Source organism: Carica papaya, chromosome 3 (assembly GCF_054855325.1).
Source record: "Carica papaya isolate Zhongbai chromosome 3, ASM5485532v1, whole genome shotgun sequence".
Lineage (NCBI taxonomy): Eukaryota > Viridiplantae > Streptophyta > Magnoliopsida > Brassicales > Caricaceae > Carica > Carica papaya.
Genome location: NC_142311.1, coordinates 26175450 through 26247538, shown reverse-complemented (window position 1 = coordinate 26247538; position 72089 = coordinate 26175450). Strand labels below are relative to the sequence as shown.

Sequence of the window (72089 nt, the reverse complement as noted above, 5' to 3'; positions counted from 1 at the left end):
AGGAAGACTATCAACGGCGATGAGGGAAGACAGGCGAGACTGGTTGTTGGGAACAGAGGAAGAGGGAATAGATAGAAATGAGTAGTTTGGTGGGTATGGAGGCGTCTTCATCTTCTTTGTTTTAGACACAGAGAAAGAGAGAGAGGGAGATGGAAAGAATAACAAAAATAAAATGTTATCAAAACACACACTATGTGGACTTTGCATGAGGAAAAAGAGAGCATAAAAAATATAAGAAAAATGGAGAAGAAAATATAAGAAATTAAGGAACAAAACTTGTGGAAAGATGAAAATTTGTTTTTTGTATTCACCAACCTTTCAAACATATGGATTTTCAAGAAAAGGGACAAAACTTATACCCCAATCGCTATATGAGTATTCCACCAAGTAATCATCAAATGGCTTTGAACAAGATTCTATAATCAGTAATACCCTTGATATACCTTATGACCTTTTTAGCAACACCAAGTTGTCTCTTACTTGGTGAATGCATAAACATGGAGAGCAAACTTGCAGGATATGTGATGTCGAGCCTAATTGCCTTAAATAAAGCAAATTCCTTATTGAACCTTTCTAAATTGTTTCGTCTGTCTTGTCTGCACCATCTTCCTTGCACAACTTTTCATTCACCACCAAAGGAACTGCTATCTCTTTACATTTTTCCATATGAAATTTCTTCAATATATCTAATGTATACTTCCTTTAAGAGAGAAAAAAATTGTCATCATTTTGCTTAACTTTCATTCCCCAAAAAGTAACACATCTCTCCAAGATCAAACATAACAAACTCTTTCATCAACAATTGTTTAAACTGATGCACCAAGTAAGGATTTCCACTAGTATTAAATAACTCATCAATATAAATCGAGACAATGAACTGCTCTTTATCTTCGTAACTATTCATATAGAGAGTTGACTCAGTCTCACCTTTCATATAGGTAAGATTGAATATATGTGAATCAATCATTGTATACTAGGCCTTAGGTGCCTAGTTGAGGGCATACAAGCACTTCTTCAACTTGTACACCAATAAGTTCTCTAAACTATAAACCCCTAAAGTTGTTCAATAAAAATCTTCTTCTATAAGAGACCACTCAAAAAAGTTGATTTTACATCTAAATGATAAAGCCTCCAATTTAGTTTTACTGCTAAGGTCACCAACAAATTGATGGTATCATGCCTTACTACAGGTGCAATGGTGTCATCATAGTTTACTCCTGATAATAATGCATAACCCTTCCTAACCATGTGTTATTTTTGTTAATCGTGTCAATCTCCTCCTTCATAGCAAGTTGGCACTCCTTGTAATTAACAGCTTTTTTGTAGCTTGTGGTTCAATGATGACTAAATTACATTCTTATAAACTTTTACAAATGCCTTAGTCTTTGTTGTTGGCGTGTTTGCAATTAGATTATCAAATTTTACAAAATCAATTCAAACATTTTCAATAACAACAATTTAGGAACTTGAAGTTGTAACAACTGCATCTTATATGATCTTATTTGTTTCAACTTGCTTTTTATCCAAATTTTAGAATGTTGATTCATCAGCAAACATATCCTTATTGATAAAAACTTTCTCTATCACTACATTGTAGACTCTATAAATCCTGCCTGAGTTGCATACCCTAAAAAAAATACCAACTTCACTCTTGTCATCTAATTTACTTCTTTTAACCAAAGGAATATGGTTATAGCATACTGAAACGAAGATTTCTAAGTGTCGTATGCATGATTTTGATCCACTCCATGCCTTAATTAAAGTCATGTCTTTAACAAACTAGGTGAGAAGCTTGTTAATCAAGTAAGCAACAGTATAAACTATTTTAGCTCAAAAGTATTTGGGAAGAAAACTCTCAATAAACATGCATCTTACCATCTTTATCACTATTATGTTCTTCCTCTCTGATACCCTATTATGCTCTATGAGTAAGTGATAGTAAAACAATGATGAATACCATTATCTTCACAAAATTCTTTAAATTTTGCTGATAAATATTCTCCTCTATTGTTTGTTCTTAAAAAAATAATCTCAACTTCACTTTGCTTTTCGACTAAAACTTTAAATTTCTTAAACACAAACGACATTTGAGCTTTATTTGATAAAAAATACACCCAAATCCTATGAGTGTAATCATCAATAAATAATACAAAATATTTATTTTATTAAAGATTCAACATTCATAAAACCATACACATTAATATATATAAGTTCAAGTTTCTTTATACCTCTTATCATAGCAGCTGATGGAAAACTAGTCCCATGCAACTAACCAAACTGACATGCAATACACACCTTAAGAATAAGCTAACATAGACATACAAGCAACCATTCCATTCTTTTGCATAAATTTCAAAGAGTCAACATTATAATGATCAAATCTTTTATGTCACAACCAAGTCAAATCATCTTTAACAACAAAAACATATTGATTTTGCATATTTCATACTAAACATATAACTGTTCTCGTTTTTCTTAATCTTTGCTATTTGCACGTTTGAAGGGTCATAGATAAAACATCAATAATTTTCGAACAAAATATAATAAACATAGTTTTATATTTGAACAACACTAAAAAAATTTCACTATAAACTAGAATAAAGAGCACATTGGTTATGAATTCAATACCTTACTTAGTTTGAATTGGTATTGATCCTTTTCATTGAGCTTCCGTAATTGTCCTATTGTTAAGTCTCACTTTAATTCTACAATTAATATCCAAGTTGCTGAACAACATTCGAACATTAAAAATGTGGCTTGTTCATCCTTTATCCACACACCACAAATCATTTCCACTAACACAAGAGACTTTAGTCATCATGAAAAGATGGCTTTTCTGCTGCATATGTTTCGCAATAAAATTGACTAGTTGTAAAGGTGGTTGTTATCATTCTTAAAACTCATTTTTTTTCCTTATGATGCTTGATTTTCCTCTTCTAGCACCCCTTCTATGTATGACAATACTTTTTTGCAAATCATGCACTACATATGTTTCTAACATTCGTTTTTATAATGGTTTGACTTACCACAACTTTCATAATTAGGAAACTTTCTTTTCTTTTTATGAATCTTTCGGATACTATGGCTATTTCCCCTTATTTGTTAAGGATTGACCTCTATCTTTTTAAGTTAAAGTTCCAAATTTACCTTTACCTTGCTCGAAAGATACTCTCAGTAATTTCATCATTTTTGATTGAAACCTTCAACTCCTAAGCTTGTAGCTTACTGATAAGTTCAACAACAATAAACTTCTTAAGATCACATGTTTCTTCGTGACAAATAATGATGTTCATTGACTAAGCTATTCGAAAACTAATGATTTGTAAAAAAAAATAACAAATATAAGTGAAGAAAAATACCAGATTTGCGCAGGCAGTGTTCAGTGACAATAGAAGGCGCAGAAACGAGTGAATAGAGAGAAAACTCTTTGCTACAGCAGCTGAATGAAGCATACACATGTTTACCTGCAAGAACAATAAGAAAGAACACAATAAACAGAAAAAAAAAAGGATTTTGGTGCTGTGTCAGCAACAACAGAGAGGAGATTAAAGAATATAGTTGCTCGAGGGAAAAAATAAGTTTAAATACCCATTCTGTCCCGGAGCTTTGCTGAGCCCAAACGCCCGGATCACCCTTTAGTGAAACGGTGCTTTTTGGTGTTTTGGTGTGGGTTGGGCTGGCCTACTTATACAATCCCGATAACACTGTAATCATAAAAAACTTTGTGATGTACCAATTCAACAACACTAGGACCCAACTATTTACTAGATTTGAAAATCCAAATAAGATGAGAAACAAGGTTTTAAGGTTAACAAGAAAAGTTATAATAAAGATATAATACAATTTTGAACACCAATGCGTTGTTAAATCATGCAACTATTTTAAAGACATCACTTAGATGCCATATATTATGGAAGTAAAAGTTGTTGGAAATATTTTAGTGATCTTATTAAAAAAGAAAAGGAGAAAGCAATTGCTACCCATCTGTTTCACAATTCTAAATCTTCAGTCAGATAATTTCATACCTAGTATACCAACAAGTTATTTCAGGAGTCCTCAGAAAGAAGAATGGTTAACAACATATGATAAAAATTGTTGGTTGACCATATATATGAATATTTCTTTCTTAATTGAACAATACCATATATAGTTAGTTGCATAGTAGATAGAGTAAAAAAATAAAAAAATATCCTCTTACATTATTGTTAATACATATCTTGATAGTTATAAAGATAAAAAGAAAAACCTAGGACAGAAGGGGCAAGAAAAGCATATAAAAACCTCCATAAACAAGGCCCTCAACTCTCCATGTTGAAATGCAAATTTACCAGTCCTTTTAAGATATCAGGGTCGATGCAATTTTTTCAATTTCTCTAATTAGTTAATTTTATAAGTATACTTAAATTGATTTAATGCATTTTTTATGACATTATCTTCACCAAAAGGGTATAAAATATTTACAAAATTGAACAAAAAGAGCTTTAAAAGTTAATAAAGTCTTTTACTCATAATTTGAAAATGTGAAGACAATTTTAGAAAGACATTTTAAAAAGTCTTGTAGTAAGACTCTTAAATATCCATAAACTCAAAAATGTTACAATTGTGATGCAGGACAAAACTCCACAAAAATGAAAGTTTAAAATAAGTATGAAAAATTATTTATCATTAATCCATTTAATATAATTGGATACTAACATATTTATTAGTCTAAATAAGATATGTTTAATCCAAAAAATAAAACCAAATGAAAAAGGCTGAGCCACTCATCCGGTGGTGTATATTAATAAGTTTTAGTTTATTTGAAAGAATAAAACAAAACCCAAAAAGAAAAAAAAAACAAAAGTAAAAGTAAAAAACAAAGGATGAACACTTGAATTAAAAGAGAGTTAATGAGATAGTAAAAATGAAATAGAATACTTGATTTATAAAAGATACTATTTCATGCAAGAAATTTGTAAAGGTCCGAAATTTAAATGGAAATAAAGTTATAAATTAAATGCGAAAGCGAAATAATAGAGTTATTGTTTACATTCCTTACACAATAATTTAGAATACCTAATAGAGCTACGGAAATGTCCATTCTAAAAAAATAAACGAAAATCAAAAAAATAAATTGTAACGACCCCAGAAATCCAAAAGGAAATATATAATAATTAAAGTGCGGAAGTGAAATAAAATGTTAAGGTTTACATCCCTTGCACAATAACTTAAAAGTACTGAATAATATTACGAAAATAAATTCTCTGAAAGAAACATGAAAAATAAGAAACATAATAGAAAATAGAAAGTATCTAGCATTTACTCGCAATCTTTTTGTAGATCGAGCTCTAGAACCAGATCCTCTTGATCTAAAATGGTTAAATAAAGGATGAGCTACACTAGCCCAGTAAAGATATCACACTATATGATTGGCATAGAAGTAAAGGTTGGTATAAAATCAAAACAACTAATGGAGCACTAAGTTTAGCAAATTCGTTTATCAATCATAAAACCATTTACCATTCACTTACCGTAGTGGAATTTATGAAAACAACTTATAAAGACAATAATATCATACAGATCATAACTTCATGAACAATCAGTAACACAGAATATATCATAGATTCATAATCCATTAACAATAAACTAAATCATAATCGTTTCTCATTTTACCAGCCTACTAGTATCCATGTGGGTTCATAGGGATGTCCCTGCTACACGTAAACCATTTTCATTAATAATTTAAATTACAGGACCGTCCCTATACCATGTTTGGTATGAGCGCCAAGACATTAAACCTCAATATCCTATCCGGTATGAGGGTGAAGCGGGCCATCCCCATACCCCGTCCGGTATGAGCACCAAATTACCAAGTCTCCATACTCCGTCCGGTATGAGACAACGTTCACGGTAGGGTTCCCTATGTACCCAGTCCGTCTACCATCTCCCAAGATATCTAATAAGGCTGTCATTCCATATGTTTATTTGATCACACCCCTTTCTTATTTTTCTTTAGTCTCTATTACCAAATCAAACATAATCACATAAACAAATAAACATGCATCCAGTAATACAATCATGTCTCAAATCCCTAATCAAATAGTGGTCAGGTAAGGCAATAATACATGCATTTAAACTATAAAATAGATAAATAAGATACTATTATGCTTTTAGACTGTAAAATAAATCAATAGAGAATAATGTCCGGTTCGGGATCCATTAGCAATCTGTAATTAGTTATGCACATCTATTTAATTTGTACAAAACACTGCATTATTATTTATTTAAACTTCAATTCTATGATAGGGAATAGGGTGATGGGTATTTACTCGATTTGACACCAAAAAGCTAAACGGTTTACTGCGCCTACGGGCAGTCCCTAGGTTCCCTGAATTTTTCTCTAGAACTGAAACGCGCTTATAGTACCTATAAATATTCCAAATAAACCCAAAATCAGTCCTAGGGCCCGCTCGGCCAATTTCAGAAATCTGGCATGGTGGCTCCGTCGCGCTCCTCGGGTCGGCCGTTTTCGACCTTTTTTGGCCGAATTTGGCTGATTTTGCATCGATTTCTACGAGCACATACGCGAAAGGGCCTTGGTGGACCGAAAAAATACGAAAAACTGAAACTCACCTGCAGCGAGGGTCTCTAGTGCGACAGTTCCTCTGGCTTACGTTGCAGTGGGTGTTTCGCTTAGGTCAACCTGTAGAGAAGAAAATAGTGATCACAATAGTGGAAAAATTACGTGAAACAAAAATCGGGAAGGGCCTCATCGGAGGTGGTCTGTGAAATTTTCTGCGGCAGCGACGCCGGGCTTCGTCGGTATTTTTCGGCCAATTCGCCAATTCTTTCACTCCGATTTGGCCATGGGTGGGTTTAAAATTAAATTTCTTGCAAATGTAAAATTTTTTACTTTTTATGGTGGTCGAAAAGGGTTTCGGTGCGGCGGCGGGTGGCGGCGGTCGGCTCCCTGATGGCTGGGTTGTCTTCTTCGGCAAGGGGTTCTGACGGCTAGGGTTAGAGTTTGGGTGCAAATCAGGTGGGTTATTTATATCCATTCGCTTTCGATCTGAACCATCCATCGCACTTGATTTGGACCATCTAATCGCGATTAAATAGGGAGTGAATCTGGGTTATTCATCGCAATCCAATCTGGGTCGTCCGTGCGTGTGGGAACGAACTTCAACTGTTCGATCGCGCACATGCGGATCGCCCACGTGGCTCCCCCCGCGTGGCCTCCCGCATCAGCGCCTTTGTCACTTGGCGCGTCCTGCTTGGTCGGGACTGCTAACTAGGCGTCTCACGTGGTAAAATTTTTCTAAATTATATTTTAACCTCCAGTTTTTTATTTTTCTTTTAAAAACACCCTTTGAACCCAAATTTTCAACCCTTTTCCCCAAAATTATTTTCAATTTAATCCTTAATATATCTTACCCCATTTTTTTCATTAAATTAAAATAAGATAAAATATAATAAAATAAATAAATAAATAATTATATTTATTAATAAAAAGTGAAAAAAAGATTTTGGTGGGTGTTACATAAATGAAAGACAAATAACTAAGAAATCCTAAAACGACATTTACTACCTCTTGAAGGGAGTCTGGGTAGTGAAATATTCACAACTCCCTTGTTGATCGGGATTTGGATCTTGATCCTCTTGATCTGAAATAGTTAATGAAGGGGCGAGCTACACTAGTCCAGTAATAATATCACACTAATCACATATACGAAAAATTAAAGATTGATAAAAATCAGAAAAATAACCAATAGAGCCCTTAATTTAATATAATTTCATTTACTATAAAGAAAGTCATTTATTCCATATTGTGTAACAAGTCTTTTCCAACAATAACTTATGAAAACTCATATTTATGTACTATTATTTATCACATATAAGATGACAAGAAATGATCATTTATATTTTTACCCCCTTACTGGTACCCTTGGAGGTCCATAAGGATCTCCTCCTACTCGTGAACTCAATATCCAATTAAACAATTAACCGGCCGTCCCCATACCCTGTCTAGTAATGGACGCCAAATATTCCACTACCTCGATACCCTGTCTGCTAATGGACACCAAACATTCTACCATCTCGATACCTCGTCTGGTATAGAGGTAAATCATATCTCTCAAACCTTACTGGTAAGGGACTTTCCAAGCTCGTCTGATTGAGGTAATGTTCACGGTAGAGTTCTCTATGTATCGGTCTCATCCGCCATTTCTCAGGTACCCAATAAGTTTTTCCTATACAGATTTTTATTAGTATAACAATCAACAATGCAATAACCATATCTCATTTTATACTCACCGTTCACTTAAATAATAATATAGTTTAACACAGTCAAATAACTAATGATCGAAATATCGATAGGCAATGCAGGGGAAATAAATAACAAAATAACCGAAAAGACCCTTAAAACCATCAATTGAGTTACGCACAGTATAATAGTAAACAAATATAGGCAATACAGAAAAATAAACAAAAAATCGAAACAACTATAAACTAACCGGTTCCGCCTCCACTAGTAACCTGTAATTATTTTTAAAGTTCTTTAATTTTTCATAAAAAATATACAATTATTAATTATTAAGCCTCAATTTGCCGTACCGAAGAAAAGGGTGAGAGATCTTTACCCGAATCAGTGTTCGAAATACAAAACTTTCTACTGCGCCTATTGACGGTTTCTGAATTTTCTGAATTTTCTTACAGAGTTTAAAACACGCTTTACGTACCTAAAAATACCCTCAAAAATTTAAAATCAGTGTTAAAAATCATTTCTGGCTAATTTTGGGATTCCGGCACGACGGCACCGCCGTGCGTGCCGCCGTGCTCCGGCAACGTCATCACTGCCTGCGACAGTGGTTTGCCTCAGCCTGATCATTTTTGGCCAGTTTTGGCCAGTTTCGGCCCACTTTATATATATCCTTGCGAAAAAATATGTTAGGGGGTCTTGGTTGGTCGAAAAAAATCAGAAAATGAAAACCTATTGGTGATGAAATTTTTTGAGTGCGATGCCTTTGCCGGCTCACCTTCGCGGCTGAATTTTTTTTTTTCGTTTAACTTGTAGAAAACAGAACGGTAAACACAATGATGTAAACAAATATAGGCAATACAGGAAAATAAATAAGAAATCGAAACAACTATGAATTAACCGGTTCCGCCTCCATTAGTGACCTGCAATTATTTTTAAAGTTCTTTAATTTTTCATAAAAAATATACAATTATTAATTATTAAGCCTCAATTTGCCGTACCGGAGAAAAGGGTGAGGGATTTTTACCCGAATCAGTGTTCGAAACTTTCTACTGCACTTACTGGCAGTTTCTGGATTTTCTAAATTTTCTTACAGAGATCAAAACACGCTTCACATACCTAAAAATACCCTCAAAAATTTAAAATCAGTGTTAAAAATCCTTTCTGGCCAATTTTGAGATTCCGGCACGGTGGCACCGCCGTGCTCCGGCGACGACACCACTGCCCACAATGGTGGTTTGCCTCAGCCTGATTGTTTTCGGCCAGTTTTGGCCGGTTTCGGCCAACTTTATATATATTATTGCGAAAAAATACGTTAGGGGGTCTTGGTTTGTCGAAAAAATCAGAAAATGGAAACCTATTGATGGTGGGGTTTTTTGAGTACGATGGCTTTGCCGGGTCACCTTTGCGGCTGAGATTTTTTCTTCGTTCAACTTGTAGAAAACATAACGGTAAACACAATGGTGTAAAAATTGCACGAAACAAAAAACGAGAAGGGGTTAATCGGAGGAGGTTGCAGGTTTTATCTGCGGCGACGCTACTAGGCTTTGCCCGCAGTTTTTGGTTCACCAACCTTTTTTTTTACTTTGACATGGCCACAGGGGTACTCGAAATCGAATTTTGAGCGGGTATGAGAATTTTTACCTTTTCTCGCAGTCGTAGGTGACTCCAGTGCGATGGTGGTCGGCGATCGGCTCCCTTCTCCGGCGACTGGTTCTTCTTCTTCGACGGGAAGCTGACAACTAGGGTTTGAGTTTAGTGTGATGCGAAATATTTATACTCATATCGCGTTAATCTGGACTATTCATCGTGTTTGATCTCGACTGTCTGACCGCATTTAAAGAGAAAATTAATCTGGACCGTTCATCGTAATTTAATCTCAACCGTCCGATCGCGTTTAAAGAGAGAACAAATCCGAGTCGTCCACGCGTGTGGGATCGATCCTAGGCGGTTCGATCGCAGGTCACGCAGATCGCCCGCGTGGCATCGACGTCAGCGTGCCTTATCACGTGGCATGCTCCAGTTCGTCGGAGTTGCTGACTTGACGGTCCTACATGGTAAAATTTTTCTTATTTACACCAGTTTCTGATTTTTCTTTCAAAAACACCATGCGAACCCAAATTTTTACCTCTTTTTCTGAAAATTATTTTCAATTTCATCCATAATCTATTTTTACATAAATTTAACAAAATTTAAAATAAATTAATTTAAAAATAATTTTTTTTATATATTTAAAATGTTAAAATTAATTCCGAACTAAATTTTAAGTTTGAGTATTATAAAATTCATTGAAGATTATACGGTGACTATGATATAGTCCTTATTTATGTCTCAAAATATTTTCATTTAGTCACTTTTGAAAGCACAAGATAGCCCATGCTTTATCGTCTATTTAGAAAGCAAGTTACACATCAATATTACTATTATTATTTGCTTAAAGAACATCAAAATAGCCTTTAAATGTAAAACAGAAGAAGCGAATTCAATGCGATATCGAACTACATTCTACATTTTCCATTCACTTAATTTCCGAATAACATTATTTTTCACCAAAAGATGGTATAAGATGAATGAAAATCAATATTTGATTTCATTACTTTACCATTTATACAAGCTCTAGTTGAATAATTAATATTTTAAATTATTATAATATTGTTAAATGTTGAAATGACAAAAAGATGGTATAAGAAAAGAATTTAAATTTAAATTAATAATTCTATAGTCATTTTAATAAATAAATATTAATCAAATTATTTATTTTTTTAATTTTAGAAATATTTGAATAGTTCACTATAAATAGAAAATCTCATTGCATTTCTTTTCAAAATAACAGTTTATTAATAAATATATAAGTTATGATAATACATTTGACTTTTATGATACAAACTTCGAAAGCTAATACCTTATCAATTTTTTAATATCTAACTTGCACAATGACATTAATAATAAACGAGTCTCATTTCTTCGCTCTCTTTTACTTGTTACATGCATAACTACCACTTGTTTAAACATTTTGTTTAATTTTATTCTCTTTATTGATTAACTAACTTAAATTCTAATGGCCCAAACTAAATATCATGGGAGGCATCCAATCTGATAAAATCATGCAGCTTCGTATTTACTGCAGCTAGTAGTATTTGTTGTTTAGACATTGGATAAGGCATCATTAATATCAAGATATGTCATCTATTTTTTCTCACATCAAATTTATTTATGATTGATATTAAATATAAGCGAGCATTATTAAATTTTTGAGTTAGTTTCATCGTCTAAAATTAGTTAAATAATATAGATTATCTTTATATGATGCTAGAAACTTTTTTTATTTAAACTACCAATATCGGCCGCATAGTATTCTTCTTAATAAATGAATAAATATTAATAACAAAAAGTACATAAAATTAACTACTTAATAAATTTATACATTCTGTGTAACACCCACCTAAAGCTTTTATTTTTATTTTTTTATTATTTATAAATATAATTTTTTGATTATTTAATTTATTTTATTACATTATATTTTATTTTATTTTAATTTAATGAAAAAATTGAGTAAATTAATAAATGATTAAATTGAAAATAATTTTAAGAAAAATGGGTGAAAATTTGGGTTTTGGGAGTATTTTTGAAAGAAAAATCAGAAACCACGTAATTTAAAAAAATTGCACCACGTCAGACCCGACCAACCAGGACGCGCCAAGTGGCAGAGGCGCTGATGCAGGAGGCCACGCGGGGGGAGCCACGTGGATGATCTGCGTGTACGCGATCGAACAACTGAGGTCCGTTCCTGTGCGCACGAAAAACCCAGATTGGATCGCGATGAATGACCCATATTCACTCCCTATTTAATCACGATCGAATGGTCTAGATCAAAAGTAATGGACAGCCCAGATCAAAAGCAGATGGGTATAAATAACCCCATTTGCACCCAAATCCTAACCCTAGTCGCCAGAACCCCTCGCCGGAGAAGACAACCCAACTGCCGGGGAGCCGGCAGCCGCCACCAGCCGCTGCACCGGAACCCTTTCCGACCACCAAAAAAGGTAAATTTTTTTTTGCACGAAATTCAATTTTAAACCCACCCATGGCCAAATCAGAGTGAAAGAACGAGCCAATTGGCCGAAAAATACAAACAAAGCCCGGCGGTGTCGCCGCGGAGAATTTCACAACCCACATTCGATGAAGCCCTTCCCGATTTTCCTTTCATGTAATTTTCTACTGTTGTGATCACTGTTTTCCTCTCTACAGGTTGACCAAAGCGAAACACCCAACCGCAATGTGAGCCGGATGAGCCGCCGCACCGGAGAGCTCCGTCACCGGTGAGTTTCGATTTTTCATATTTTTTCAGCCCACCGAGGCCCTTTTTGCATGTGTGCTCACAGGAATCAATGTAAAATTGACCGAATTCAGCCGAAAACGGCCGACCCGAGGCGAATCGTCGTCGCCGTCGCCGAAGCTACCGTGTCGAATTTCTGAAATTGGCCGAGTAGGCTCTGGAACTGATTTTTTAGTTTATTTGGGATATTTGTAGGTACCATAAACACGTTTCAATTCCTGAAAAAAAATTCAGGGAATTTAAAGACCGTTTGTAGGCGTAGTAAACCATTTAGCTTTTCGACGTCAAATCAGGTAAGGATTCCTCACCCTATTTTCTATCATAGAATTAAAGTTTAAATAAATAATAATACGGTATTTTGTACAAATTAAATAGATGTGCATAATTAATTATGGATTGCTAATGGAGCCCGAACCGGACATGGTTCTCTATTGATTTCTGTTGATTTATTTTACAGTATAAAAGTATGATTGTATCTTATTTATCTATTTTATTGTTTAAATGCATATATTACTGTCTTATTTGACTACTGTTTGATTTTGAAATTTGAGACATGATTGCATTACCGGATGAATATTTATTTATTTATGTGATTATATTTGATTTGATAATGGAGATTAAGAAAAAATAGGAAAGGGGTGTGATCAAGTAAACAGACAAAATGACAGTCTTACTAGATATCCTGAGAGATGGTAGACGGACTAGATACATAGAAAATCCTACCGTGAACGTTGTCTCATACCGGACGGGGTATAGAGACTTGGTAATTTGGCGCTCATATCGAACGAAGTATGGGGACGACCTGCTTCACCCTCATACCGGATGGGGTATTGAGGTTTAATGTCTTTGGCACTCATATCAGACAGGGTATAGGGACGATCCTGTAATGGAGATTGTTAAGGAAAATGGTTCACGTATAGCGAAGATAACTCTATGAACCCCTATGGATACTAGTAGGCTAGTGAAACGAGAAACGTTTATGATTTGATTTATTGTTAATGAATATGAATTTATTATATGTTCTATGTTGCTGATTGTGCATGAAATTATACTTTGTATGTATTATTATCTTTATAGGTTGTTTTCATAAATTTCACAATGGTAAGTGAACGGTAAATGATTTTATGATTGATAAACGAATTTGCTAAATTTAGTATTCCATTAGTTGTTTTGATTTTCTACCCATATTTGCTTATATGCTGGTAATATAGTGTGATATCTTTACTGAGTTAGTATAGCTCATCCTTTATTTAACAATTTCAGATCAAAAGGATTTGGTTCAAGAGCCCGATCCGCAAGAAGATTGCGAGTAGATGGTAGATACTTTCTATCTTCTGTTACTTTCTTATTTTTCGTATTTCTTTCAGAGAATTCATTCCGTAATGTTTGTTTAGTACTTTTAAGTTTTTGTGTAAGGGATATAAACCTTAACCTTTTATTTCGCTTCGGCATTTAAATTATTATATGTTTCCTTTTGAATTTCCGGGATCGTTACATTCTAGTAGATAAAAAAAAAATCTCATATCCTCTTATATTTTATGCAAAAGTTGTAATATTATATCCAACACCGTAATAACCATTGCAACATAAGTAAAAAGAACATATTAAAATTAGAAGCTGACATTATATTTTTTTTGTTCGAATTCTTTTTCTTCCTATATGGGATTGCTTTCTCTCGTGTTATTATTACTGTAATATGTCTTTCATCAATTATTCTCGTACATTGTTTTAAATATTAATACTAAATGTGTTAATTTATTTTCAAAGAGATTTTGAATATAGAATATAATTTTTTTTTTTTAAAAATGCAATATATATACCTCATAAAATTGCTTTAAAATATGATTAATACATTTTATTTTCTCAAATTTTTGTAAATGATATTGATTTAGCTCTTCTTGTTTAGATATGTTTAAAATTGCATGCAATACTCCAATGAATTTTTTGTGTAATATATATAGAATAAACTCCTAAATTATTCGAGAATGTTCATATTAACTATTGTATAATTTTATATTAAAATACAATATGTACTTTTAAATTTTATTTAAATAAACTCTTACTAATAACAATGTGTTTAGTACATATTGACAAATATCTATTTGACAATTAATATGTCTATATGAATATTTAATTTTAAAAATATTGCTAGCAATCAACCACTTAATTATTACTGAATATTAAATATAGTTTCTATATTAACATATTATATGTGAAATTCATATTCACTATGGTGACAAGTATATGTATAGAAAAAATTTAGTGACATTCTTGTCCTACTATATTTATGATTAATAAATAAATTTCAAGCCTATGATTATATATAAATTTATATTTTTACTAATACAAATTTATATTTTTCGTGAGGAGCCGCACGCGGAGCATAGTAGGAACCATACTTCCCGCTAAATACCGCCACGTGTCCATCTTTAATTGGGTAAATTGTAAAAAAGGATTCTCTTCTTCCACTTGCCCATTCTGAATTTTTGATAGACGCGGTTCAGTTTCCCTCCCATTTTGAAAATTGCATTCAGAAGTTGTTCCGTATTCCCTCCTTTTCTGGCCTTACCCATCTCCGTTCCAAGATCAAGATACGTTATCAAATTAATTAACTATCCAATTTGATTTTTCCATATTGAGATTTGTTAACCCTAGTCAAGAACCTATTTTCTTGTAATTACGAAACTCGCAACCCTCTTTCCTCTCACAATTGAATCCCTAGAAACCAATTCTTCTTCACCAAATTCATTCTCTTCTGAGCGGTCATTGTGGGTGTTTATCAATTCTAACTGCAATGGCCGCATCAACTGATGGTTCTTTGTTATCTTCAGATATGCATGCTCTGGGTAACCGTTCTTTGGTTCAACCACCACTTAATTCAAATGTGTCTTCACCACTTAATTCAAGTTCTCTGGAAAAAGTTTCTTGGTGCTTATTTCCGGGGCAGTCTTCGACATCTTCGTCAATTGAAACTTCTGGCGAGCAGATTTTGACGAATCTTGATGGGTGTTGTTCTTCTGGTAACAACCTGAATTCTATTCCGTCATCACCATCTTCTTGCAGTAGAGACCTAGTTCACCACGAGTCTCGGGCTGCGTCACTGCCGAACCTAAATCCGCTCTCGCCACCTCCGCCAAACGAAACCCTAGCCGATCATAATCTGACTCCACCATCTTTACCAGCTGATAATAATCAGCCTTTAGTTCATGATCCATATGAACCAATTTCTATAATTATGCCCGAACATAATGTATCTGCCGTTGATAGGCCGTTTTCGCAACTGGAAAAGGAGAGGCTCAATTTCTCATCGTTTGGCCTTGAAGAAGATGATCCTGCAGAACATCGCCCATCATCCGACATGCAACGGTGTCCGCAAAAGGAGGACGACACTGCTTTTCCCCCAAGATCGTATAATAGTGAAGACGAGGTTGTGGAGTGTAAACCATGGACTCAATCTCAGTGGAGTGCCCAAGAATCTAGCCGGTCAGAAGCGCGGGAATCCAAGGAAATCATATCCACCGGTGTGGTATGTTCCATCATGCTCTGCACAACTTTTTATTTTCCCTTCTTTGTAATCATGCGTTTATTTCAAACCATCATTATCATTGTCATCGTTATAATTATTATTATTTGGATTATCGGTTTTGTAGGGTGCAGGGATTTCAAATTTAGGCAACACTTGCTTCATGAATTCAATCCTGCAATGCTTCACCCACACAGTGCCCCTGGTCCAGGCTCTTCAGACTTGCGATCACCCAATGCCTTGTGATTGTATGATCTACATACATTTTAATCTCAGTCTTTTGTTATTTCCTTTTGCAGTCAAGAACATTGATGACTACTTCGATACTCTTGTACTTGTTATGCTGAATTATTTTCATAAGAGATGTTTGATTTTAATTCTTACGTTTTAAAAAAACTTTTACAACCAAGAGTGTAAAGTGCAAAGTAGTTTTATCAACAGCCAAAGTCAAAATTTATGTTTTATAACTTTGAAGTTAAAAGTTACAATGTATAGTTTTTAGTAAAAATTTACACTTTAAATTTCAAAACCTGATTTCACCAAACGCACAACTTATGTTTTTTAAACATGGTAACACTTTCTCTAGCTATTTGTATTAAGCACACAATAATTTTTGAATGAAATCATATTTAGTGAACAATTAATTTAAAAGCACTTTTAAAATTCACGACTCAAGTCTCTACAATTATTTGTATTGAAGTACTAAATAACTTTTGATTAGAAACACATTTAGTGAATAATTATTTTTAAAGTATTTTCTGAACTCCGATCCTAAGTTTCTACAACTATTTGTATTAAACAACAAATAATTTTGACTAAAAGTACATTTAATGAATAATTATTTTAATAGCACTTTTAAACTCATAACCCAAGCTAAATAGTGCTCCTAGTTTATGCTCTTCACATTTGCAATCGCCTGATGCCTTGTTATTGTATGATCTATATGTTTTAATCTCATTTTTCATAATTTCCTTTTCCAAACAAGAACATTAATGACTAGTTTAATACTCTTTGGTATGCTGTTTCTTTTTTTTGGAAAAATAACTTGGTATGCTATTTTATTTCCAAAATGCGAAAATATTTGAAGAGTTATTAGTTTCTATAGAGGAACCATGCTTTCGGAACATTGTAGCGCTATCCATACTATTCCTTCCCTGGCTTTTAATATTTTGGTTCGCTAAGTTAAAAAAAGTTGCAAAATTTCAGGTAATAGAGAAGGGTTCTGTGTTATTTGCATTCTTCGTGATCACATCCAACTATCATTACATTCCTCGGGAAGGGTTGTCTCACCTTCAAGATTTGTTGACAATTTGGACAGTATCCTTTTTTTCATTTTTCTTTTAATGAATTGGAACAATGTAAGTAAATAGTCATTAATGTTTTATATTTTTTATTATTCTGCCTAACTACGTGTAATTAACTCTTACCGTAAACTAATCTCAAATTTATATATTTGAAAGCAATCTTTAATTATTCTTGTATCTGAAAATGCTGCATGCATACTTGTTTTTGAACAGCTATTTCTCTGGCTAGACAATAGATCTTTTCTTGTTATTCTTGACCCAAAGAATATCAGAATTTTCCTCTTTCTTCCAGAAATACCAGCAGGAGGATGCTCATGAATTCTTACAATCCATATTGGATAAACTTGAACAATGTTGTTTTGATGTTAAGAAAATGGATGATAGTTTATCTTCCCATGATATCAACATTGTGGAACAGGTCTTTGGTGGTCGTCTCCTTAGCAGAGTATGGCCTGCCTCTTAGATCTCTTTATACTTGTTCCAATATTGAAAATAAGTAGCAATTCTATCAAAATGCAAATCATACTGACATTTTATTGATTGGATATCAGCTTCAGTGCTGCAACTGTGGTCACTACTCTGACACTTATGAGGCCTCGATTGGACTTAGTTTGGAGATTGAAGAGGTGGACACTCTTCAAAGTGCCCTATTATCTTTTACCAGTGTGGAAAAACTTGAAGATCCGGAGACAAAGTTTAAATGTGAGAATTGTAAAGAAAGAGTGTCAAAGGAGAAACAACTTATGGTGGACCGGGCACCTTCAGTTGCCACATTCCACTTGAAGAGATTCACGAACGATGGAACTTTTGTTGGTAAGATTTATAAGCATGTGAAGTTCCCATTGGAGTTGGACTTGCAACCTTATACAAGTAGCTGCCAGAGTTGTGAAGTGAGTAAAATGTCTCACATTTGAGATTTACTACAAAGACATTGATTTTAGTTGAATGAGCTTTAGTGCATTGCGATTTGATAAAATTTAATTCTGTCTTTTCTTTTTGTTCAAGGAAAAGCCCTAGTTGAGCCAAGATTTTTCAGGACACATTGACTATTTATTTGCATCTCTATTTCAGTTATCATAACTAATTTCTTAAATTTTTCTGCCATTCCTTACAGGAGGCAGAGCTCAAGTATTACTTGTATGCATTTGTGGTGCACATTGGAGAATCATTAACTTCTGGTCATTACTTCTGCTATGTTCGGTCCTCCCCGGATACATGGCACAAATTGGATGACTCACAGGTAGTGTTTACCAGATTTATTAATGAGCTGGCCTTACAGATAAGCTTGTTTTGGTGATGTCTTTAATTTTTGGTTCCTGAGGAAGGTTAAGCATAAGTTATGATTACACTGATGATGTGGGCGTTAAGTTTTTCATTGCTATTTTTTCCTGCATCTTGTTAATTCACATAATTCTTGATTGCTTCAACATTTATCCAAGCTCTGGAGAGCTTAGAGTTCCCCTCCAGCATTTTATGTTATTGAAGTATCCCAAATATCCTTGTTAAAGTCGCGTAGTTACTGGGTTTTGATGATGAGACAATTTATGTCGTTTAACTTACAAAATGTAAGTATGTTGGGTTGAGCTGTCGACGGTCACTGGGTTTTAGAAGCTCTAATGCATAATTAAACCAATCTTGCTGAATTCTGATGTGTATATATATGTGTGTGCGTGTGTAATTTATTTGTTTATTGATTGATTTATTTTCCCCTTTTGGCAGGTTACTAGGGTTGAAGAAGACTATGTGCTATCTCAGGATGCATATATATTATTCTATGCCAGGCAGAATGCACCGTGGTTTTCAACTATATTTGAAGGGATAAATCCTAGACTGGAAGCAAATACAAATTCATCGCCCAAGTCAATTCTGGATGCAGTGAAGAATGACTCTAGTTTTGATCATAGAATAGGAGATAATGAAAATTATGAGGTGAATAAATCCAGCGACAATGAAATGACTGAAGAAATGAATAACTGGTCTCAGTTTATTGGAATGAGGAATGCTGCTGAGAACGTTTCTGTTGAGAATTCATACAAATCAAAGCAGAATGGACCAGAGTTCAGAGAGTCCAAAGATGATACTCCCATGATTCATGCTGCGTCACCACTAATGGATAGTGAGTATGAGAAATCACAAAATGTGCTGCCTCTTGAAAAGAATAATTGCAATCACAAGGGTATCAAAGTTGCAAAGAATAATAGTTCACCTTCCACACTTGCATTGGAGAGTTCAGGTGTTCCTAGGGAACATCGAGGTAAGAGAATCACTCTCATGATCTTGTTTCCATATATGTATGTATATATATATAGTTAAGACAAAATGATTTGATGTTAGTTCAAATTTTGCAGAAGCAGTTTATTGTATTCCGCGAGATCATTTGAAATTAGAGAAGCAAGGGAATCGAAAGAGACCACCAAGCGAGGTTCCACTGGATATGAATAAAAGTTTAGCTCTTAGATGCCTGAAAAAGCACATCTCCGGATCAAGGGCAACAATGCTTTCTGCTGCTATGGGGGTCGGACAGGATGGTAATCTCAATAAAAGGAAAAAATTAAATTCAACACCATGCAAAAGGTCTAATCCACCAGCTCATCATAAACACAACCGGGAAGAAGTTATGCAGCCTGCAACTGCTTGTAGGTTTTTGTTCTGATTAGATACTTGTTTTGGTCAGCACAGATAAAAGGTGCCTCATACAATTATCTTGTGGATGTACATACTATTACTGTCAATTCTTTTAGCACAGTCTGCTCTTTGTTCTTGTAGTTAGGTGTGCTAAGGCTGTCAGTAGTCCATATCTCCAGTCTAGGAATAAAAAAAGTTGAAAGTTGAGAACTACCTTCCAACCCCTAGATTAAATATGCCTTGCTTTGCATATTTTGGCAAAGGGAATTACTCAGATGGGGGATGGGTTTAAAATCAACTGTACGGAATGGTTGGATGTGAACAAAAATAGTCCGGGCACTCAAAAGAAAAAAAAAAAAAAAAGATATACTAGAATGGGAAATTAAAATGCAGTGTCCATTATTTTAGCAGTAATTAATTGTTTTAATTTTTTACTCCATGTAATTAAAGTATCTAATTGTATTTAATTAAGTAATCTAACGGGTCACATTATATATATATATATATATATATATGAAATTTGATTTTTGCTCTAAAAGTTCAAAAAAATCCACTAACCCCTTGTCGTATTTTGGTTCCTCTCTACACTGGCTTTGAATTTTGGTCCTATGCATTTTGAATAATATATATATATATATATATATATATAGACAAATTTTATGGTGTTTTTCGATTAGAAAAACTAACATCCCCACATGTGGAGTGATCGCATGCAAAGAGAAATTTGTTCATTTATTGAAAAAGAAAAGAAAAAAGGATAAAGAATGAAGTAGTTGTTCCTTCCAAAATTCATGGTTAGAAAGGATTGTAGGGTTCATAGAATTCACTGAATGTTTATACAAAGATTAATATTAACTTGAGTCAATGTAATTAAATTTGTCTTTTTCTTAACTTCTATAAGTAGATTGTAATACGATCCCTCTCGCACTGAAATTTTTCTTAACCAAATGTCAATCGTATTTATGACTAAAATGCTGCCAAATACTATTAATTGATTTGTTACTGCTCACACCATGTATTACTAACTATTTATGGCTTATTACCATCGAATACTATAATAAGATAACGGGGATCTATAACTAATTACCATGTATACTATGAAATATTGTGATTATTATATCAACAATAATAAATATATAATTCCAAAGCAAGACACAGAGCAGGCCATGCCAAAAGAATTAACAGCAATAGTATGTACATCCACAAGATAGCTGTATGTGAGCATCTTTTATCTGTGCTGACCGGAACAACTATCTAATCAGAACAAAAACCTACGAAAAGCGGTCAGCGAAAAACAGTAGTTGCAGGGTGCACTTCTTCTTCCCGGTTCTGTTGATGAGCTGGAGGACTAGACCTTATGCATGGTGTTGCATGTAACTTTTGCCTTTTGTTGAGATCACCATCCTGTCCGAGCCCCATAGCAGCAGAAAGCATTGTCGTCCTTGATCCCGGGATGTGCTTTTCCAGGCATCTAAGAGCTAAACTTCTATTCATATCCAATGTAACCTTGCTAGGTGGTCTTTTTTGACTCCCTTGATTCTCTAATTTCAAATGATCTTGCGGAATGCAATATACTGCTTCTGCAAAATTTGAACTAGTGTCAAATCATTTGACTTAATTATAACGATATTATATATATATATATATATATGCATATATGGAAACAAGATCATGAGAGTGATTCTCTTACCTCGATGTTCCCTAGGAACACCTGAACTCTCCAATGCAAGTGTGGAAGGTGAACTATTATTCTTTGCAACTTTGATACCCTTGTGATTGCAATTATTCTTTTCAAGAGGCAGCACATTTTGTGATTTCTCATACTCACTATCCATTAGTGGTGACGCAGCATGAATCATGGGAGTATCATCTTTGGACTCTCTGAACTCTGGTCCATTCTGCTTTGATTTGTATGAATTCTCAACAGAAACGTTCTCAGCAGCATTCCTCATTCCAATAAACTGAGACCAGTTATTCATTTCTTCAGTCATTTCATTGTCGCTGGATTTATTCACCTCATAATTTTCATTATCTCCTATTCTATGATCAAAACTAGAGTCATTCTTCACTGCATCCAGAATTGACTTGGGCGATGAATTTGTATTTGCTTCCAGTCTAGGATTTATCCCTTCAAATATAGTTGAAAACCACGGTGCATTCTGCCTGGCATAGAATAATATATATGCATCCTGAGATAGCACATAGTCTTCTTCAACCCTAGTAACCTGCCAAAAGGGGAAAATAAATCAATCAATAAACAAATAAATTACACACGCACACACATATATATACACATCAGAATTCAGCAAGATTGGTTTAATTATGCATTAGAGCTTCTAAAACCCAGTGACCGTCGACAGCTCAACCCAACATACTTACATTTTGTAAGTTAAACGACATAAATTGTCTCATCATCAAAACCCAGTAACTACGCGACTTTAACAAGGATATTTGGGATACTTCAATAACATAAAATGCTGGAGGGGAACTCTAAGCTCTCCAGAGCTTGGATAAATGTTGAAGCAATCAAGAATTATGTGAATTAACAAGATGCAGGAAAAAATAGCAATGAAAAACTTAACGCCCACATCATCAGTGTAATCATAACTTATGTTTAACCTTCCTCAGGAACTAAAAATTAAAGACATCACCAAAACAAGCTTATCTGTAAGGCCAGCTCATTAATAAATCTGGTAAACACTACCTGTGAGTCATCCAATTTGTGCCATGTATCCGGGGAGGACCGAACATAGCAGAAGTAATGACCAGAAGTTAATGATTCTCCAATGTGCACCACAAATGCATACAAGTAATACTTGAGCTCTGCCTCCTGTAAGGAATGGCAGAAAAATTTAAGAAATTAGTTATGATAACTGAAATAAACATGACCTCATCCAAAAAACAAATAGAGATGCAAATTAATAGTCAACGTGTCCTGAAAAATCTTGGCTCAACTAGGGCTTCTCCTTGAAGAAAAAAAAGGATACAGAATTAAAGTTTATCAAATCCAAATGCCCTAAAGCGCATTAAACTCAAATCAAGGTCTCTGTAGTAAATCTCAAATTTGAAACATTTTACTCACTTCACAACTCCGACTGCTACTTGTATAAGGTTGCAAGTCCAACTCCAATGGGAACTTCACATGCTTATAAATCTTATGAACATAAATTCCATCATTCTTGAATCTCTTCAAGTGGAATGTAGCAACTGAAGGTGCCCGGTCCACCATAAGTCGTTTCTCCTTTAACACTCTTTCTTTACAATTCTCATATTTAAACTTTGTCTCTGAATCTTCAAGTTTTTTCACACTGATAAAAGATAATAGGGCACTTTGAAGAGTGTCCACCTCTTCAATCTCCAAACTAAATCCAATCGAGGCCTCACAACTGTCAGAGTAGTGACCACAGTTGCAGCACTGAAACTGATATCCAATCAATAAAATGTCAGTATGATTTACATTTTGATAGAATTGCTACTTATTTTCAATTTTGGAACAAGTATAAAGAGATCAAAGAGGCAGGCCATACTCTGCTTAGGAGACGACCACCAAAGACCTGCTCCGCAATGTTGATATCATGGGAAGATAAACTTTCATCCATTTTCTCAGAATCCAAGCAACATTATTCAAGTTTATCTAATATGGATTGCAAGAATTCATGAGCATCCTCCTGCTGGTATTTCTGGAAGAAAGGAGAAAATTCTGATGTTCTTTGAGTCAAGAATTACAAGAAAAAAACTATTGTCTAGGCAGAAAAATAGCTGTTCAAAAACAAGTGTGCATGCAGCATTTTCGATACAAGATTAATTAAAGTTAGCTTTCAAAGACATAAATTTGAGATTAGTTTATAATAAGAGTTAACTATAGCGTGGTTAAGCAGAATGATAAAAATATAAAATATTAATGAGTATCTGCTTACATTGTTTCAATTTATTAAAAGAAAAATGAAAATGAAAAGGATACGGTTCAAATCGTCAACAAATCTTGAAGGTGAGATAACCACTCCTGAAGAATATAAAGATAATTGAATGTGACCACGAAGAATGCAAATAACACAGAACCCTACTTACTACCTGAAATTTTGCAAATTTCTTTCACTTAGTCAATCAAAATATTAAAAGCCTAGGAAGAAATAGTATGAATAGTGCTACCCTCTTCCGAAAGCATGGCGTCTCTATAGAAACTAATAACTTTTTAAAGATTTTATTATTTTGGAAATAAAACAGTATACCAAGTTTAAAGTGTTCAGTGAACTTATATTTTAAAATTGAAAGTGTAAATTTTTAATAAAAACTAAATTTATTTTCTAAAAACTACAAATTATAATTTTTTACTTTAAAATTTATCAAAAAGAAATTTTGACTTTTGTTGTTTCGAAAAGTACTTTACACTTTATCCACTTGCTTGCAGAAGTGCTTTGAAACGCAAAATCAAAGTCAAAAGTTGAGACAAACACCTCTTTCGGAAATAATACAGCATACCAACTAAACTACAAGGGTATTAAACTAGCCATTAATGTTCTTGACTGGAAAGGGAAATAACAAAAAACTGAGATTGAGATTAAAATGTATAGATCATACGATCACAAGGCATCGGGTGATGTCAAGTGTGAAGAGCCCGGACCAGGGGCACTGTGGGTGAAGCACTGCTGGACTGAATTCATGAAGCAAGTGTTGCCTAAATTTAAAATCCCTGCACCCTGCAAAACCGATAATTCAAATAATAATAATGATAATGAAGACAATGATAATGATGGTATGAAATAAACACATGACTACAAAGGAGGGAAGATCAAAAGTTCTGCAGAGAATTATGAAACATACCACATCGGTGGATATGATTTCCTTAGATTCCCGCGCTTCTGACCAGCTAGATTCTTGGGCACTCCACTGAGATTGAGTCAATGGTTGACAATCCACAATATCGTTGTCGCTATCATACGATCTTGGGGAATAAGCAGTGTCATCCCCCGGTTGCCAATCCACAATATCGTCTTCGCTATCATACGATCTTGGGGAATAAGCAGTGTCGTCCTCCATTTGCGGACACCATTGCATGTCAGATGATGGGCCATATTCTTCAGGATCGTCTTCTTCAGGGCCCAAGAATGAGTAACTGAGCGTCTCCTTTTCTTGTTGTAAAAATTGCCTATCAACGGCAGATACATTATGTTCGGGCATAATTACAGAAATTGGTTCACATGGATAAAGAACTAAAAGCTGATTATTATCAGCTGTTAAAGATGATGGAGTCAGATAATGATCGGCTAGTGGTTCGTTTGGCGGAGGTGGCGAGAACGGATTTCGGTTCGACGGTGACACAGCCGGAGACTTGTGATGAACGAGGTCTCTAGTGAGAGAAGATGGGTGATGACGAAATAGAATTCAGTTTGTTACCAGAAGAACAAGGCCAATCATGTTTCGCCGAAATCTGCTTGCCAGAAGTTTCAATTGACGAAGATGTCGAAGACTGGCCCGAAAATGAACACCAAGAAGCTTCCTCCAGAAAACTAACCGGTTTTGGTGAAATTGGGGAAGACCCATTTGAATTAAGTGGTGGTTGAGCCGAAGACTGGTCACTCAGAGCTTGCATATCTGAAGAGTCATCGTCTGACGAATCCATTGCAGTTAGAATTGAGAAAGAACCACAATGACTGGTCAGAAGAGAATGAGTCTGGTGCAGAAGAATTGGTTTCTAGGGATTCATAACTAAAAGAAAATGAAATCTGGGTATAGAAATCTTAATATGGAAAAACCAGACTGGATTTCAATTTAATTTGATAACGTAAATTGATCTAGGAATGGAAGGTTGGCAAGGCCAGAAAAAGGAGGGAATAAGAACCGACTTCTTAATGCTATTTTCAAATTGAGAGGGAAACTGAGCTGCGTCCGTCAAATATTTAGACTGGGGCGAGTTGAAGAAGAATAAACTACTTAAATACATCTTTAAAACTTTTTTTAAGAATATTCTCAAGTAATAATCAAATTAAAATATAATCTGAAACAATATATAAATATAATTTACTTGGCACGAACATATTTAATACTAAAAATTTATTAATCATAAATATAACAGGACAAAAATGGAGTGAGAAAGTGCGCATAAACACGTCAATGGTGGAACTATCTTTAATATTCATTAATAATCAACCGGTTGATTTAATGGGGATGACGTGATTGCATGCGGTTTCCCAACACAACGGTCACCTGCTTGTCATGCTAACAATACTTTTTAAAATCAAATGCTCGTAAGGACACATTAATTGTCTGATGTTTACCGGCATTAAATACAAGTAAGAATTTATTCAAACAAAATTTAAAAGTATTTCAGTAGAATAATTATGAAAATGACTAATATAAATATTCTCGGGTTTACACACAAATTTTATTAGAGTGTTGCATGCAATTTTCTAAGGATGCTTTTAGGTATAAAGAAGAAGAACTAAATCAGTGTCATTTACAATTTTGAGAAGATAAAATGTATTAATCATATTTCAAAGTAATTTTTATGAGATAAATATGCATATGTATTGCGTTTTTTTTTAAAATATATATACTATAGTCATAATCTCTTTTAAAATAAATTAATATATTTAGTACTAATATTTTAAAAAATGCACGAAGAATGATTGATGCAATCCCACATATGTGAAGAAAAAGTATTCCAACAAAAAATATATAATATAATGCTAATTTGTAATTTTAGTATGTTTTTTCTTTAATTTTGTTGTAATAGTTGTTGAGATGTTGGATCTGATACTACAACTCTTGCAGAAAATATGAAGGGGAACGAAATTTTTCTTGATCCACCAGCATTTATAAATTTATTAGATAATTAATATTATATATATATATATTTTTTTATTATTAATATTTATTAAGAAGAATAGTATATGATTGATATTGATAATCTAAATAGAAAGAGTTTTTAGCATCATATAAAGAGAGCGTATATCATTTATATAATTTTAGATGGTGAAACCAATTCAAGAATTTAATATCAATTATAAATAAATTTGTTGTATAAAAAAATAGATAATATATCTTGATATTAATGATGTCTTATTCATTGTATAAATAATAAATATTAATTACAGTAACTATGATACTACATAATTTTATTAGATTGGATGACTCTATGATATTTAGTTTGTACCGTCAGAGTTTAAGTTAGTTAGTTTATAAAAAGAATGAAGTTAATAATTTGTTATTTTGAAAAGAAATGCAATGTGATTTTTTATTTATCGCGAACTATTTAAATATTTTTATAATTAAAAATAAATAAATAATTCAATTAATATTTATTTATTAAAATTTTTATTGTAAATTAGTAATTTAAATTTAAATTCTTTTCTCATGCCATCTTTTGTTATTTTAGCATTTAAGAAAATTTTCATATTATAATAATTTAAATCAACTAGAGCTCGTATAAATGGTAAAGTAATGAAATCAAAACTTGATTTTCAGTTATCATATTAGAGTATAATTGTCTCTTTGTATTTGTGTAAGCCTTTATTCATGTAAGATATTTTCATTAAGAGATTTGCATGCCCCCCTTATTATTTTTAGGATTTTAAGAAGATTAGCTTAAGATTTCAAACATATATATCTTAATTCATTCCTTTATACTCCATACAAGGCTTAATCTCTCTTTTCTTTAGGCATTTAAGATTTATTTTAGACTTAAATCTTCTTTTTTTTTTCTTTTCATCATAGCATATGATTTAATTTACTATTTAGTATATTTGTTTGGATGATTGTCTGAGCTGAAAATTTGATATATCTACTTACTGTTCCAAAAACAACAGAGGCTATTTTATGGTTGTTGCTTTTGGTTTTTACATTCAAGTTTTTCTTTTCATTTTTGGTGAAAAATGATGTTACTTAGAGAAAACGTAGAATGTTTTTTGTATTTATGAAAATAAGGGTTGATTCCATATCCCTTTGCATTCACATTTTTGATGAAGATGATGTCATAGAGAAACCCATTACACCAGTTAAAAGTATACTCATAAAATTAACTAACAAGAAAAATTAAAAAAAAAAACAAAAACAAATTGCATCGACCCTCATACTTGAGAAGGACTGGGGAATTTGCATATCAACATGGGGAGTTGAGGGCCTTGTTTATTGAGGTTTTTATTGTTGTCTTATCCTCTTTCTTGCCCCTTCTCTCCTAGGTTTTTCTTTTTTATCTTCATAGCTATTAGGACATATATTAGCAACAATATAAAGAGAATATTTATTCATTTACCAATCTAATTGATAGGAGAATTTTATTTTTTTTACTATATCTACTTAGTATTGTTCAATTAAGAAAGAAATATTCACATAAATGGTCAACGAACAATTCTTACTAGATGTTGCTAATTATTCTTCTTTCTCAGAACTCCTCAAATAACTTATTGATCTACTATGCATAGGTGTGTAAGCGATTTCTTTAAGATAGTTGCATGATTTAACAATATATTAGTTTTCAAAATTATATTATATCTTTATTATACCTTTCCTTGTTAACAATCATGCAACTTTGTTTCTCATCTTGTTTGGATTTTCAAGTCTAGTAAATAGTTTGCTGCTAGTGTTGATGAATTAATGTTCATAAAGTTTTTTTTTTTTTTACCGAAGAAACATGTGATCTAGAGAAGTTTACTATTGTTGAACTTATCAGTAAGCTACAGACTCAAGAGCAGAGAGTTTCAATCAGAAATGAAGCGATCACAGAGAGTGCTTTTCAAGCAAGGCAAATGGATAAGTTTGGGACCTCAACTTCAAAAGATGCAAGTTTGTCCTCAGCAATTAAAAGGAAACAACCATAAAGTTCAAAAGATTCATTAAAAAATGGAAAGTTTTCTCACTATGGAAGTTGTAGTAAATCCAACCATCTTGAAAACAAATGTTGGAAGCATGTGTAGTGCAAGATTTACAAAAAGTATAGTTATACAAAGAAGGTGTGCTAGAAGAGAAAAAATCAAGCATCAAAGAAAAAAAATTGACAACAACCACCTTAGCAACAGTAAGTCAATTATGTTACAAAACATGTGCAGCAGAAAAATCATATTTTCATGATAATTAAAGTCTTTTGTGTGAGTAAAAATGATTTTGTGATATGTGGATAATGTGTATACAAGCTACACGATCAAAGATCGAATGTTGTTAATTGCATAACTAGAAAGCTCAAGAAAAGGCTCAATACTAGTTTAAATTGAAATATCAAACTCATAACCGACATGCTCTTTATTCTTAATTTAGAGTAAAATTTGTTAAATGTTGCTCAAATGCTAAACAAGAGTTATTCTATTTCATAAAAAATTATTGATATTTTATCTATGATCCTGAAAATGTACAAGTAGCAAATATTAAGAAAAATTAAAATAATCATGTACTTACTTGAAATATACAAATTAATATGCTTTGTTGATAAAGATGATTTGACTTAGTTGTGGCACAAAAGATTTGGTAATTACAATGTTGACTTTTTGAAATTTATGTAAAAGAGTAGAATAGTTACTGATATGTATATGTTAGTTGATTGTGAAAGTGTCTGTAGTGTCTATCAGCTGGGTAAGTTGCATATAACTAGTTTTCCTTCAACTAATGTGAGAAGAGTTGTAAAGAAACTTGAACTCATATATTATTAATGTGTGTGGTCCTATAAATGTTGAATCTTTAAGTAAAAATAAATATTTGTATTATTTATTGATGATTACACTCATATGACTTGGGTGTATTTTTTATCAAATAAAGCTCAAATGTTGTTTGTATTTAAACAATTCAAAACTTTAGTCAAAAAATAAAGCGGAGTTGATATTTTTTTACTTAAGAACAAACAATGGAGGAGAAAATTTCTCAACATAATCTAAAAAATTTTGTGAAAAGAGTAGTATTTATCATTAATTTACTTTCAATTACTCACTATAGCAGAATAGGGTGTCAGAGATGAAGAACTGAATAGTGATAGAGATGATGATATACATGTTTACTGAGAGTTTTCTTCCCAAATGTTTCTTGGCCGAATCAGTTTATATGTTGTCTATTTGATTAACAAACTTCTCATCAAGTTTGTTAAAGGCATGACTTTAATTGAGACATGGATTGGATTAAAACTATGCACATGAAGCTTGAGAATCTTAAGTTCAATATACTACAACTTTATTTCTTTAATTAAAAGAGCAGTTCAGTATCTCAATTTATGTTGATGAGTTGCTCATTACTAGCGAAAATCCTCAATTGGTGCAGCAGTATAAGCAACTTATGATGAAAGAATTTTCTATGTCCGATCTTAGAGAGATGCGTTACTTTCTAGGGAATGAAAGTTAAACAAAATGATGACAATATTTTTCTCTCTCAAAGGAAGTATGTGTGAGATATATTGAAATTTTATATAGAAAAATATAAAGAGGTAACAGTTCCTTTGGTAGTGAATGAAAAGTTGTGCAAGGATGATGGTACTGATAAGATAGATGCAACAATTTACGGAATTTTAATCGGGAACTTGCTTTTCTAAGGCAACCAAGCCTTATATCATGTATCTTACAAGTTTGTTCTATAGGTTTATGCATTCACCAAATTAGATGTACCTTGGTGCTGCTAAAAGGTCATCAAGTATATCAAGAGTACTGCTAATTAAGAAATCTTATTCAAAGGCAACTGACGATTATTTGGTGGAATACTCATATAGCAATTGGGGTAGAAGTGTAAATGATGCCAAAAGCACCTCTGGTTACTTGTTTTCCTTCGGTTCAGGAGTCTTTACTTAAAGTTCCAAGAAGTTAAAAGTTGTGTTACAATTAACTGTAGAAGTTGATCCATTTAAAACATTGTAGATCAGGAGAATAATTTACTTATATCTTAAGTAACAATTTGCCAATGGGCCAGTTTAAAGACTTGAGAATCAAATTTCGATTATTTAAAAGAAAACTTGAATATGAGTGTTAACATCTAATTTTTACTTGTAAAAAATGACTACTGAATTTTTGGAGTAAAAAAATTATTTTTTCGTATTTTGCTTTAGTTAGTAAGTGGTAGTTAAAATAGAAAGATAAACAAGTTAGTAGTAAGAAAATCAACAACTCTTATTTTTTATGGTCGACAAAAATAGTGTATATTATGTGATGATTTTGTTATTACATCGTATCTAACAAGCATAATATATTTTCTTGAAAATCTATATATACGAAAGGCTTATGAATTAAAAAAAAAAATAGAAAAAAACAAAACAAATTTTCACATTTCCACAAATTTTATCCTTTATTTATTCTCCTGTATTTTCTTTCTCTCTATTTTTTGTGCTTTCTTTTTCCTCATGCAAAGTTCGCGTAGTGTGTATTTTGATTTATGTTTCTTTTTTTTTTCATTTTCCTTTCTTGACCTTATAATTACAGATACAAAAATTATTGAGTTTTGGCTCCAATAGAGACCCTGTGTTATTTTTATACTTTTTTTTTTTTTTTTTTTTTAATTTTATTTGAATAAATTCTTTATTTTAAAAACTGTACACATGTATGGTGCGATTTGGTGATGTAAAATATTATTTTTTTATTTAATACATGTCCAAGGGTCACCACTTAGATGCCACTTGGCACACTATTTTTTTTTTTTTTTTTTTAAAAAAAAATCTTTAAAAGTTAAAAATAAATATGAAAAAATTAATGTTGATATTAAAATTTTATGGGTATTATCATGAGTTTATTTTGTCTGGATTCACTTTCAAATGTTATAATTTATTTATTGGGTTTTTTTATTTTATTTTTTTATAGTATTCGAAACTCTCATTTATTTTGTCAAATTTTGCACACCCACTAGACTGGACTGCTCCCTCCTCCTCCTCCTCTTCCCCCACCGCCTTTGATAGACTTGCCGCCAGCAAGCTTCAATTTTTTTTTATTATTGTATATGTATATTTATATATTTCAATGGTAAGTAATTTATGTTTATATATTATTTTAATTTTATTCTTAAAATTTTAAATATGTATTTAAATAGTTTAAAATTAAAAGTTATATATTTCCCGCTAAGTAACCGCCAGCCAACGTATCCATCTCTAGTGTGAAAAGGATTTTTGAATATAGCTAAGAAGCTGCTTCATATTCCCTCCTCTTCTGGCCTTGCCTACCTTCCATTTACGTTATCAAATTAATTAGAAACCCAATTTGATTTTTCCATATTAAGATTTCTTAACCTCCGTTTCATTTTCGACAACCTATTGTCCTCTAATTTCGAAGCTCGCAGCCGTTCCATCTCTCAATTCAATCCCTAGAAACCAATTCTTCTTCTGCTCCGGATTCATTCTCTTCTCAGCACTCATTCTGGATGTTTCTCAATTCTAACTGCAATGGATGGATCAGTTGATGGGTCTTCGCTACCTTCAGATATGCAAGCTCTGGATAACCAGTCTCCTGCTCAACCGTCACTCAATTCAAATGTGTCTTCACCAATTTCACCAAAAAAGTTTAGCTCTCTGGAAGAAGTTTCTCGGTGTTCTTTTCCGGGACAGTCTTGGACAACTTCGTCAATTGAAACTTCTGGCGATCAGATTTTGGTGAACCTTGATTGGCCTTGTTCTGCTGGCAATGACCTGAAACCTATTCCGTCATCACCATCTTCTCCAAGTAGAGACCTCGTTCACCACGAGTCTCCGGCTGCACCACTGCCGAACCTAAATCCGTTCTCGCCACCTCTGCCAAACGAAACCCTAGCGGATCATTATCTGACTCTGTTATCTTTACCAGCTGATAATAATCAGTTTTTACTTCATGATCCATTTGAACCAATATCTGTAATTATGCCCGAACCTGATGTATCTGCCTTTGATAGGCATTTTTTACAACTAGAAAAGGAGAGGATCAGTCTCTCACTGTTTAGCCCTGAAGAAGATGATCCTGAAGAACATCGACCATTATCTGACATGCAATGGTGTTCGCAAAAGAAGGATGGCATTGCTTATCCCCCAAGATCGTATGATAGTGAAGATGAGATTGTGGAGTGTAAACCATGGACTCAATCTCAGTGGAATGCCAAAGAATCTAGCTGGTCAAAAGTGCGGGAATCCAAGGAAGTCATACCCACCGGTGTGGTATGTTCCATCATTCTCTGCACAACTTTTGATCTTCATTCCTTTGTAGTCATGTGTTTATTTCATATCCATCATCATGATTATTATTATTTGAATTATCGGTTTTGTAGGGTTCAGGGATTTCAAATTTAGGCAATACTTGCTTCATGAATTCAATCCTGCAATGCTTCACCCACACGGTGCCCCTGGTCGAGGCTCTTCAGACTTACAATCACCCGATGCCTTGTAATCGTATGATCTATATGTACTTTAATCTCGGTTTTTTGTTGTTTCCTTTTCCGAGTCAAGAACATTAATGGCTAATTTAATACTTTTGTATTTGGTATATTTTATTATTTTCGAAAGAGGTGTTTGTCTCTGACTTTTGATTTTAATTTTTGCATTTCAAATGTTTTTTGCAACCAGTGGATAAAGTGTAAAGTAATTTTGGAAACAACTAAAGTCAAAATTTTCTTTTAATAAATTTTCAAATCAAAAATTAGGATTTTTTTTTTTAAAAAATAATTTTTGTTTTTACTAAAAATTTATACTTAAAATTTCAAAACATTAAGTTCAATAAACATACAATTCTGCTTTCTTCTTTAAAGTGATGGCGTTTTATCCAGTAATTTGTATGAAGTATAAATTTTTTTTTTTTATTAAAAACATATTTAATGAACAATTATTTTAAAGATATGTTTAAAATTTACCGCACACATCTCTACAATTATTTGTATTAAATATCAAATAATTTTCTATTAACAACACATTTGGTTAACAATTATTTTAAAACTACTTTTAAAATTTACAGTCCAAATCTTTACAGCTATTTTTTATTAAATATTAAATATTTTTTATTAGCAGTATATTTAGTGATTAATTATTTTAAAAGTACTTTTAAAACTCACAGCGCAAGCTAGTTTGCCCCCAGTCTAGGCTCTTGGCACTTGCGATCACCCGATGCCTTGTGATTGTATGATCTATTTGTTTTAATCTCACTTTTTATTATTTCCTTTTTCAAACAAGAACATTAATGACTAGTTTAATATTCTTCGAATTGACACGTTGTTTCTATTTTTTTTTAAAAAATAACTTGGCATTCTGTTTTAGTTCCGAAAATGGTAAATTTTTTGAAAAGTTATTAGTTTCTATAGAGGCCTCATCTTTCGGAACATGGTAGCACTATCCATATTATTTCTTCTATGGCTTTTAATAATTTGATTCACTAAGTGAAAAAAAATTTGCAAAATTTCAGGTAATAGAGAAGGGTTCTGTGCTATTTGCATTCTTCGTGATCACATACAATTATCTTTACATTCTTCAGGAGGAGTTATCTCACCTTCAAGATTTGTTGATAATTTGAACAGTATCCTTTTCTTTTTCATTTTCCTTTTAATGAATTAGAACAATGTAAGCAGATAGTCATTAAGGTTTCATATTTTTATCATTCTGCTTAACCACGCTGTAGTTAACTCTTACCATATAATAATCTCAAATTTATGCCTTTGAAAGCTATCTTTAATTAATCTTGTATATGAAAATGCTGCATGCATACTTTTTTTCCGAACAACTGTTTCTTTGACTAGACAATAGTTTTTTTCTTGTTATTCTTGACCCAAAGCACATTAGAATTTTCCCCTTTCTTCCAGAAATACCAGCAGGAAGATGCTCATGAATTCTTGCAATCCATATTAGATAAACTTGAACGATGTTGCTTGGATTCTGAGAAAAAAGATGATAGTTTATCTTCCCATGATATTAACATTGTGGAGCAGGTCTTTGGTGGTCGTCTCCTAAGTAGAGTATGGCCTGCCTCTTATTTCTCTTTATACTTTTTCCAATATTGAAAATAAGTAGCAGTTTTGTCAATATGCAAATCGTATTGACATTCTATTGATTGGATATCAGCTTCAGTGCTGCAACTGTGGTCACTACTCCGACACTTATGAGCCCTCGATTGGACTTAGTTTGGAGATTGAAGAAGTGGACGCTCTTCAAAATGCCCTATTATCTTTTACCAGTGTGGAAAAACTTGAAGATCCAGAGACAAAGTTTAAATGTGAGAATTGCAAAGAAACAGTGTTGAAGGAGAAACAACTTATGGTGGACCGGGCACCTTCAGTTGCCACATTCCACTTGAAGAGATTCAAGAATCATGGAATTTTTGTTGATAAGATTTATAAGCATGTGAAGTTCCCATTGGAGTTGGACTTGCAACCTTATACGAGTAGCTCTCGGAGTAGTGAAGTGAGTAAAATGTTGACATTTGAGATTTACTGCAGAGATCTTGATTTTAGTTGAATGAGCTTCAGGGCATTGAGATTTGATAAAATTTAATTCTGTATCTTTTTTTTTTTTTTTTTTGTTCATGGAGAAGCCCTAGTTGAGCCATAATTTTTCAGGACACTTGACTATTGATTTGCATGTCTGTTAGTTTTGCGGACAGTCGTGTTTATTTCAGTTATGATCACCAATTCCTTAAAAATTTTCTGCCATTTCTTACAGGAGGTGGAGCTCAAGTATTACTTGTATGCATTTGTGGTGCACGTTGGAAAATCATTAACAGATGGTCATTACTTCTGCTACGTTCGGTCCTCTCTGAATACATGGCACAAATTGGATGACTCACAGGTAGCAATTACCAAATTTATTACTGATCTGGCCTTCCAGATGAGCTTGTTTTGGTGTTATGTCTTTAATTTTTAATTCCTTAGGAAGGTTAAGCATAAGTTATGATTACATTGATGACGTAGGCATTAAGTTTTCATTGCTATTTTTTCCTGCATTTTGTTAATTGACATAATTCTTGATGCTTCAACATTTAAGTTATCGAAGTATCCCAAATATCCTCCTTAAAGTCATGTAGTTACTGGATTTTGGTGGTCAGACAAAATTTATGCCGTTTAACTTATAAAATGTAAGTATGTTGGGTTGAGTTGTCGACATCAATCACTGGGTTATAGAAGCTCTAATTCATGATTAAACCAATCTTGCTGAATTTTGGTGTGTGTATATATATATATATGTAATTTATTTGTTTATTGATTTATTTATTTTTTTCCTTTTGGCAGGTTACCAGGGTTGAAGAAGACTTTGTGCTATCTCAGGATGCATATATATTATTCTATGCCAGGCAGGAGACACCATGGTTTTCAACTATCTTTGAAGGGATAAAGCCTAGACTGGAAGCAAACACAAATTTATTGCCCAAGTCAGTTATGGATTCAGTGAAAAATGACTTTAATTCTGATAATAGAATAGGAGATAATGAAAATTATGAGGTGAATAAATCCAGTGACAATGAAATGACTGCAAAACTAAAAAAGTGGTCTCAATTAATTGAAATGTCGAACGCTGCTGGGGTTGTTTCTGCCAAGAATTCTTACAAATCAAATCAGAATAAAGATGATGTTCCCATGATTCATGCTTCATCAGCATTAATGGACAGTGAGTATGAGATATCACAAAATGTGCTGTCTCTTAAAAAGAATAATTGGGATCAGAGGGGTACCAAAGTTTCAAGGAAAAATAGTTCACCTTCCACACTGCCTGGATCAGAGAGTTCAGGTGTTCCTCGGGAACACCAAGGTAAAAGAATCACTCCCGTGATCTTGTTTCCATATACATATATATATATATATATTTCATTATAGTTAAGCCAAATAATTCGACACTAGTTTAAATTTTGCAGAAGCAGTTTATTGCATTCCGCGAGATCATTTGAAATTAGAGAAGGAAGGGAGTCGAAAGAGACCATCTGGCAAGGTTCCATTGGATATGAATACAAGTTTAGCTCTTAGTTGCCCTGAAAAGCACATCCCTGGATCAAGGGCGACAATGCTTTCTACTGATATGGAGGTTGGGCAGGATGGGGACCCCAACAAAAGGAAAAAATTACATGCAACGCCATGCAAAACTTCTAGTCCCCCATCAGAAGAAAAACCTACGAACGGGGACGAAGTTGGTAGCTCATCATAGACACAGTGGGGAAGAAGTTGGTTAGTAGGTTTTTGTTCTGATTATCTTGTGGATGATTCATACTGTTACTGTTATTTCTTTTGGCATGGCCAGCTCTTTCGTTTAATAGACAAATATTTATCAACTGTCAACTTTTAATAAATAGATTAGCAAGTATTTATAACTAGAAAATGCTGCCAATACTATTAATTAATCTGTTACTGCTCACAATATATATTACTAACTATGGCTAATTATTACGAAATATTATAATACGATACTGCCGATTTATCATTAATTATCATGTATGCTATGAAATATTATTACATACAAATATTTTGGACACAATATCATCTGATTTTAACATTTCTATGAATATTTATTATTGATATTCTGTAGTAGTAATGTGTTGGCAAGTAAATTGTATTATTATAATAATTTTGTTCCAAAGATGTTGTAATTATTATTCCAACAACAATGAACATATATCTTTTTTACTTTTATCCAAAAATTTAATATTAATATTTATAAGATAATATTATGCAATAAATTTAATAATAATATGTTTTTCTTTTAAACATAAGTTTAACAAATTAATTAAGTTTAGAATTATCTAAGAGGTAGTTAGGATTTTTTGTGAAAAAGAAATATCATACATACTATCTATCCAACATAAATTCTCAATGTTTAGATAATTTATTACTTAAAAATATGTTAAATTATCAACTCTAACTAAATATATATATATGTCTTACCTCTTCAAGAAGAAGGATATTCGTATATATTTCGACAAAGATTCTTTGTTCAAATCTATAATTAAGTCTCATTATCTTGATAAGATGAGCCTTAATATGATATATCGGAATTAACATAAATGATGATTATATGCCAATATATATGTACAAACACAAAATATAACATGTTTCAAGAAGCAATAATCCAAATAAAAAAAGTCTATGCACGTTCATTCTCAACTTGAAAGCAAAGGTTAATGTATAGATAGGAGTCATCAAGTTGTTACAACTAGAGATGGTAAGACTCCCCGAAATAATAAATTTTCTTTTTGAAAGATTGTGAGTCACAATAATCTATTAATGGTGGGATCGTTACAAAAAATATATTTTTTAAAAATGATCACTTTTAGTAATAAATAATATTTATGACTAAACGAGAACATATATAAATACAAATGGTTGAAATAGATCACTTTCAGTAACACAAGCCTTTATCATTAAAAATAAGAGTTGTTTGTACGAATTTCAGTTTACCAATAATATCACTTCTATTAGTGAAAATTAATTTATACAAACAATCTCTATTTTTATATACTATGCCCCAAATCATATGATTTATATCAATTGGTCTAAATCCCTTAAGATCCATCATATCTAGATCTTAAATTCTAACTCATTAAATCTATATAATATTTTATTTACTTTTCTCATCATTAAATCAATTCCTTAAACTCTTCCTACTAACCCAAAACCTGTTAGATTTCAAAATAAAACTTTAGCTCATTAAACCAAAATTCACATAGTTAAAAATTTTAGCTCTCTTATTTAAGATTACTCTTTCGTCTCTCCTTCCACTCATCATAGCTTCGTTCTTCAAGCTTCAAGGATTAGGCAGATTAGGGTTTGTTTTAGAGCTTCATCCTCCCCTTTTCAACTCCACATGACTAAACAGATTATTGATTAAATAATTAAATAAATTTTATTTTTAAAAAGAATTTTTTTTATGATTCGATTATATCTAACCTATTCATTAAATAAATTTGAATTTATAAGTAACTTATATTAAATACTATTTATTAAATAGATATGAATTTTTAAGTAATTTATATTCTTAATCGTACATTAAAAATATACAAGTATGGACTTAAATACCTAAATGGCTCTTGTATAATTGATTTTTTTTATTTGAATTCCTAGACTATTTTTCTATCTGTTTTGCTTATGTACTTTTAAATTTTATTTGAATACTTATTCTAATAATGTTAAAACCCCTTACACATGGTAGATGATGTGGTCAAAATTTCATATACTTTTCCATATAGCTGCCAACATCCAAATCCCACACCTAATATACTTATTCATTTTTAGTTTTAAAAATAAAGATTGAATATTTAAAAATTAAAATAATATTGAGATTTCTTTAATTATTATAACTTGATTGATACACAGATATTGAGTTTCTAATCTTAAAATTTGATAAAGCCAATAAAGGAAGAAAATGGAGAAGGATTGAAGAAGTTGGGTCCTACTTTAGATTCGAGAAGCTTGTTTTTGTGGGATGCGAACTTATTGCGTATAATGAAGAGAGAAAAAAGGGTGACAGTTTAAGCTTTTCTTTCTCGGCTAATGAAAGGCGGGGAGATGGTAAGTTTCTGTCTGAAGCTTGCTTGAAAGTCTATTCAATGGCGATGTGGGAAGACGAGGAAGGAGATTGGGTGTTGGGAACAGAGAGGAAGGAATAGTCTGTGTAAAGAAGATTGAACCGATCAAGGCTACTCTTCATCAGCAAACTGAAGATGACAAGTGTGCAAACTTGTTCAAGTCAGCAAATTGTCCCAGTCGGCAATCCAACTTAGCCACCAGCTTCTAGACAAATCACGCATGGCTAAACAACTGGAACGCAATCATCGCTTCTTGTCATTCCCTGATGTCCTTCCTTATTCTCTACGTTTTTTATTTTGATCCTCTGCAATTTGTTCCTTGTTTTCTTGTGATGTGTATGTATGTTTTGGACTCTTATAGAAGAGCTGCTAAGCTCTGTAAATTCTGTAACTCTCTTGATGATTATATATGAAATACACAAGCTGTGAATTGTCCAGCTTTCCCTTTACCAAGAAACTAAAAGCTTCGTTTCATAACTTGGTATCAGAGCCAGTGCAAATGGCAGGAGAAAACAACAACTCTTCCACCTTCAATCCACTACCTCAAAGAATTTAAACCCTGCCCAGCAGCACAATGAGCTCAGTTTGCAAACTAAAACTTAACCACAAAAACTTTCTTCTCTACAAAAATATGGTCCTCCAAATCATCAGAGGAAATAAACTTGAAGGCTTCATCATTGGAGCCAAACTTAGCCCATCTGAATATACAGAGAAAATCATGGAAGGAAGCACCAACGTATTTGAACCCAGAATTCGAAAATTGGTTCGCACAAGATCAAATGTTATTAGGTTGGCTCTACAGCTCGATTGAAACAAGTTTGGCCTCCAAATTGATGGGATACTCAACATCAAAACTCCTTTGTGATGCCATCTAAGAGCTATTCGCAGAAAAAAAAAAAGAGTAAATGTAATCTATTACAAGAGAAACTTCATCAAAATACAAAAAAAAAAGTTTGAAAATGGAAGAATACCTAAAAACCATCAAAGGCATCGCAGACAACCTTGCACTGATAGGTCATCCTATAACACTCGAAGATCTCGTCTCTCAAATTCTCATCTGCTTAGACTCCTCTGAATACAACCCATTGGTGTGCCAAATCACAGAGAAAGAAAACATAAGTTGGGTGGAGCTTCAATCACGACTGTTGAACTATGAAAGGCAACTAGAACAACTCAACACTACCACGACTAATCTTAGCCGCGAACGACCTTCAGCAAACTTTTCCAGTATCAGAAGCAAAAGGAACTATCAAAATCCTCATTTTCAAACGAAAAATAGAGGAGGAGGACGAAACAACAATCTAAACAAGGGTGGTCGCTATAACACTAAAAGAGGAGAAACAAGCAGCGGTAACTCTAGATCAATTTGTTAAGTGTGCGGCAAAATTGGGCATACTACTACTCATTGCTACTATCGATATGATAATAGCTACATGGGAGCTGTTCTAGAGAGTTCAACGAAGGTCCAACAAAGATTTGCCTCTTTTCAGGCTCCACCGAAAACAACCTTGAAGACCCAATGTTGTATGCCGACAGCGGTGCCAATAACCATGTTATAGGTGACCCTAACATCCTATAATCGAAACAAGTATATACAGGAAATGAGAGCCTGATGATTGAAAATAGTAAGAAAATGCGTATCAAAGATATTGGTAAGACAAATATCTATACACCTAGTAGCCAAAAATTAGCACTTCACATAGTGCTACATGTGCCTAAGATTAATCGAAATCTACTGAGTGATTCTTAACTGACCTCTTCAAATAATGTTGAAGTAATTTTTTACTCATCTCATTGTTTTCAATCGGATATGGGAGGAGAGTTCACTGTTCTGGCTCAGACTCTCCAAAATAGTGGAATAAAAATTAGATACTCTTGCCCTTACTCCTCAGCTCAAAATGGACGAGCTAAAAGAAAACACGGGCATGTAGCCGAAATAGGTCTTGCGCTTCTTGCTGAGTTGGGAGTACCACTAAAGTATTGGCTTAATGCCTTTGAAACAGTTGTATTCCTAATTAACAGAATGCCTACACCAATTTTGAATCAATTTTCATCGCTTCAAAAATTATACCACAAAAAACCCAACTACAAATAGCTGAAATGCTTTGAATGTGCCTGCTTTCCTTGCCTGAGACCATACCAAAATCACAAGCTCTCTTTTCACTTATCAAAGTGTGTATTCCTTGACTACAACTCACTTCACAAAGGATACAAATGTCTCAACTCAACTAGTAAAACCTATGTGTAAAAGAATGTTGTTTTTAGTGAATCAGATTTGTATTTCCACCATGGCTTTGTCAGCACACATTAACCTAAAGTGCCCTCTAGAATTACAATGTCATTGTGGTTTAACATATCCTTTAACCTCCCACCAACTTTACCTCATTCCAGGAGCACAACCAGCTAAGACATCTCAGAAGCTACAACATCAGCATCCTCTCCTACGGTTGAGACTTCACCTCAACACTTGCTGAGAGACTCTCCAACTAGTGAGAACTTGTTGTAACATGAACTAGAATCTCCCCTAAATCAAAATATGATACCAGATGGAGAATTGGAAGAGAGACTGCAGACAACAGACATTATAACTGAAGCTCCTAGACACCAAATGATGGTCAGAGCTCAAGCTTGGATCTTTAGACCAAGGAACATGTCACAAGATTTTCAATTATTCAAAGCAACGAAGGTAAATAATCTCATAACACCCACTTTGACCAAAGAAGCTGTAACGGCCCCAGAAATTTAAAGAAAATGTATGTATTAAAAATTTTAAGTGTGGAAGCGAAATAAAAATTCTGATTAATATCCCTTACACAATAACCAAAACGTATTAAACGTATGAAAGAATAAATTAACTGAAGTAAACACTAGTAATGAATGCTATAAATAAATCTATGAAATCCTTAGTCATCTACTCGCCGTCTTCCTGCGAGACGGGCTCGGGAACCAAGTCCTTCTGATCTGAAATGGTTAAGTAAGAAATGAGCTATACTAGCCCAGTAAAAACATCACACTATCTCACTGCCACAGGAGTAAAGGTTGGTAGAAAACAAAAACGACCAATAGAGCATAATTTATAGCAAACTCATTTATCAATAATAAAAACCTTTACTGTCCACTTACCTCGGTGAGATTCATGAAAGACAACTTATGAAACATAATAACATCATAAACATCATAAAATCATGCACACTTTGTAACATAACACATATCAAACTCTCATTTTTCAATCATCAGACAATAATTTTTCTCTTTTATCAGCCTGCTAGTATCCATGGGGATCCATAGAGGGGTCATTGCTACATGTGAACCATTCACATTAATAACTTGATTCCAGGGCCGTCCCCATACCCCGTCCGGTATGGGCGCCAAAACCATAAACCTCAATATCTCGTACGGTATGAGGGTGAAACGGGCCGTCCCCATACCCCGTTCGGTATGGGTGCCAAAACACATAAGGTCTCCATACCCCGTCCGATATGAGAGATCACGTTCCCGGTAGGGTTCTCCACGGACCCAAGTCCATCCACCATCTCCCAGGATATCTAGTTAGGCTGTCGACATCATCCATTTATCAATTCACATACATTTTTCTATTTTTCTTGGTCTCAATTATCCACTCAAACATAAATACGTAAACTAGTACTGAACACCAAACAAGACAACAACGGGTTCACAATAATTCAAACCATAATAAATGAAATCGTGATTCATGCATACGAAACCATAGAATAAACACATCAAATATCATACTGTATTTAAAACTATAAAATAGATCAACAACAATTGACCAAAAAATACATCAGATTCAGGCTCCATTAGCAACCTTAATTAATTATACACAATTCATAAAATACCGTTTATTCTTTTATTGAGCTTTAATACCGTGATAGGAAATTTGGTGAGAAATCTTTATTTATTTCGGAGTCTGAAATCAGATTCTCACTGCGCCTACGGGTTGTCCCTAAATTCCCTGAATTTTTATTCAGGAACTGAAATACACTTCTGGTACCTACACATGTCCCGAAAAAACTCAAAATCAAACCTAAGGCCTACTCGGCCATTCTCAGAAAAGCCGCCGTGGTCCGGCGATGGCGCCGCCGCCCGCGGCAGTGATTCGCCTTGGGTTGGTCGTATTCTGGCGAATTTGGCCAAACTCGCATTGATTCCTATGATAAATCACCCCTAGGGTCCACGGTGGGCCAAAAATCAAGAAAAACTGAGACTTACCGACGGCAGAGCTCTCAGGTGCAGTGGCTTCTCCAGTGCGAGTCGTGATTTGATGTTTTGCTCCGGTCAACCTGTAGAGAAAAGGACGGTGATCACAGTGGTGTAAAAATTACATCAAACGGGAAGCGGGAAGGGCCTCATCGGAGGCAAAAATTGAGGGAAGCTGCAGCGGCGCCGCTGAACTTCGGCAGTGTTTTTCAGTCAATTAGCCGGTGGTTTGGCTCCGATTTGACCACAGGTGGATTCAGCATCGAAAAACGAGCCCATGAGAGAAATTTTACCTCGTTTGACGGTCGAAAAATTCTCTAGTGCGGCGACAGGTGGTGGCGGCCGGCTCCTCCGGTGACTGGGTCGTCTTCTCTGACGAGGGTACTGGCGGCTAGGGTTTGGGGTTAGGTGTGGGTGAGGTTATTTATAACCTTCCCCTTTTAATCTCAGCCGTCCATCACGATTTAATCTGGACCGTCCGATCGCGATTAAAATGAGAATTAATCTGGGCCGTCCATCGTGATGCGATCTGGACAGTCCGTGCATGATTCAATCTGGGTCATCCATGCGCACTTTTGATCTGGGCCATCCATGCGTACAGGAACGGATCTGCGCCGTCCGATCGCACGCACGAGGATCACCTATGTGGCCCCGTCCCGCGTGGCTTCCCGCGTCAACGTTCTTGCCATGCGGCGTGTCTTGGTTGGCTGGGGCTGCTGACCGGGCTGCTGACGTGGCGTATCTTTTCTAAATTGCGTTTTGACCCCTGATTTTTTAGTTTCTTTTCAAAAACACCACCAGAATCCAAAATTTCACCCATTTTTCCCAAAATCATTTTCAATTAATTCTCAAAAATAATTTTACCCAATTTTATTATTATTATTATTATTATTTCTATTAAATTAAACATATAATTATTATAAAATAAATTGACTATTAAAATAAAATAAAATCAAAAAAAAATTCCAATACAAAAATAAAAACAGTTTTGGGGTGTTACAACTCTCCCCCCTTTAAAGAAATTTGGTCTTCCAAATTTGCCTCTTGCTCTTGATCGAACAAATGGGGATACTGGGCTCTAAAGTCTGATTTTAGCTCCCAGGTAGCCTCCCTTGGCGTGTGGTTCTGCCACACGATCTTTACAAATGATATTTTCCGGTTGCGGAGTATCCTGTTCTTTCGGTCCGTGATACCGACTGGTTCTTCTTCATAAGATAAGTCATCTTGGAGTGGAAGCGATTCATGAGCCAAGACATGAGAGGGGTTCAGGTTGTACTTATGTAGCATGGATACGTGGAATACATTATGGACCTTGGAGAGCTCTGGAGGTAGTGCTAGTGTGTAGGCAGTACCAATCCTGTCTAAGATTTCAAAAAGTCCAATAAATCGGGGGGTTCAGTTTTTCCATCCTGCCGAACTTATTAATTCTCTTGAAATGAGTGACCTTAAGGAACATCCGGTCGCCTTTCTCAAATGCTAGATCTCTCCTCCGGGTGTCCGCATAACTCTTCTGCCTACTCTGATCCGTCTGAATGTTCTTTCAGATTTTAACTATTTTAGACGTGGTCTCCTCTACCAACTCCGGGCCTAACAATCTTCTATCGCCCACTTCTTCCCAATAAATCGGTGATCTGCATGGGCGCCCATATAACGCCTCATATAGAGCTATGCCGATACTCGCTTGGTAGTTGTTGTTGAAGGCAAACTCTATCAGGGGTAGATGGTCATCCCAATAGCCCCTAGAGTCAAGGACATAAGCTCAGAGCAAATCCTCAAGTGTACGAATTGTCAATTCTGATTGTCCATCAGTCCGAGGATGGAAAGCAGTGCTGAGAGAGAGCTTTATTCTCATGGCTTGCTGAAAGCTACTCCAAAACTAAGAAGTGAACTTGGTGTCCCTGTCGGATACCACTGTCACTGGAACTCCATGCAATCTGACTATTTCTCGGATGTACATTCTTGCCAACTTATCTAAGGGGTCAGTCATCCTGATGGCCATGAAGTGGAAAGATTTGGTAAGTCGGTCAACAATTACCTAGATGGTGTCATGTCCTGAACGTGCATTGGGTAATCCTGTCATGAAGTCTATGGTGATGTGTTCCTACTTCCACTATGGGATCGGTAAAGGCTAAAGTAGCCCACCTGGGCGCTGATGCTCTGCCTTGACCTGCTGACATACCAAGCATTTAGATACAAAGTTGGCTATGTCTCTCTTCATCCCATTCCACCAAAACTGGGGTCGCATGCTTTGGTACATTTTGGTGCTTCTGGGATGCATGGCAAACTTCAAGCTGTGGGACTCTGTCATGATGTCTCTCTTTAACTCACTATCGTCTGAGACACATACTTGTCCTGGAAACGGAGTAATCCATCAGCAGAGATTCAATATTCTGAGCTCACTCCATGTTCTGCATCCTTCTTGCAGGCTACCAGGGCGGGGTCGACTGACTGGACTTTCCTTATTATCTGGATTAACTCGGGCTGGACTGTCAGGCGGCCCAAACATGTGACTCTCCTAAAGTCCTGAGGTTGAACCTGTTGTGTGGCCCTAATTTTCCTGTATTCTAAAACCATCAAATGGGCTAAGATACTTGCACTTTTCCTGCTGAGAGCATCTGCTACCACGTTGCCCTTACCCAGCATTATTGTGTAAGGGATGAGTCCGAGGAACGCGACTCTGATACCAACTGTAACGGCCCCAGAAATTTAAAGAAAATGTATGTATTAAAAATTCTAAGTGCGGAAGCGAAATAAAAATTCTGATTAATATCCCTTACATAATAACCAAAACGTATTAAACGTATGAAAGAATAAACTAACTGAAGTAAATACTAGTACTGAATGCTATAAATAAATCTATGAAATCCTTAGTCATCTACTCGCCGTCTTCCTGCGGGACAGGCTCGGGAACCAAGTCCTCCTGATCTGAAATGGTTAAGTAAGAAATGAGCTATACTAGCCTAGTAAAAACATCACACTATCTCACTACCACAAGAGTAAAGATTGGTAGAAAACAAAAACGACCAATGGAGCATAATTTATAGCAAACTCATTTATCAATAATAAAAACATTTACTGTCCACTTACCTCGGTGAGATTCATGAAAGACAACTTATGAAACACAATAACATCATAAACATCATAAAATCATGCACACTTTGTAATATAACACATATCAAACTCTCGTTTTTCAATCATCAGACAATAATTTTCCTCTTTTATCAGCCTACTAGTATCTATAGGGATCCATAGAGGGTTCCTGCTACACATGAACCATTCACATTAATAACTTGATTCCAGGGTCGTCCCCATACCCCGTCCGGTATGGGCGCCAAAACCATAAACCTCAATACCCCGTCCGGTATGAGGGTGAAACGGGTCGTCCTCATACCCCGTTCGGTATGGGCGCCAAAACACATAAGGTCTCCATACCTTGTTCGATATGAGAGATCACGTTCCCGGTAGGGTTCCCTACAGACCCGGGTCCGTCCACCATCTCCCAGGATATCTAGTTAGGCTGTCGACATCATCCATTTATCAATTCACATACATTTTTCTATGTTTCTTGGTCTCAATTATCCAATTAAATATAAACACATAAACTAGTAATGAACACCAAACAAGACAACAATGGGTTCACAATAATTTAAACCATAATAAATGAAAGCGTGATTCATGCATACGAAACCATAGAATAAACACATCAAATACCATACTGCATTTAAAACTGTAAAATAGATCAACAACAACTGACCGAAAAATACATCAGATTCAAGCTCCATTAGCAACCTTAATTAATTATACACAATTCATGAAATACCGTTTATTTATTTATTGAGCTTTAATACCGTGATAGAAAATTTGGTGAGAAATCCTTACTTGTTTCGGAGTCTGAAATCGGGTTCTCACTGCGCCTACGAGCTGTCCCTAAATTTCTTGAATTTTTCTCTGGGAACTGAAATACACTTCCAGTATCTACACATGTTCTGAAAAAATTCAAAATCAGACCTAGGGCCTACTCGACCATTCTTGAAAACTCCGGCACGGCGGCTCTGCCGTGCTCCGGCGATGGCGCTGCCGCCCGCGGCGGTGATCCACCTCGGGTTGGCTGTTTTTGGCTTAATTCGGCTAAACTCGCAATAATTCCTGCGATAAAGCACCCCTAGGACCCTCGGTGGGCCAAAAAATCATGAAAACTGAGACTTACCGGCGGCGGAGTTCTCGGGTGCGGCAGCTTCTCCTGCACGAGTCGCGATTCGATATTTTGCTCTGGTCAACCTGTAGAGAAAAGGACGGTGATCACAGTTGTGTAAAAATTACATCAAACAAGAATCGGAAAGGGCCTCATCGGAGGCAAAAATTGAGGGAAGCTGCGGCGGCGCCTCTGGGCTTCGGCAGTGTTTTTCGACTAATTGGCCGTTGGTTTGGCTCCAATTTGGCCACAGGTGGATTCAGCATCAATAACCGAGCCCAGGTGAGAAATTTTACCTCGTTTGGCGGTCGAAAAATCCTCCGGTGCAGCGGCGGGTGGCGGCGGCCGGCTCCTCCGGTGACTGGGTCGTCTTCTCCAGCGAGGGTACTGGCGGCTAGGGTTTAGGATTGGGTGTGGGTGAGGTTATTTATAACCTTCCCCTTTTAATCTTAGTCGTCCATCACGATTTAATCTGGACCGTCCGATCGTGATTAAAATGAGAATTAATCTGTGCCGTCCATCGCGATGCGATCTGGACCGTCCGTGCGTGATTCAATCTGGACTGTCCGCACGCGTGAGATATGGAGTATCCGCACACGTGCGATCTGGGTCATCCGTGCGCGCAAGAACGGATCTGGACCGTCCGATTGCGCGCACGCGGATCGCCCACGTGGCCCCGTCCCACGTGGCTTCCCGCATAGTATTCCTGCCACGCGGCGTGTCCTGGTTGGCTGGGGCTGCTGACCAGGCTACTGACGTGGCTGCTGACATGGCGTATCTTTTCTAAATTGTGTTTTGACCCCCGCTTTTCGATTTTCTTTTCAAAAATACCCCAAAAATCTAAATTTTCACCCCTTTATTTTAAAATCATTTTCGATTAATTTTCAAAAATAATTTTACCCAATTTTATCATTATTATTATTTTTATTTCTATTAATTTAAATTAAATTAAACATATGATTATTACAAAATAAATTAACTATTAAAATAAAATAAAATCCAAAATAAAGATTCCAATACAAAAATAAAAATAGTTTTGGGGTGTTACAGAAGCAATCAACGAACCTTACTGAAAAATTAGCAATAGAAGAAAAAATGACCGCCCTCAGCAATAACAAGACCTAGAAGTTGGTCCCTGATCGCCCAGAAATGAACCTTGTTGGAAGCAAATAAGTGTATAAAATCAAGATAAATGCAAACAAAAGCTTTCAATGGTGCAAAGCTAGACTGGTCGTAAATGGTCTCCATCAAACACCTGGTATAGATTTTCATCAGACTTTCAACCCAGTAATAAAAGCTGATAACACTATGTTTGTTTTAGTAGTCGTAAATGGATGGCACATCAAGTAGTTAGATGTGAACAATGCCTTCCTAAATGGGGAGCTGAAAGAAATAGTGTTCATGAAGCAATCAGAAGGTTTTGAAGATACCATATATCCTAATTATGTTTTTCAACTCAACAAAGCACTCTATGGACTCAAACAAGCTCCAAGAGCTTAGTTTGACAAGCTCAAATCAACATTGCTCATATAGGGCTTTAAAAATTCCCAAGCAAACACATCTCTTTTTTTCTTTGTCACTGAAGCAATTAAAATCTTCATATTGATCTATATTTATGATATAATTGTTATAGGAAACAAGCTTGAGAAAATCCAGAGCTTCATTAGTCAGCTTCATGATTTGTTTGCACTGAAGGATCTCGGTGACATCCACCTATTCCTTGTCATCGAAGCAATGCGCGACGACACTGGACTCATTCTCACCCAGATTAAGTACACTAAAGAGCTCCTTAAAAGAAACAATATGTACTATGCAAAACCATGTCCTACACCAGCAGTAATTGGAAGCAACCTGACAGGAGAAGAGGCAGAAGAACTGACTGATCCAACCCCCTACCAGAGGAGAATAGGATCCATTCAATACTTGACTCTCAGAAGGCCGGATATATTATTCATCATTAACAAACTTAGTCAGTTCATGTAAAGGTCAACCGACCTTCACATAAAAGCCCTAAAGAGGGTGCTGAGATATCTAAAAGGGACAGTTGATATGGGACTTCATATCAAGCCTAGTGACAAATTAAGCATTGTCGGGTACTCAGATGCAGACTGGGTTTGCTCCATGGATGATTGTTGCTCAACCTCTAGCTATTATGTGTAACTTGGAGAAAATTTGGTTTTCTGAAGCTCAAAGAAGAAAAATGTTGTGTTAAGATCAAGTGTCAAGTCTGAATATAGGGCTCTCGCTCATCTAACTTGTAAAATTGCCTGGTTGGAGTCTCTACTCAAAGAAACAAGCTTTATTATCTCACAAGCCTCAATAGCTTGGTGCGAAAACATCAGCGCTACAGCCCTTGCTAGCAATCTAGTCTTTCATTCACGAACCAAACATATCGAAGTAGATGTTTATTTATTCCGTGAAAAAGTAACAAAAAGAGTTTTCGACATCAGATACGTTTCCTTGTGTGATCAAACTGCCGATTGCTTCACCAAAGCTCTGTCACAAACACAAGTCAAATATTTTAGAGAGAAGCTTGGACTAGTTCGACGATCGCTTCTCTTGAAAAGTTTCAAGGAGAATGTAAAGAAGACTGAACCGGTCAAGGCTATTCCTTATCAGCAAGCTGAAGATGACAAGTGTGCAAACTTGTCCAAGTCAACAAGTTATCCCAGTCAGCAATCCAACTCAGTCATCAACTTTCAGACAAAGCACGCATGGCTGACAACTAGAACACAATCATCCCTTCTTGTCATTCCCTGATGTGCTTCGTTATTCTCTGTGTTTTCCATTTTGATCTTCTGCAATTAATTCCTTGTTTTCTTATGGTGTGTATGTATGTTTTGGACTCCTGTAGAAGAGCTGCTAAGCTCTATAAATTCTGTAACTCTCTTGATAATTATATATGAAATACACAAGATGTGAATTGTCCACCTTTCCTTTACCAAGAAACTAAAAGCTTCGTTTCTTAACTGTCTGGTGGATGTGGCAAAAAAAGCTTCTGCAAATAGGCTTCGTGATTCGGGAGAATTGGGGCTTGACAGCGGCCCGACAGAAAGTGGTGGTAGCATCTTTGTCTTCTTCATCTTACAAAGAGAGAGGGAGAAGGGGGGAGGGGGGGTGGGGCTAGGAAGAAGAACAAAGAATAAAATTTTAATATTAACATTAAGTTTGTAATATTTATTTTCTATCTTTAAAAAGTTTTAAAAATAGGATCTAAAAATATATATGCCACGTGGCATCTATTGGGAGCCATTTAGAAATAATTAAATAAAAAATATTTTATATTGCCACATCATACCACAATGTGTGCAGTTTTAATGGAGATCACCCTTAAAATGAAGAATTTATTCATATAAAAATTTTAAAGTATAGGAATAAATAAAGATAAAATTTAAAAATATAAAAATAAATTAAATTAAAAAATAACAGAAGGCTCAAATAGAAAAATATAGATTGTACATAGCGTATTTGCATATTTAAGCTTATAAGTGTGTATTATGTCTATATGTTATTTATAATATATTGATTTTTTTTTATGTGAATGTATCATAGTGTTTCATATGTTTCCATACTGATGAGAAGGAACCAAGATAAATTGGTCTAAAATCAATACATAAAATTATTTTTTATTTGAATGAATCTATAAAAAGTGAATATTAAATAAAATTCAGCAAACAAATAACATAAAATATGGCCCAAGATGCACAAAAATTAATCACACAAATTTTTAGCGTAAAAAATTCTTTTAATGTACAAGATAAAAACCACAGAATTTCTCATGATCTAAGTAAAAGAGTTTCACTATCAAAAGTTAATGTTTAAAGCAACTATAATCTACCATAATAATCTTGTAAGTAAAGTCTCAACAACAAATTAGTCAAATAATGAGAGATAAATATGAGAATTGAGAAATATTACCAAAATAGTTCCTGTCATGTAAACAGATGAATTCTAATTGTTCGAATCTGATCTGACCGTCCAGATCAAATAACAATTTATTTCAAACGCGCTCACTAAATTTCAGCCCAATCAAACCACAAATAACTGTCTGATCATAGGAGAAAACTAAATTGATTATTTCTGCAAAAAAATCATGAACAGTAAATTTTGAACCATAAATACAAAAAAATCTAACCATTCAAAATCGATATGCACCATTTAGAATGAAAAACAATGAATTCTCTAAATACTCACCAAATTTAAGTTTGATCAGAACATAAATAGCTGTCTGATTACCGAAAATCAAAATTGACCTGATGTGATTTCTAAAAAAAAAAAAGTTCATTTCTCTCTTTTTTGTTCTCTTTCTTTTTAGTGGTCAAAAAGTTGTCTCACAAATATCTTAGGACACAAGTAGCATAGCCTAAGCTATTAATAACCCTAATGAGCCAAAAGAAATGTGTTCAAACAACATAGATTTTTCACATAGAAGGAAACCCAAACCCAATACGTACAATAGATATTTTGTGCTACTTTTAAGAAATATAAGTATACTTTTATTGATATTAAACTATTTTGAGATTTAAACATAATTTAATTTTATGAATTATTGTATTTTATATAATTGATAATTATTATAATAAATTTGTAATATATTTTCGAATAATCTGTTACAAATATTAATAAATTACCGTCTCTTTGTACTATTATACGAATTGAAATATATTATGTCAATTTTGCTTAAAAGAGTGTTCATGAAATCATGTAATCTCGTTTCTACTAACAGTGAGTTAAATATCATTCATGTCGACATTAATTGTTATAGGAATTATTTCTAAAATTATGCTTGCTATAGTAAGTAACAATGGTGTGATATTGTAGATTACCATTTGTGATTCTAGCCATTAAAATTAAGTATGAGCTTTGTATATATTGGATTTTTTTTTCTTTTCCTATATGGAAGTGCTATATTAGATTTTGAATATTTACATTAAAAGAAATTTAAGGAAACAATTATGTGAATATGTTCATCACCAGCAACTAAATTTATTTTGATTTTACGTGAATATAAGTATATAAAAAAGAACTTTATTACTTTTATAGTTTATTTATTTATAGACTATCAAATTTATAGTTTATTTATTTATTTTCGTATTTTAAATATAAAACATATAACATAGAAAGTTCTATATATAATTGCTAGAATAACATTTTTTAGCCATCTAAATATTACTTTTTATAATTAAATAAAAATTTAAAGTTTATGTGAATAATTTGAAAAAATGAACTATGTCTGGTTTGGTGCAATGTTATATTAAAAAAAAAATTTATACTTTAACACTGCCTTAATAAAAATTAAACATTTAAATAAATAGTAAAAAACTTCCAACTATAATGTTAAAAGAGTAGGCACATGGCATATATATATATATATATTGTGTGTGTTTGTGAAAATGCATATATATTAATAACGTAGCTGGTGCTCTGATACTTTCTAAAACAATAAAACAATGATTTGTAACTGATGGGATTTAACGTAAAATCTAAAGAATAGTACAGACATATATCTGTACATATATGTATTATTACATAGTGATTAACTAATTAATTGTGTGAATTATCCTAGGATCCATTAATTATTCATAAGAAACATCAACAATCATTTTGTAAATTATGCAAAGAGACAGCAAGCATGTTTTGTAGATCATGATATAAAAACCTGAAAAGGGTCTCCACAAAATCCCTTCTTCCCTGATCTTTTTCCAAGAACATGGTTGGTTTTAGGCGGCCGAGAAGACGGAGGAGCTCACTGGGCGATGATCTTCGATTGCACGAATCACATGTGAATACCACAATCTCTAAGCATGTTGTGATTGTTATGGATGGACTCGAGGACTTTACCACTGAACCACTAGAATGGGCTCTTCGAAACATCATGTCTACCGGCTACGTTGTCACTCTTCTCGGCGTCATGCCTTGGTTAAACATTCCTCGTCAGTTTTTAAAATAGATTGTTACCTCATTTTATTATATTATTCATTAACCCTAACATATATATATTTTTATTTGTTTATGATAATAATAATAATATTAAAATATTAGTGATCACAAAATTCATTATATACGAAACTTAAAATAATAATTATGAAGTATTAGTTATTTATATATTGTTGAATTCGTTTTACATTAAAGTGAAAATTATATTGCAGTTTCCTCCAAGACATGGCATGATGTATGGATGCTTGATTTTGAAGATTTGACGTTCGTAAAAGAAAAAAGCGAGTGGAAGAGCGACGTTAAATATCTTAAGCTGCATGCAGTTCTTGATTTGTGCAACAAACATGGGGTACCCTTTACCTAGCTACCATTAATGAAATCTTTTTGTTCCAGCTAGCCTTTCAGCCTCTAAACTGATTATATATATATATATATATATATATATATATATATACATATACATATATAATTAATGCAGGTGGTGGTACAAAAAGAGGTTGTAATGGGGTATCCCCCACGTTTGCTGATTCTTGAGAAAATCATCAGCCTTCAGGCAGGTTGGGTAGTTTTCGATAGGTAAGCATATACATATAATATATATTTATGCATATATATGTGTCTTTAAATTTTTATATTAGTGTAAAAACATGATTAATAAATAATTCATTGAACCATAATGTAAGTAAACATCGGCAGGCACCATAAAACTAGAAGGAACAGAGAGTTCTTTGCGAGAAGAATAGCATGCAACATGGTGATGATGAATGAAGAAGGTGAAGTTGATATGATAAGAGGGCGGCCCATGATTGATAATGGTGAGGCCACTCCTAGTGAATCACCTGCCTCTTTGGCTCCCACTCCTCAACTTATGATTTCTGAAGACTTGAAGGAAATTCTAATCAAGGAACAAGCAGTTCCAGATTCAAAGCTTCCAAAACAACTTCTTCTCTGATTTATCCACCCATAGAACACAATACATACATATGTATATATATATATGCATGCATACTTGCATGGTCCTCAAAAAACTAAAAAAAAATAATAATAATAATAAAACAATAAGACAATCACGGCCTCTTTGCTTTCGGCTATTGTTGCCTTACACACATGTAAGGAAAGTCTACAGAGATTAATTTTGTATGAAAGGAAAAAAAAAAGATTACATTTGATTAATCGTTATATGGGATGTAAGGGTTCGAAGTGTTGGTTATGTGTTCAGACCACAAGGGCAAATTAGTAATTTAAAGAAAAAAATTAAAAATGAAAAATTAAGGCTGCAGTTTCCTCTTATATATATATATATGTTGCACGGGAGTAAGAAAAAAAAAAAAAAAAAGGGCAGAAAAAGCTACACCAGAAAAGCATAAAATTTTGGGTTCTCGGAGGCGAGAAAGGCTTGATTTGTTGTTTTTTTAAGGAAAATGAAAGAAAAAAATTATTCATATTTTTCCTTTCTTTGCGCACAATTCTCAAGATAGAAAATAAAAAGTTGTTTGGTTTTTCTACACAAAAATAAAGGCAGAGTTTGTTGAGAAAGATCGGTAACTTTTCATCGTTAATTTTTGAATCAATTTGTTGGAGAATTAATTATCTTGGTATGATCATTCAAGAGAGAATAAATTTGGTTAGAGGAATTTGTATATGTCTCCATAACATTGTATATTTAATTTATGTGATAATGAATTTGATTTGTCTCGTGGTTTTTCTTTCTATATTGTAAGATTTTCTATGTAAATCTTGTATCTTTTTATTTTTGTGATTATTTATTTGTTTGAATCGGAATTGATTTACTGATTGATTGGCTTAGAAGAATTAAATTGACATTTTTTGAATTAATTTTGAAATTGACTTAAATTTATACTAAACAAATTAGCATATTTGAAAGACCCAACAAATGGTATCAGAGTTTGGTTGACAGATTTCTTGATTGATTTGTGGTCTGAGATTGATTATGGAAATTAGAATGAAGGAATTTATTAATACGATGATAAAATTATCTTCTTCCAATTATTCAATTTGGAAGTCAAAGATGGATACCATATTTTGTTGTAAGGATTTATATGATCCGAGTAAATTAGAAACTAATAAGCCAAACAAAAAATCAAATGATGATTGAGAGAAGATGCATAGAAAGACTGTAGGAACTATCCGATAATGGGTGGATAATAGTGACTACTATTACATAAACAAAGAAGTAAATGCACAAATTTTGTGGAACAAATTGAAAAATATGTATGAGATAAAAAATGCTCAAAATAAGACTTTTATCATTAGAAAGCTTATCGAGTTGAAGTTGAGAGATGGACAATCACTTAAAGAACACTTTAGTAAATTTTAAGAGTTAGTAAATGAGATGAACACAACAAAAATGACTCTAGATGATGAATTATAGGCGTTATTGCTCTTGAGTTCTTTGTGAGACAGTTGAAAATTTTTAGTAGGGTCTCTTAGCAATTCTATTTCAGATGGTATTTTGTCTTTACCTGTAGTAATAGATAGTCTGCATAATAAAGAGATTAGAAGAAAAGATATGAGTATGGAGACTTCACAGGTACTTGTTACAATAACATAGAGCAACGGTAGAAATAAAAGTAGAGGTTCTAACAAGCGCTATAAATCCAGAAGTAAATCATAGGCGAAAGAAAAGTTCAATTGTTATCATTGCGGCAAAGTGAGATATGAAAGAAAATTGTAGGATTTGAATAAAGAAATAGAATAATGTGAAAAATCATAAAAATACAGATGATAAGAACACTATTGCAACTGTAACTGATGACAGTAGAGAACTGGTTGTACTTTTATTTGTTGATGATCAAAGCTAGAGGATATCTTTACTATGTCCAGAGCAGGGGATTTTTGCAGAGTGAAGATGGGTAATACTAGTTACGCAGATATTGTGTGTATTGGTGATATTTGTGTGCAGACAAATGTTGATTGCATGTTGACTCTGAAGAAGGTGCGGTATGTACTAAATTTACGTCTTAATATGATTTCTACTAATTCTTTTGACTGAGATGACTATTACAAGATATTTTGTGGTAGAAAATGAAAACTTATTAAAGGTTCAATTGTGGTTGCTAGAGACAAATATTGTCATACAAAGTCGCTAGAGACAAATTGTGTCATATACTTTACAAGACTCAAGTGAATACTATTAGAGATGCACTGAATGCAGGTGAAGATGATGTTTCACCAGACATGTGGCATAAGAGGTTGGCTCACATGAGTGAGAAAGAATTGTAGATTTTGGCAAAGAAGTCTCTTATTTCCTTTGTCAAAAGTATGACTCTAAACTCTTGTGATTATTATGTCTACAATAAACAAAATTAATTTTTTTTTTACTATCTCATCTAAAAAAAATAATGTTCATGAATGAGCTTACTCTTATTTGTGTGGTCCTATTGATGTGGAAACCATAGAAGGTAGAAGATATTTTTTTATTTTTATTGATGATGCTTCATGAAAGGTTTAAGTGTTTGTGTTAAAAACAAAAGACCATGTTTTTTAGTATTTTAAGCAATTTCATGTTATGGTGGAAAGAGAGAAAGGAACTTCCTTAAAGTGTCTTCACAGTGATAATTGTAGTGAATACATTTTAAAAGAATTTGAGAATTACTACCTACATCATAAAATTAGACATGATAAGAGAGTGTCTAGTACTCTTCAGCATAATGGTGTAGCTAAAAGACAAACATAACACTCCTTGAAAAGGTCAAATACATGTTGAAAATTGTTAATTTACCAAAACTATTTTAGGATGAAACATTTTAGATTGCCTACTACTTGATGAATCGATCTCCATCAGCTCTTTTAACTTTTGATATTCCTCAGAGAATATGTTCTGGGAAGAACGTCAGCTATTCTAATTTGAAGGTATTTAGTTACAAGATATTTATGCATATTCCTAAGGAGCAGAAACAAAAGCTTGATGATAGGATAGTTCCACGTATTTTCTAGGTTATGGAGATACAGAGTTTAGGTACAGATTATGGGATCCAGTGAAGAAGAGAGTCATCAGGTCCAGATATGTGATTTTTAGTGAACACAAGACCTTATCAGACTTTGAGACATTAGAGAAGATTATAAGTGAAGATATTTTTCTTCTTGCACTAGTTTTTCCTTCGATCAGAGATGTCACAGATGAGGGAGAGTTATATAATGATCAAGGATTTGATGATATGTTAGCACCAGATGATGTTGAGCAGGGGAAGCAGTCCCTTGTATCCCAAGTTACAGAAAAACTTTAGCTTAGAAGATCAACTATAACATATCATCTTTTTACTAGATATCTTAGATATTAATATATTATAGTTACTAAAAGAGGGGAGCTAAAAAGCTTTCAAGAAGTTCAGAACCATAAAAAAAAACTCGATGATTGAAAGCAATGCAAGAAGAGATGAGTTATTTGAAGAATAATAATACTAGAGTTAGTTGAACTTTCAAAAGATAGAAAAGTTTTGAAAAACAAGTAGGTATACAAGCTTAAGATGGACGGTGAGAAGTTAGTAAAATATAAGGCTTGTTTGGTAGTACAGAGTTTCAATCAGAAGAAAAGAATTAACTTTGATGAGACATTTTCTCATATTGTGAAGATGAGCTCCATTCTAATAATTCTTGGTTTAACTACTTGTTTAGATCTTAAGCTTAAACAGTTAGATGTGAAGATAGCATTCCTTTATGGTGATTTAGGAGAAGAGATCAACGTAGATCAACTAGAGGAATTTAAAGTCAAAGGGAAAGAACACATGATTTGCGGGTTGAAAAAGAGTGTGTATGGGTTGAAACAAACTCTAGGACAATGGTACAAGAAATTTGATTCTTTTATTGTCAGTTATTGTTACACCAGAACAAATGCAGATCATTGTGTGTACTTTAGGACATTACTAGATGGTAACTTTGTAATTCTTTTGTTTTATATCGATGATATGTTGATAGTAGGATAAGACACTACATAAATTAGTGGTTTGAAAAAGGAATTGTTTGGCTTTTTGGATATGAAAAATTTGGGATCAGCACGACAGATTTTGGGTATGCAGACTATTCGTGACAAAAAAGCTAAAAAGTTATGATTATCACAAAAAATGTATGTTAAGAAGGTTCTAAATAGATTTTATATGAAAAATGCTAAGTTAGTTAAAACAATACTTGTTAATCACTTCACACTTGTAAGAAATTATGTCCTTCTACTAAAAAAGAAAAAGAAGAAATGTAAATTGTTTCTTGCTCTTCTGTAGTTGAGAGTTTGATGTATGTTATGATTTGCAGCCGAACAGATATTGTTCATGTTGTTGGTTTAGTAAACAAGTTTCTTTTTAATCCTAGTAAGAGTCATTGGAAAGTAATAAAATAGATTTTTCAGATATTTTAGTGGTACTTCTAAGATGTACTTATGTTTTGGAAGCTTAGAACCAATTCTAGATGAATATGCATATACAGATATGACCGGTGACCTTGATAACAAAAAGTCTACTTCAGGGTATGTGTTTACTTTTGTAAAGGGAGTTGTATCATACAATTTATGTTGCAAAAATTTGTTACCTTCTTTACAACTGAGACAAAATATATACATTTGACTGAAGGAGGTAAAGAAATGCTATAGATGAAAAGATTTATTGAAGAGTTTAGTTTGAAACAATATGAGTATATGATGAATTATGATAGTTAAAGTGTTTTACGTTTAAGTAAAAATGTCACATATCATTATTGAACTAAGGATATTGATGTGAGATACCATTGAATATGAGATGTGGTAAATAATAAAGATATATTATTAAAAAAATTTCACACTGATAAAAATTTAGCTGACATGTTGATTATGGTAGTAATTTGTGACAAGAATCAGTCTTGTACCAAGAAGGCATGACTGATTGAACATTGAATAATGTAGGGTGGACATCTTCTCATGGACTAGAGGGGAAGATTGTTGGTTATGTGTCTCGCTCACAAGGGAAAATTAGTAATTTAAAAATAAAAAATAAAAAAAAAACTAGGGCTATAATTTCCTCTTATATATATCTTGCCCGAGAGTGAAAAAAAAAGGTAGAAAAAGCAACACCACAAAAGCATAAAATTTTGGGTTCTCTCTCACTCTCACGCAAGCAGATCGAGGAGGGGAGAAAGGCTTGATTTGTTGTTTTTTTAAGGAAAATGAAAGAAAAAAATTCATATTTTTTCATTCTCTGCGCACAATTCCCAAGACATAAAAGAAATGATTGTTTAGATATCTACACAGAAATCAAGACAGGGTTTGTTGGGAAAGATTGTTAGGTTTTCTTTGTTAATTTTTGAATCAATTTGTTGGAAAATTATTATCTCTAATTATTTTGGTGTGATCATTCATGAGAGAGTAAATTTGGTTAGAAGATTTTATATATTTCTCTAAAACATTGTGTATTTGATTTCTGTAATAGTATATTTGATTTAGAACTTGTTACGTGATTTTTTCTTCTACACTAGAAGATTTTTTACGTAAATTTTGTGTGTTTTTGTATTTTTGTGATTGTTCATTTGTTGTCATTGGAATTTATTTGTTAATTGATTGGTTTGGAAGAATTAAATTGAAATTCTCTAAATTAATTTTAAAATTACATTAATTTACACAAAGTAAATTAGAATATTTAGAAAACCTAACACTAAGTACTCATGTATACTAACATCAAATAATCTTAACTCTTTTTTTTAAAAAAAAAAAGTATATGTATGATTATCATTAATAAATATAGAAGCTAGCAAGTGCCCTATAATGCTTTATATTTTAATTAAATTTGTTCCTTTGGGTAAACCATGTAAATCATGTATTTTTGTCATTAATGGAAGCATGAACAAATTGTATTGGTATTGTACATAATAAAAGTATATTCTAAAAGAATTAATAAAACAAGGAATTAGTTTATTATTGTCCAAGTAAAATATATATTCTAAATTCATCCAAAGTTATAAACTCTCTAAACTTTTTGATAAAATCAACAGATGAGATTGAAAGATTTCTTAAAGAAATGAGCATGAGATTTTTGGAATTGACTTACTTTTGTATCAAAGGAATGGAAAGAATGAGAAGCAAAAATTTGGAAGTTATCTCAGTGGTATATATACCATTTACCTCTTTATTTGTTTGATATAATTATGATTTGAAAAATAATTGTAGCGCCCGGACCGGGAAGAAAAAAAGAAAAAAAAAAAAAAAAGCCACGTCGGCAGCCACGTCAGCAGGCCCGGTCAGCAGTCCCGGCCAACCGAGACCTACCACGTGGTAAAACCACGTCGTTCCAAAAAGGGCCATGTTGGCGATCCACGTGGGCGCGATCGGACGGCCCAGATCAAGCGTGCGATCGGACGGCCCAGATTTAAACGCACGAACGGCCCAGATTTAATCAAAAACGGACGGCCCAGATTAAAACAAAATGGACGGCTGAGATCAAAAGGCAAGGGGTTATAAATAGAACCCCCACACCAGACCACAAACCCTAGCCGCCTGCCGCTCGCCGGAGAAGACGAACCAGAAACCGGCCGCCGCCACCCGCCGCCGCACCGGAGGAACTTCCGACAACCGATCGAGGTAAATTTCGTACCCCCGACTCGTTTCTCCACGCTGATTCCTCCTGTGGCCAAATCGGAGCCAAAATCCCGGCCAAACGGCCGGAATGCACGGCGGAAGCCCAGCGGCACCGCCGCGCCCTTCTCTGTTTTTGCCTCCGATGAGGCCCTTCCCGGCCTCCGTTTGATGCAATTTTTATATCACCGTGATCACCACTCTTTTCTCTACAGGTTGACCGGAGCCGAATCACCAAAACACGAACCTCGCCGGAGAGCCGTCGCACCCGAGAGCGCCACCGCCGGTAAGCTCCGTTTTTCCGTGATTTTTTGGCCCCCCGAGGGCCCTAGGGTTGTTTTCTCACAGGGACCGATGCGAGTGTGGCCGAATTCGGTCAGAAACGGTCGAAAACAGCCAACCCGAGGTGAATCACCGCTGCCAGCAGCGGCGCCTTTGCCGGAGCACGGTGGAGCCGCCGTGCCGGAGTTGCGATTTGGGCCGAAAGGGCCCTGGGCCTAATTTGGGATTTTTTTGGAACACGTGCAGGTAGCAGTAGTGCGTTTCAGTTCCCCGAGGAAAATTCATGAAAAATTAGGGATAGCCTGCAAGCGCACTGTGAAGCCGTGTTCGGACCCCGAAACGAGTAAGGACCCCTCACCCTATTTCCTATCACGGTTTTAAAGTCCAATAAATGATAAAACGGTATTTCATGAATCAACAAATGTGTGAAATTGCTTAAGGTCGCTAATGGAGCCCGAGTCTAGTGTGTTTGTCGGTTAACTGTTATTTGGCCTGTTTTACAGTTTTGAATACAGCATGAGGTTCGATGTTTTCATTTTATAGTTTCGTGTGCATATTTTACTGTTTTATTGATTATGGATTGAATGACCGGGATATTGGTGCTATATGTTGTCTGTTTGGCATAAATTATCGTTTTGCTTGTTTGTATGTGATTGATAATGCTGACTGAGGGAAAAGGAGAATGAAAGATTATGTGAATGAAAATTGTATAATGTGTTCAGCCCGACTAGATATCCTGGGAGATGGTGGACGGATCGGGTCCATAGGGAACCCTACCGGGATTGTGATCTCCCATACCGGACGGGGTATGGAGATCTTGTGTGTTTTGGCGCCCATATCGGACAGGGTATGGGGACGGCCCGTTTCACCCTCATACCGGACGGGGTATTGAGATTTATGGTTTTGGCGCCCATACCGGACGGGGTATGGGGACGGCCCGTTTCACCCTCATACCGGACGGGGTATTGAGGTTTATGGTTTTGGCGCCCATGCCGGACGGGGTATGGGGACGGCCCGTTTCACCCTCATACCGGACGGGGTATTGAGGTTTATGGTTTTGGCGCTCATACCGGACGGGGTATGGGGACGGCCCTGGAATCCGATGACGAATGTTAAAGGTTAACGGGTAGCGGGACCCCTATGGACCCACACGGATACTAGTAGGCTGGTAAATAAGGAAAAGATATGTTGTATAATGATTGAATTACAAAAGGCGTGATAAGTGTTATGTTTTACAGTTTATATGATTCCATGATTATGATAATGTTATTGCTTTCGTATATTGTTTTATAAATTCCACCGAGGTAAGTGGATGGTAAAGATTTTATTATTAATAAAAGGATTTGTCGTAAATCATGCTCCATTGGTCTTGGGGGCAGCACGTGGGAAGATCTGCCAGTACTGCGGCAGGGATCATGGGGACCGACCCTGCTACCGCCTCAACAACACCTGTCTCATATGCGGCAGTGCCCAGCACTATGCGAGGGAGTGCCCTAGGAACCAGAATCAAGGGAGGTTTCCAATCCTGGGTAGAGTTTACAACCTTACCCAGAAGGATGTCGACGCAGACCCGGACGTGGTACATGGTATGTATACTATCTCTGGCCACATTGCTCATATTTTGTTTGATACTGGTGCATCACATTCTTTTATTTCACATGTTCTTGCTTCCAAAATTTGTGTATCACTTGATAGACTTGATTCATTATTATTTGTATCTACCGCTGGGGGGGAGACATTGCTAGGAGAGGTTGTCTACAGGGCATGTGCCGTGGAGATAGCAGATAAGAAATTGATGGTAGACCTGATAGGGTTAGACACAGGGGATTTTGATGTAATCCTAGGAATGGATTGGCTAGCGGCGTATCACGCCACCATAGACTGCTTTAATAAAAAGATTGTATTTAATCCTCCCAACGAGGAGCCATTTACAAGTTAATAAAATTATTCGGTACTGATTTTCCCTAATGACAAATTCTTTTCTTCTTAATGCCCAGTGCCTTGATATTGTATTTTCCCTAACTAGGTAAACCCAAGAAAGAAGTTTGTATCCAAGAGATTCCAGTAGTCCGAGACTTTCCAGACGTATTTCCGGATGAACTGCCCGGTCTACCAGGGGACAGAGAGGTCGAGTTCACCATAGACTTACAGCCAGGAACCCAGCCCATCTCGGTAGCTCCTTACCAAATGAGCCGCATCGAGATGGAAGAGCTAAGGAAACAAATCACTGAGCTGCAAAACAGTGGCTTCATTAGACACAGCATTTCCCCATGGGGTGCCGGGGTTACTTTTGCAAAGAAAGGGGATGGAACGTTGAGACTGTGTATTGATTATAGAAGGAAAAACAAGGTAACAATTAAGAACAAGTACCCTCTTCCCCGGATTGATGACCTTTTCGATCAGTTGCAGGGTGCACAGGTCTTTTCTAAAATAGATCTACGATCAGGTTACCATCAGGTAAAAGTGAGAGCAGAAGACATCCCCAAGACGGCATTCCGAACCAGGTACGGACACTATGAGTTCCTGGTTATGCCGTTTGGGCTAACCAACGCCCCGGCCATCTTTATGGATCTAATGAACAGAATCTTCAGAGAATTCTTGGACCAATTTGTCATCGTGTTCATCGATGATATCTTAGTCTACTCAAAAAGTAGGGAAGAACATGCTCATCATCTTGCCCAAGTCCTACAGGTACTCAGGGAAAAGAAGTTGTATGCGAAGTTGAGCAAGTGTGGGTTTTGGCTCGAACAAACCGCCTTCCTAGGACATGTTATATCGAAGGAAGGGGTGTCGGTGAACCCCGAAAAGGTTGAAGCGGTACTTAGTTGGGAAAGGCTGACAACAGTTAAGGAAATTTGCAGTTTCCTAGGGATGGCAGGTTATTACCGCCGGTTTGTCGAAGGGTTCTCTAGTCTAGCAGCTCCTCTAACCCGACTCACAAAGAAGAATACAAGGTTTGAATGGAATGAGAACTGTGAGAGGAGTTTTTCAGAGTTGAAGAAGCGACTGACTACTGCACCAGTGCTGGCTCTACCGAGTGGATCAGGAGGGTACACAGTTTATAGTGATGCCTCCTATCTGGGCCTGGGTTGTGTCCTAATGCAGCATGGAAAGGTTATAGCATATGGATCTAGACAGCTAAAGAATCATGAGAAGAACTATCATACCCATCACTTGGAGCTTGCCGCCATCATACACGCCTTGAAAACCTGGCGCCATTATTTGTATGGAGAGACCTTTCAGATCTACACCGATCATAAGAGTTTGAAGCATATCTTCACCCAGAAGGATCTCAACATGCGTCAGAGAAGGTGGATGGAGCTCCTCAAGGACTATGATTGTGACATCCTATACCATCCAAGTAAGGGCAACGTGGTGGCCGATGCCTTCAGCAGGAAAAGTGCAGGCACCCAGCCCATCTGATGGTTTCAGAATGTAGGTCCATTGGGGCTACACAACAGGTTCGCCTGCGAGACCTGAAGAGAGTCACATGTTTGGGCCACCTAGCAGTCCAACCCGAGTTAATCCAAAGAATAAAGGAAGCCCAGTCAGCCGACCCCGCCCTAGTAACCCGCAAGAAGAGTGCAGAACAGGGAGTGAGCTCAGAATTTCAGATCTCCGCCGACGGATTAATTCGTTTCAGGGACAGAGTGTGTGTCCCAGACGACAGTGAGTTAAGAAGAGACATCATGACAGAGTCCCATAGTTCAAGGTTCGCCATGCATCCAGGAAGTACGAAAATGTACCAAACTATGCGACCTCGGTTCTGGTGGAATGGGATGAAGAGAGATATAGCCGACTTTGTATCTAAGTGCTTGGTATGTCAGCAGGTCAAAGCAGAACATCAACGCCCGGGCGGGTTACTTCAGCCTTTACCGATTCCAGAATGGAAGTGGGAACATATCACCATGGACTTCGTATCGGGACTACCCAAGGCACGATCGGGACATGATGCTATATGGGTAATTGTTGACCGACTCACTAAGTGTTCCCACTTCCTGGCCATCAGAATGACTGATCCCTTGGACAAGTTGGCAAGAATGTATATCCGGGAGGTAGTCAGACTGCATGGAGTTCCAGTAACAGTGGTATCCGACAGGGATCCCAGATTCACTTCTCGGTTTTGGAATAGTTTCCAGCAAGCTATGGGAACAAAGCTGTCTCTTAGTACTGCTTTCCACCCCCAAACCGATGGACAATCAGAGAGGACAATTCGTACGCTGGAGGATATGCTCCGAGTTTGTGTCCTTGACTCCGGGGGCCATTGTGACGACCACCTACCCCTGATAGAGTTTGCTTACAACAACAGTTACCAAGCAAGCATCGGCATGGCCCCATACGAGGCGCTATACGGGCGTCCGTGCAGGTCGCCGATCTGTTGGGAGGAAGTGGGCGATAGAAGATTGTTTGGCCCGAATTTGGTAGAAGAAACCACGTCCAAGATAGTTAAGATCAAGAAGAACATCCAGATAGCTCAGAATAGGCAGAAGAGTTATGCCGATACCTGGAGAAGAGACCTGGCCTTTGAGAAAGGCGACCGGGTATTTCTTAAAGTCACCCCCTTCAAGGGAATTAGTAGGTTCGGCAGGAGGGGAAAATTAAACCTCATATATATTGGACCCTTTGAAATCTTAGACAAGATTGGTACCATTGCCTACAGACTTGCACTGCCTCCTGAGCTCTCCCGGGTTCATAATGTGTTTCATGTATCTATGCTACGTAAGTACAATCCGGACCCTCCTCATGTCTTGGCTCACGAACCGCTTCCACTCCGAGAGGACTTGTCTTATGAAGAAGTATCGGTCAGTATCACGGACCGAGAAAGCAGAATACTCCGCAACCGGGAAATATCATTCGTAAAAGTCATGTGGCAGAACCACACGCCCAGGGAGGCGACTTGGGAACTGGAATCAGAATTTAGGGCCCAATATCCCCATCTGTTTGATCAAGAGTAATGAGGCAAATTTGGGGACCAAATTTCTTTATGGGGGGGAGAGTTCTAGCGCCCGGACCGGGAAGAAAAAAAGAAAGAAAAAAAAAAAGCCACGTCGGCAGCCACGTCAGCAGGCCCGGTCAGCAATCCCGGCCAACCGAGACCTGCCACGTGGCAAAACCACGTCGTTCCAAAAAGGGCCACGTTGGCGATCCGCGTGGGCGCGATCGGACGGTCCAGATTAAAACAAAATGGACGGCTGAGATCAAAAGGCAAGGGGTTATAAATAGAACCCCCACACCAGACCACAAACCCTAGCCGCCTACCGCTCGCCGGAGAAGACGAACCAGAAGTCGGCCGCCGCCACCCGCCGCCGCACCGGAGGAACTTCCGACCGCCGATCGAGGTAAATTTCGTACCCCCGACTCGTTTTTCCACGATGATTCCTCCTGTGGCCAAATCGGAGCCAAAATCCCGGCCAAACGGCCGGAATGCACGGCGGAAGCCCAGCGGCGCCGCCGCGCCCTTCTCTGTTTTTGCCTCTGATGAGGCCCTTCCCGGCCTCCGTTTGATGCAATTTTTATATCACCGTGATCACCACTCGTTTCTCTACAGGTTGACCGGAGCCGAATCACCAAAACACGAACCTCATCGGAGAGCCGCTGCACCCGAGAGCGCCACCGCCGGTAAGCTCCGTTTTTTCGTGATTTTTTGGCCCCCCGAGGGCCCTAGGGTTGTTTTCTCGCAGGGACCGATGCGAGTGTGGCCAAATTCGGCCGAAAACGGCCGAAAACAGCCAACCCAAGGCGAATCGCCGCCACCAGCGGCGGCGCCTTTGCCGGAGCACGGCGGAGCCGCCGTGCCGGAGTTGCGATTTGGGCCGAAAGGGGCCCTGGGCCTAATTTGGGATTTTTTTAGAACACGTGCAGGTACCAGTAGTGCGTTTCAGTTCCCCGAGGAAAATTCAGGAAAAATTAGGGACAGCCTGCAAGCGCACTGTGAAGCCGTGTTCGGACCCCGAAACGAGTAAGGACCCCTCACCCTATTTCCTATCACGGTTTTAAAGTCCAATAAATGATAAAACGGTATTTCATGAATCAACGAATGTGTGAAATTGCTTAAGGTCGCTAATGGAGCCCGAGTCTAGTGTGTTTATCGGTTAACTGTTATTTGGCCTGTTTTACAGTTTTGAATACAGCATGAGGTTCGATGTTTTCATTTTATAGTTTCGTGTGCATATTTTACTGTTTTATTGATTATGGATTGAATGACTGGGATATTGGTGCTATATGTTGTCTGTTTGGCATAAATTATCGTTTTGCTTGTTTGTATGTGATTGATAATGCTGACTGAGGAAAAAGGAGAATGAAAGATTATGTGAATGGAAATTGTATAATGTGTTCAGCCCGACTAGATATCCTGGGAGATAGTGGACGGACCGGGTCCGTAGGGAACCCTACCGGGATTGTGATCTCCCATACCGGACGGGGTATGGAGATCTTGTGTGTTTTGGCGCCCATACCGGATGGGGTATGGGGACGGCCCGTTTCACCCTCATACCGGACGGGGTATTGAGGTTTATGGTTTTGGCGCCCATACCGGACGGGGTATGGGGACGGCCCGTTTCACCCTCATACCGGACGGGGTATTGAGGTTTATGGTTTTGGCGCTCATGCCGGACGGGGTATGGGGACGGCCCGTTTCACCCTCATACCGGACGGGGTATTGAGGTTTATGGTTTTGGGGCCCATACCGGATGGGGTATGGGGACGGCCCTGGAATCCGATGACGAATGTTAAAGGTTAACGGGTAGCGAGACCCCTATGGACCCCCACGGATACTAGTAGGCTGGTAAATAAGGAAAAGATATGTTGTATAATGATTGAATTACAAAAGGCATGATAAGTGTTATGTTTTACAGTTTATATGATTCCATGATTATGATAATGTTATTGCTTTCGTATATTGTTTTATAAATTCCACCGAGGTAAGTGGATGGTAAAGGTTTTATTATTAATAAAAGGATTTGTCGTAAATCATGCTCCATTGGTCTTTTGTGTTTTCTACCCACCTTTACCTCCGTGACGGTGAGATATCGTGATGTCTTTACTGGGCTAGTGTAGCTCATTCCTTATTTAATCATTTCAGATTAAGAGGACATCGTTCCCGAGCCGGTTCCGCAGGAGGACGACGAAGGGGACGCCTAAGGACTTCATAGTCACATTCGTAGTTTTTACTTTCAAGTTTCCCCTTTAGGTAGTTTAATCTTTTATATTTTGTGAACACGTTTTTGGTTTTAGTGTAAGGGATGTTAATCAATTTTGTCTTCGCTTCCGCATTTGATATTTATAATATAATTTTCATTATGAATTACCGGGGCTGCTACAATAATTCTATTTATAAAAAAAAAATCTATGTGAATTTATTTTTTAAAATAATTTAGTTTAATTAGTATTCACTATGCTTTCTTTTTAATTTAGTTTAAAATAATATATGTATATATATACATATATTATTTTCGTGTAATTTGTTTAGCACAAATGTGCACATATTGGATACTAAATATAGGAAGTTATAAATATAATAAATAATATATTTTGTGTATAAGATTGATTGTAGGAATTATAGGCTTAATCTCAGGATTTTTTATTAGGAAAGTAGGGTTTCTTTTGGTTCACACTCTTGTATATATTGATGAGTTTTGCAGTGATAAAGCAGAGGTCTTCTCTCAACTTTTACTTATTATATTCTTTGTGTTTTAGCATGGTATCAGAGTAAGGAGCTTCCGCTTCAAACCTCGTTGAAACCTTCTGCGAGCTCGCGCATGAAAGAGCTTGACAAGCTCATCAGTGGACGTGTCCAATAGAGCATCCAAATCAGCACCTCTGAAACTGAACTTCTTGAACATTTTCTTCTTTGGCTGCTCAGAAGGAACCTCTGTTTCCACCTCCATGGCTAGATATTAAGCAGCAAACATAACCCACAGGTCCTAGGTTGAGGCATAACCATAAAGTCTTAGAAGAACTGTAATCATGGCCGGAGATAATAGCAAAGCAAGCATATCTGGTGATGGGATGAACCAAAGAAAAACAATCTCTCCATACGACATAATATCTAATGATAATCCTAGAATTGTGATAACACATGTACAGTTAAAAGGCGACAACTATGATGAATGGGCTCGGTCTATGAGGACAGCCTTGAGAGCAAGAAAGAAGTTTGGTTTTATCGACGGAACAATCAAACAACCAGATGAGGAATCCCCAGATCTTGAAGATTGGTGGACCATTAACTCGCTGTTGGTTTCCTGGATTAGGAATACCATTGAGTCCACTCTTCGCTCAATCATATCGCATATGGAAGTGGCTCAAGATTTGTGGATAGATATTAGAGAATGTTTTTCAGTAGCCAATGGCTCAAGGATACAACAATTGAAGGCTGAACTTGCTAAATGTAAACAGAAGGGTTTGGCCATTGTGGACTACTATGGAAAATTGAAGAAATTATGGGAAGAACTTGGTAATTTTGACCAAATACCGACCTGCAAGCGTGGAAAGTGCACGTGTGATCTCGGGTCTGTTCTAGAAAAGAAACGAGAAGAAGAAAAGATGCACTTGTTTCTCATGGGATTGGATGAGACGATATATGGTACAGTGAGATCTAATATTCTTGCTCAAGACCCATTGCCAAGTCTAAACAGAGTTTACGCAACATTAGTGCAAGAAGAAAGAATGAAGATAATAGCTCGTGGAAAAGAAGAACGAAGTGATGTCATGGCTTTTGTAGTTCAAGGTACGGCTACCTACTGTGGTCGTAGCGAAGGAAAGGACAAGAACATGATCTGTTCTAATTGTAAGCGCACTAGCCATGAGTCAGATAATTGTTTCCAGCTTATTGGCTTTCCAGATTTGTGGGGTGATCGACCTCGTGGTGATGGGAAAATGGGCAATCGTGGCAGAGGACAACAGCAACAACAGAAAATCGGTACAGGTGGAGGCCGAGGACGTGGTGGTGCTTCGCGTGCCAATGTTGTCCAAACTGTAGGAGGAAGTTCTTTAGCAACATTAGCACCTGATGAAGAAAGAAAGGGGACTATTGGGCTGAATAATAAGCAGTGGCAAACCTTATTACAGATGTTGAACAATAAAAAGCCATATGTGAATGAGAAGATGACTGGTAAGCATATCGATATTCCTTGGATAATTGACCCAGAAACATCCAATCATATGACAGGTAATTTGAAAACTTTATATTACACATGAGAAATTGCAAGATGTCCCGTTGGACTACTAGATAGAAGCAGTACTGCAGCTATTAGAGAGGGTTCAGTCAAACTTGATGAGAATATTTCTCTAAAAAATGTTCTTTATGTGACTGGTTTAATTACAATTTAATTTCTGTGTCGCAATTGATTGATTCTTCAAATTGCGTTGTTCTATTCATTAACAACTTATGTGTCATTCAGGACCGCACTTTGAAGATGATGATTGGTATGGGTGAACTAAGAGATGGACTCTATTATTTCCAGAACATATCGCGCATAAAAGCCATGAAGGTGGAAGGTGTGAACTCTCTCGATCTTTGGCACAAGAGATTGGGTCATCCTTCTCTGAAAGTGACTAAGTTAATTCTAATAGTAGATTTTAGCAATGGAAGTGATATTCTGAATAAAAGCTGTGATGTATGTCAACGCGCAAAACAAACAAGAAATACATTTCCTCTCAATGATCATAGAGCTTCTGATGTTTTTGAACTGATTCATTGTGATTTATGGGGCCCATATAGAACTCCCTTCTCTTATGGTGCTTCATATTTCTTAATTATAGTTGATGATTATTCTCATGGTGTATGGATATTTTTGCTATTAGATAAGAAAGAAATGCTCTAAACTCTGAAGAATTTTTTTTCTATAATTGCAAGATAGTTCAACAAACAAGTTAAAATTGTGAAAAGTGATAATGGAACAGAGTTCATTTGCTTGAAAAACTACTTTCTTGAATATGGCATCATTTTCCAAACCTCTTGTACTGGAAAGCCACAACAAAATGGAAGAGTAGAACGGAAACATCATCACATATTAAATGTAGCACGTGCTTTGCATTTTCAGGGTCACCTTCCAATTGATTTTTGGGGAGAATGCATTTTAACGGCTGGGTATTTGATTAATCGCATTCCATCCTTCATTCTAAATGGTCTATGAGCACCTGAGAATATTTGGATCCTTATGTTATGCACACAATTAAGGAAATATGACAGATAAGTTTCCAAGTCGAAGTCGACGATGCATCTTGGTGGGATACCTTTATGGGAAGAAGGGATGGAAGTTGTATGATTTAGAAACTTAAAAGTACATTATTTCACGCGACGTTGATTTTTATGAGAACGAGTTCCCTTTTGCCTCTACAGTTTTGAGTTCGAATAATGATATTGAAAAATAGATTTCTATGAATACTGCATTTGATGATGATGATGAGGTTGTAGCAAGGGGGGGCATAGCAGAATCAGTTTAACCTACACTCACTCATGAACAAGAGCAAACATCGCAAGAGAA

General features: G+C 35.5%; 6 protein-coding genes across 10 annotated transcripts; 4 read left to right on the top strand and 2 right to left on the bottom strand.

Annotated features, from left to right (window-relative positions):
• The first annotated feature begins 15059 nt into the window (after positions 1-15059).
• On the top strand, positions 15060-20258 carry LOC110806345 (uncharacterized). Of its 2 annotated transcripts, none has more exons than XM_088216355.1 (8): positions 15060-16098; positions 16223-16343; positions 17302-17412; positions 17672-17844; positions 17951-18289; positions 18514-18639; positions 19119-19653; positions 19734-19918. In XM_088216355.1, exons 1-8 carry the CDS (start codon positions 15367-15369, stop codon positions 19778-19780), a joined length of 2184 nt encoding a protein of 727 aa, XP_088072481.1. In that variant the 5' UTR covers positions 15060-15366; the 3' UTR covers positions 19781-19918. The 2 variants fall into 2 exon arrangements, with proteins under 2 accessions (XP_088072481.1, XP_021886852.2); XM_022031160.2 differs by having other exon boundaries at positions 15061-16098; positions 19748-20258.
• Positions 20259-21117: 859 nt separating this feature from the next.
• LOC148267373 (uncharacterized) lies at positions 21118-24721 on the bottom strand. 3 transcript variants are annotated; one of them, XM_088216352.1, is made up of 7 exons: positions 24603-24716; positions 23986-24095; positions 23552-23724; positions 23107-23445; positions 22729-22854; positions 21715-22249; positions 21118-21604 (listed from the first exon to the last, which is right to left on the bottom strand). In XM_088216352.1, the coding sequence occupies exons 3-7, from the start codon at positions 23621-23623 to the stop codon at positions 21309-21311; spliced, it is 1368 nt and encodes a 455-aa protein (XP_088072478.1). In that variant the 5' UTR covers positions 23624-23724; positions 23986-24095; positions 24603-24716; the 3' UTR covers positions 21118-21308. The 3 variants fall into 3 exon arrangements, with proteins under 3 accessions (XP_088072478.1, XP_088072477.1, XP_088072479.1); XM_088216351.1 differs by having other exon boundaries at positions 23986-24027; positions 24603-24695; XM_088216353.1 differs by lacking the exon at positions 23986-24095 and having other exon boundaries at positions 23552-23704; positions 24603-24721.
• On the bottom strand, positions 24122-25950 carry LOC148267372 (uncharacterized). The gene is made up of 2 exons (XM_088216354.1): positions 24846-25950; positions 24122-24721 (listed from the first exon to the last, which is right to left on the bottom strand). The coding sequence occupies exons 1-2, from the start codon at positions 25200-25202 to the stop codon at positions 24605-24607; spliced, it is 474 nt and encodes a 157-aa protein (XP_088072480.1). The 5' UTR covers positions 25203-25950; the 3' UTR covers positions 24122-24604.
• Positions 25951-32204: 6254 nt separating this feature from the next.
• LOC110806346 (uncharacterized) lies at positions 32205-37053 on the top strand. The gene is made up of 8 exons (XM_088216089.1): positions 32205-33096; positions 33207-33327; positions 34331-34441; positions 34705-34877; positions 34984-35322; positions 35581-35706; positions 36147-36663; positions 36767-37053. Exons 1-8 carry the CDS (start codon positions 32356-32358, stop codon positions 37051-37053), a joined length of 2415 nt encoding a protein of 804 aa, XP_088072215.1. The 5' UTR covers positions 32205-32355.
• Positions 37054-53530: 16477 nt separating this feature from the next.
• On the top strand, positions 53531-55081 carry LOC148267371 (uncharacterized). Its single transcript, XM_088214698.1, has 4 exons — positions 53531-53770; positions 53987-54123; positions 54253-54350; positions 54471-55081. The coding sequence occupies exons 1-4, from the start codon at positions 53548-53550 to the stop codon at positions 54724-54726; spliced, it is 714 nt and encodes a 237-aa protein (XP_088070824.1). The 5' UTR covers positions 53531-53547; the 3' UTR covers positions 54727-55081.
• Positions 55082-69242: 14161 nt separating this feature from the next.
• LOC110806350 (uncharacterized) lies at positions 69243-71338 on the top strand. Of its 2 annotated transcripts, none has more exons than XM_022031164.2 (2): positions 69243-70714; positions 71004-71338. In XM_022031164.2, exons 1-2 carry the CDS (start codon positions 69571-69573, stop codon positions 71036-71038), a joined length of 1179 nt encoding a protein of 392 aa, XP_021886856.1. In that variant the 5' UTR covers positions 69243-69570; the 3' UTR covers positions 71039-71338. The 2 variants fall into 2 exon arrangements, with proteins under 2 accessions (XP_021886856.1, XP_021886855.1); XM_022031163.2 differs by having other exon boundaries at positions 69243-70771.
• The last annotated feature ends 751 nt before the right edge of the window (positions 71339-72089 follow it).

Bases quoted from the DNA above. Each gene is read 5' to 3' on its own strand.
- LOC110806345 (XM_022031160.2), top strand. From the start codon at position 15,367: ATGGCCGCATCAACTGATGGTTCTTTGTTATCTTCAGATATGCATGCT. The intron at 17,845-17,950 runs GTATGGCCTGCC...ATTGGATATCAG, and splicing joins GTGGTCGTCTCCTTAGCAGA to CTTCAGTGCTGCAACTGTGG. The intron at 19,654-19,747 runs GTAAGAGAATCA...CAAATTTTGCAG, and splicing joins TGTTCCTAGGGAACATCGAG to AAGCAGTTTATTGTATTCCG.
- LOC148267373 (XM_088216353.1), bottom strand. From the start codon at position 23,623: ATGGATGAAAGTTTATCTTCCCATGATATCAACATTGCGGAGCAGGTC. The intron at 23,446-23,551 runs GTATGGCCTGCC...ATTGGATATCAG, and splicing joins GTGGTCGTCTCCTAAGCAGA to TTTCAGTGCTGCAACTGTGG. The intron at 22,855-23,106 runs GTGAGTAAAATG...CATTCCTTACAG, and splicing joins GTAGCAGTCGGAGTTGTGAA to GAGGCAGAGCTCAAGTATTA.
- LOC148267372 (XM_088216354.1), bottom strand. From the start codon at position 25,202: ATGCCCGAACATAATGTATCTGCCGTTGATAGGCAATTTTTACAACAA. The intron at 24,722-24,845 runs GTATGTTTCATA...TCGGTTTTGCAG, and splicing joins AAATCATATCCACCGATGTG to GGTGCAGGGATTTTAAATTT.
- LOC110806346 (XM_088216089.1), top strand. From the start codon at position 32,356: ATGGATGGATCAGTTGATGGGTCTTCGCTACCTTCAGATATGCAAGCT. The intron at 33,097-33,206 runs GTATGTTCCATC...TCGGTTTTGTAG, and splicing joins AAGTCATACCCACCGGTGTG to GGTTCAGGGATTTCAAATTT. The intron at 33,328-34,330 runs GTATGATCTATA...GCAAAATTTCAG, and splicing joins TCACCCGATGCCTTGTAATC to GTAATAGAGAAGGGTTCTGT.
- LOC148267371 (XM_088214698.1), top strand. From the start codon at position 53,548: ATGGTTGGTTTTAGGCGGCCGAGAAGACGGAGGAGCTCACTGGGCGAT. The intron at 53,771-53,986 runs GTCAGTTTTTAA...ATTATATTGCAG, and splicing joins GCCTTGGTTAAACATTCCTC to TTTCCTCCAAGACATGGCAT. The intron at 54,124-54,252 runs GTACCCTTTACC...TAATTAATGCAG, and splicing joins ATTTGTGCAACAAACATGGG to GTGGTGGTACAAAAAGAGGT.
- LOC110806350 (XM_022031163.2), top strand. From the start codon at position 69,571: ATGGCCGGAGATAATAGCAAAGCAAGCATATCTGGTGATGGGATGAAC. The intron at 70,772-71,003 runs GTAATTTGAAAA...TGTGTCATTCAG, and splicing joins AACATCCAATCATATGACAG to GACCGCACTTTGAAGATGAT.